Source organism: Rhopalosiphum padi, chromosome 4 (genome assembly GCF_020882245.1).
Source record: "Rhopalosiphum padi isolate XX-2018 chromosome 4, ASM2088224v1, whole genome shotgun sequence".
Taxonomy (NCBI): domain Eukaryota; kingdom Metazoa; phylum Arthropoda; class Insecta; order Hemiptera; family Aphididae; genus Rhopalosiphum; species Rhopalosiphum padi.
In genome coordinates this window covers 21,475,714-21,537,936 of record NC_083600.1, presented here as the reverse complement: position 1 = coordinate 21,537,936, position 62,223 = coordinate 21,475,714, and the positions used below count along the sequence as shown (strand labels likewise).

The 62,223-nt window shown below is 26.0% G+C and overlaps 3 protein-coding genes and 1 long non-coding RNA gene across 6 annotated transcripts; 1 reads left to right on the top strand and 3 right to left on the bottom strand.

The window, feature by feature from the left end:
* Nucleotides 1-10,236: 10,236 nt before the first annotated feature.
* LOC132928964 (uncharacterized) lies at nt 10,237-12,607 on the top strand. Of its 2 annotated transcripts, XR_009662075.1 has the most exons (4): nt 10,238-10,399; nt 10,543-10,657; nt 10,718-10,936; nt 11,087-12,607. It is a non-coding gene; the product is annotated as an uncharacterized LOC132928964 (long non-coding RNA). The 2 variants fall into 2 exon arrangements; XR_009662074.1 differs by having other exon boundaries at nt 10,237-10,399; nt 10,543-10,936.
* A 1,829-nt stretch (nt 12,608-14,436) lies between these two features.
* Nucleotides 14,437-45,218, bottom strand: LOC132928804 (uncharacterized). The gene is made up of 20 exons (XM_060993697.1): nt 45,045-45,218; nt 43,359-43,448; nt 42,462-42,611; nt 42,211-42,358; nt 41,401-41,567; nt 41,009-41,110; nt 40,635-40,780; nt 40,149-40,258; nt 23,320-23,484; nt 22,524-22,690; nt 22,193-22,294; nt 21,799-21,956; nt 19,809-19,955; nt 18,376-18,493; nt 18,119-18,307; nt 17,897-18,039; nt 17,274-17,386; nt 16,768-17,027; nt 15,430-15,596; nt 14,437-14,892 (listed from the first exon to the last, which is right to left on the bottom strand). The coding sequence occupies exons 4-20, from the start codon at nt 42,342-42,344 to the stop codon at nt 14,716-14,718; spliced, it is 2,565 nt and encodes an 854-aa protein (XP_060849680.1). The 5' UTR covers nt 42,345-42,358; nt 42,462-42,611; nt 43,359-43,448; nt 45,045-45,218; the 3' UTR covers nt 14,437-14,715.
* Nucleotides 28,281-36,788, bottom strand: LOC132928960 (venom protease-like). Of its 2 annotated transcripts, XM_060993934.1 has the most exons (9): nt 36,445-36,788; nt 35,159-35,294; nt 34,755-34,844; nt 33,754-33,906; nt 33,501-33,648; nt 32,704-32,870; nt 32,332-32,433; nt 31,936-32,093; nt 28,281-28,501 (listed from the first exon to the last, which is right to left on the bottom strand). In XM_060993934.1, exons 3-9 carry the CDS (start codon nt 34,822-34,824, stop codon nt 28,352-28,354), a joined length of 948 nt encoding a protein of 315 aa, XP_060849917.1. In that variant the 5' UTR covers nt 34,825-34,844; nt 35,159-35,294; nt 36,445-36,788; the 3' UTR covers nt 28,281-28,351. The 2 variants fall into 2 exon arrangements, with proteins under 2 accessions (XP_060849917.1, XP_060849916.1); XM_060993933.1 differs by lacking the exon at nt 35,159-35,294 and having other exon boundaries at nt 36,445-36,787.
* Nucleotides 45,219-47,255: 2,037 nt separating the features above from the next.
* Nucleotides 47,256-60,925, bottom strand: LOC132928963 (transmembrane protease serine 9-like). The gene is made up of 15 exons (XM_060993941.1): nt 60,790-60,925; nt 58,724-58,800; nt 58,324-58,653; nt 58,039-58,186; nt 57,752-57,918; nt 57,418-57,531; nt 56,694-56,842; nt 56,462-56,622; nt 51,694-51,770; nt 49,910-50,110; nt 49,627-49,774; nt 49,300-49,466; nt 48,853-48,966; nt 48,238-48,386; nt 47,256-48,166 (listed from the first exon to the last, which is right to left on the bottom strand). The coding sequence occupies exons 2-15, from the start codon at nt 58,791-58,793 to the stop codon at nt 48,005-48,007; spliced, it is 2,157 nt and encodes a 718-aa protein (XP_060849924.1). The 5' UTR covers nt 58,794-58,800; nt 60,790-60,925; the 3' UTR covers nt 47,256-48,004.
* Between the last annotated feature and the right edge of the window lie 1,298 nt (nt 60,926-62,223).

Sequence of the window (62,223 nt, the reverse complement as noted above, 5' to 3'; positions counted from 1 at the left end):
CAATTTCCATATGCCATATTAATTTTTTTTTTTTTAATAATTATTATTCTTCTTTGATAAAATTATAAACTATAGTAATATTTATTATTAAAATTTGTTTTAAAATAAATATAGAATACTGTATAGTAAAGTTGTATAATATAGTGAAACTAATAACATGAGATGAGACGAATTATATTGGAAGGTAAAGTGCCAATATTAATTATTAAACGTCAAATTTTTATTTCCTCATTCAAAGTTTAATACACTACACTATAACGGTTAGGTATATACTATATATAATATACATACGTATAGTAAAAACCAATTTTTTTTTTTAATGTAATAAGAATATTCATAACTGCAGTCGTGGTCATTAATAAAAGTTATGCAAATAATTTTCTGAATGATACGCGAGTGAGTAGGTATATATACGATCTATGAATTAAATCAAAATAATTACAAAATACTGAGCAATCGGTAATTGCTCTTTGTCTTAGTCAACAATTTTTAGGTTAACGTGCGTATTTCTATACATACATAATACACCATATATCATACATCATACGGACCGTCTTTCGTAACAAATAAACCGTCAAAAATCTTTTTTTTAATCTTATTGGTTGTATATATCGGACATAAATTATAATTATTTGATAAACTACGCAAAAATTACGAATGTTTAGCAAGTAACATTATATATACATAAATACAGGTGAATCTCATTGTTTTATATAATATTTTTATAATAACGTATTCATAATATGTAAACTTGTCAATAATTTACTATTTATTTATTCATATTAAAAAAATATTGGAATAAAAATATATTACAAAGAAAGATTAGTTTTTTTCGGAAAAGTTTGGCGGAGAGGTAATAAATTTAGATAAAAAAAAAAAAAAGTGTAGTAGCACGTGTGTACGGGTTCGGTACGAACAACAATTTATAAACCGTATGCCCGATTACCTAAAAATAATTCGCGCATACCGCATTGTGCCACAATTTTACAAATAACTGTGGTGAACTGGTGAAGCATAGACTGCAGGCCAGCTGCCTCCTATTTTAAATAATTAAACACACGAAACACTACACGGAACATAAAAGGATATTAAACAAATACAAATGCAAGTGACGATTAGCATTCACTCTTAAAGAAAAATAAAAATCCTTTGAAGTAGCTGGTTTTGAAGGTAACGCGTCATTGAATAAGTCACATGTAATAATACGTCGTAGATTGAACCAATTTCTTCCTAAAACAAATTAAACATAGATGTGCGCAGACATTCAAATTCTAGATTTTCTATGATATCAGGCTCATAATTTCACTTGTATTAAAATTGTATTGGTTAAGTTTAGATAAAGTTTTATTGAATAAGATGAATTTTTCAGAAACCCAGATTTGTTTTTTGATTTTTCGACTTATATATGCTGCAGTGATAATAATTAAAATTTGAAATCACAGTTGCCCGTACACAACCAGATAAATTTTCTACCAAAAACCCTGCACAAAGTTGGAAATTAAACAGCGGCGATCAACAAATTCACCGCGAGTCCACAGGCTGTGCAAGTCCACCGCAGTGACCTGATTTCGAGTACATATTATGACCTGCACCGTCTGCACCGGCATACGACGGCACAGCAATAGTGGCATGTATATCATAATATTATATACCTATACGGACGGCGGTCCACCCTTATATGTATCAGTAACGCAGTGTGTCAGTGTGGGGAGAAGACGCTAAAATGTGGGACAATATATATATATATATACTATATAATACGACCTATAAAGTCGGGGTTGGGGTGTCGGCGGTGATGTCGACGAACTGCAGCAAGTGAAGGGGGCGGAAACCACGTTTGCCCTACATTCGCATTTCACGCGCGTATATATACATGTCATCCGATCATCGCGTATTGGTCGTTGGTACCATATATACTACGCGAGTGTGTGTATGTGACTCGAACGGATCGTAAATCGGTTTTAACCGGAGCCGCAAGCGCGCGTGAATTTGAATTTCATTTCCACTCCCGCTGCCACAGTGCTATAAGACGCGCGTCGTAAGGAAGGTCACGGGAAGGTGAGAGGAGCAGCGATGGCGATGGCTGACGGAACTGATGATAATAATATATATATATATATATATATAAGTGTGTGTGTATGTGTATACTGTATATATACACAAACACGCGTAGGTACACTATATATATATTTAGGTACATCGTATACTGCAGACGGCGGACGAGAACCCGGAAAATCCGGAAGTGATTGCGCTCTCGGGTGGATTTTTTCAGTTTTACGTTTTTACCTATACATATATTTTTATTTTTACGTAGTAATTGCGTTTTCCTGCCGCCACAGCTGCTGCAGAGAGTGCCGATCGTCAGACGCTCTCTCTACAGTCCCAATCACCCTTACCGGCCTAACCCTCCCTCCCGCCGAAACGTTGCCGAGTCGTGAAGAGTTGGTGGGGGTATATTACACGTCCACCCTTGTCGACCGCGCACTCGGCCGTGTGCGCCCCGCCGAACGGAAGCAATTTTCGCTGTGCGCACCGAAACTAAAGGCCTAAAAGTTAATTGTGCGCCGCTGCCGCAATCCTTCCACGCACCTGCACGCGCCGTATGCACCTCGTCGTCTACTTTTCCCGCCCGACTTCTTCTCGTCCTTCGCTTCTCTTTCTCTTTTATCTACTCCTCTTGCTGCACTTCCTCCTATACACACTCATATACTTCTCCTCTTCCTCGACTGCAGCAAACCCATCTCTCCCATCACGATAATATATACATATATATATACGGGTATAGGTATGCGTTAGCACTTTGAGGGAAATTGTCTATTTGCGCGTCGCTATCGAATTTTCGTTTTTTCTCCTTTCAACCCCTCCACCGCCCTTGAGATTACGAGAGCTGCTCGTTTCGTCATCCCGTGTACACACAGATACCATACCACCGCGTAAATATTACACGCACCGCACAAGTAGCGAACGCTTGAAACATTAATATCACAAATTTGAAACGAATTTTAAAATTCGTCGTTATTACACTATAGCCTATATATAGCCATGTTATCTAAAACGATATTTATGTATAGGTACGCGCAGTTATGATAACGAATGGCTTATAGTACTTATTCGCTTTATGTTTTATACATATTGTCGTTTAACATTTTTTTAAGCTTTTGTCGGCTTTTAAATTAATTCTTATTATACGCTTTGGATATTAACCTTTTGTCGTTCAACAATAGATTTGTTCAAAACTTGATTACTGGAGTTTTTACTATAATACTTATAAAGTGATAACTTATAAGGGTTATATTTTTAAATATTTAGATTTGTATATCAATAAAGGAGTGTCCAGTGGCGATACAAACTTCTTTTTTTTTGTAATGAGAACTACCTTAATTTTCTGTTATGCACAGATGATTGTTTTTTAAATATATCTTATTAATTTTCTATTAAATAGGTATTAATTAATACCGTTATTATCAAATATTTTCTCATTATTTTAATATTTATATATTGAACTATTCTATCATGATATTATTTTATACGTATAATAGATCTAAGATATGTAGATATGTAGCTATAACAGTAGTTCTTATACAAGACTATAGTTTTCATTTAAAAAAAATATACATAATATTTTGATGAAATAGCTATACACACTACGTATATTGAAGCTATCCAAAATCGATTTGTGTTTTTACCACGAAAACCTTATGAGAAAACACTGTAGTGGATAGACCTCAACATCATTTTGTGAGAAATTATACGATTGTACTGTCTCCCCTATATGTAGCTGATCCACACATTCGATATACATATCATGTGTGTGCCGCACTACAAGCATGCTACAGGTATACAATTTCGTATATTAGTCTCGTACACGCACATTTTTCGGTACCTATGTGCGAACCGCAATAATAAAACATAGTCACATAAACGAATAGGTACGACATATTATTATATATATTGTACTATTTTACTTTCCCAAACCTGTTTTATATACGTTCTGACTGTATATAGGTTTACCCTGGTAAATAATATAATATTATAACATCGTCGTGTTACGTGGACATATTGTGTTTAATACTTACATATTATTATTTATTTACGGAGTGATTCATATTTAACTGACAATTTTAACTACCTATCAAAGTTACAAGTTAGGTTTCGAGATTAATTATTTTCAAACATTTTACTAAAATACCAAAATAAATCTATATTTTTATTTTTTATGATTGTTTTATTATGAATATTTTTTGTTTTTAAATATTTTTATGAGACGTGTATACACTGTACAATTTTGATTTAATGTATAATCGTAAGCAGTGAATATATTTCTAAAAGTGTGTTAATGCATAAATACTATTAAATATTAAACGAATATGGATTTTGGTTTATTAATATTTAACGTTTAAAATTTTAAATATTAACGCGTAGTAACAGCGGACCACCACTTCTACTGGATGCGTAATCCCTTGGTATATTTTATTCCGATCATTAGAATCTAAAATATTTTTCATAAATAACCGTGCTATGTGGAAAAATATTATAGATATATAAATATATTTTTAATAAAAATGTAGCGTTTAAACTCTTTGTTCTGTATAAATATTTATTTTAAAAAATGTCAAAAACCTCAATCGGAAAATTACTGTAACCGGTTAAACGTTAAACGGACCACCTCGTATACAGTGTATATTACCTGTGTATACACGAACTAGTGTGAATATACCTACGTGCACGCGTTATAGTTGATTGAGATCGGATATCATCGGGAGAAGAGTGTGTCACTTGAACGTATCTGGTTAATTTACAATCCGCTGAACACAATATCACGACAGCGCGTTCAAAGCTCTCGCGGTTACTCGTAGAAGTAGGTACTATAAATATAGGTACATTATAATATTATATACCTATATAATTTATAAGCCATCATGGTTGTCTCGTTCATGTAATAATATCATCATGTATGCACAATGGTATAGGTACCGTATACCTACATGCAGTGTTGAATGTGATAAATAGGCACAATTACTGAATCGCAACGGTATATATGTTACGCCGAATTTATGAAATTGCCGATTTCATGAAATCAGCAACGTTGTCACCGAATACGTGAAATCGGCAACTTAAAAAGCATAATACTGCCGATTGCGTGAAATCGGCAAGACCCTTCTTAAAAAATTATAAAACATAATTTAATTTAAATAAATGTATAAAACGCCAGAAATATAATAAAATCAAATTGTAATAATAAATATTATATGTATATAAAAAATAGTTTAAAAGTTAAAAAAAAGTTAAAAAAGTTAAGTTAACAAATCTTGTTAAGTTATTGAATGTTAAATGTAATATTATTAGTTTATATTCATAAAAAATAATATTCTTTATTGATTAAAAAATTCCAAATAAATAAAAAATACTAATTTCCATAAATAATATCCTATTTTAACCAAAAAATATTGATACCAGTTACCACCTAACAAACGTTGCTAATTGGCTGCTAAATGATGGTTCAAGAAAAATTTGAAAATATGATTTCAATGATATTAGTGGGGCTGGGGAAATGTGTCTCCAGCCCCACCCTAAATTTTTTATTTTTTCCATGATTTAGGACATGTACGTGCAATAAAAAGACCTCAATGACCAAGATAAAATGCTTGTACGTATCATAGCATCTATCATCATAGGTAATAAAGATTACGGCGTGGTAATGCCGATCAGCACGCGTGCAATTATTGTTTATTTATAATCCACTATTTGTAATTATGTCATAATAATATGTTACCGAATTCATGCAATCGGCAGAAAAAAGTCTGCCTAATTCACGAAATCGGCAATCAAAATTTGCCGATTACGTGAATTTGGTAGCCAAATTGCCGATTTCACGTATTCGGCGACAACGTTGCTGATTTCACGAAATCGGCAATTTTTCTGCCGATTTCATGAATTCGGCGTAACATATATATATTTTGAACGCTTTAAAAATATTTTTCCGAACGATAATAGCTACCTAGGTAATCAATATGTATTTTGCGTATGTAGCGCAGATGACTTCAAACACGAATCATGTCTATTTAAGTATATACGTAGGTTTATTGTGTTTTACAATTGTACTTTAATGTTTAACGTTTAATTATTTTAAGTTGGAAACCAACACATTTTTTTCATTATTTACTAATAAAATAAAATATTATTTTTTTCTCTTAAATTACAATGAATTTGTGTTCTATTTTTATAACTATTATTAGTTTTTCAATTTTTCAAGTATAGGTTAGGGTGTATATTTTGATTATCATTGATTACATTTTGTTTTTTTTTTTTTAGAGATTTTAAGCATATCATATTTCATTTTTTTTTTTAACAAATCCGGACTCTACTTAATAGATTATAAAAAAATATTAGGTGTACGAATATGAGTTAACGGGTCAATGAAATGACAACGACAAATATTTATTTTCACAAATAAAAAAACTTTCTTTTTTATAAACGTTTTAAAGATGATTTCGACTTCGTTGATCATTAGATATTTACATTTTTATACATTTAAATTATTTCAAAAATATATTAATTATTAATTTTTTCGTTATTCCTCGATTTTAGCTACTGCACGGATCTGTGATTTAAGTTAAGTATGTTAAGTGATTGAGCTCATTTACATATTGACGATAGTGCGATAGGTACTCCATATCATAACATGTTTTATTAATGTTCTAACTAACTGATATTGCACATTAAAGATTATTCTTTTGCTATTATGAATCTGTATCTTTAATTTGTGAAATTATGTGTATAACTAACATAATATAATTCATAGTCTATTCAATATTTTTAATTTGCTTGTTCGTATCTACATATTATATGTTGCGATATTATAATTAATGATGTTATTGTAATTTACAGTAATAGTTATATTTTAAAACTGGACACATCGAACAATATTTTTTTTGAATAGATACATGGTTAGCACGATAGTTTTAAGTACTTTTTTCTGTTTTGAACCGACGGCGCCACAACGACAGATTTCGCATTACTTCCGCGAAAGTTGTAAGTATACCTATAAAAGTTAGTATTATAAATAGTGTTTAAAATCTGTGAAATATTTCATTATTTTAATAAAATTATTATATATATATTTATAGTTATAACTTATAGACTTATAAGTATAACTTGTATTATAAACATATACTTATATTTAGTCACAATGATAGCACCATCATCGCGGTATCATTACATCATCAATGACGATAAATCTCACTCATTGTATTAAATATTGATATCAATGATTAAAGCTACAACTAATGGATTATATTATCATTAATAAATAATTATCATCAATATTTGTATAAAAAAAATTCAATGTCTTACGTTTTGGTGAAATATTTCATCCTATAATGACTTTAAAGTTTAAACACTAATTAGTAATTATAATTCAAGAATTATGAGATGATGATTAAATTTCATTGGAATTGATTAGTTAAAAATATCAAATCGTGGTATGAGTTGAGTACTAAAGATTTTTTTAATCTAAAATGTTGTATATTATACAATGTTTAATATTATTTTAGGGTTTTCATAAATATTGGTTAATAAACTAAAAATATATTTATTTGTTTAAGTATTTACTCTCGTCGCTTAATATAAATACTTAAACAAAAATATATTAAAACGATGCGCGTGGGTTGTTTAGTTAGTAATTATTTATAGGTTCTTAAAATTGTAATGTCACATTTAACTATTTATTGATCATTAAAACCTTATACTATCTATTAATTTTATACTAAACATAATAATAATCAAAAAAAAAACAATATGAAATATGACCAATAATAATTGTTTTTTTTTTTAATTTTGAAAAGTATTTAATTTTTAAATATAATAATAAATATGTCCAAAATAGTGTTTAAAATGTATTTAAATACATTTGCTCAAATATTTTACAAAAATGTATATTATATACATTTTCGAATATAATAAAAACTACATTAGACGTTAGTTTAAAGCATTTGAAAAACTTTCAACTTTTAGGTGAAAAAATAAACTCATATTTTAATTGTATTTGAATATGCATGCAAAATACATTTAACAAATTGTTTAAATTCATTATTTTAAAATTAAATTATAATTTATAATAGTTTATTGAACGGACGAGCAGTAGGTACTTGTTTATAAAATTAAAGACAATGTTACCAAAAGGTATCTTTTATTACTTTGTAATAAATTTGTACAAAACATATTTTAAAACCTTATTATAAAATAATAGAACAAAAAACCTCTTAGGTTTTATGACTTACATATTCATCAACATTAATAAAATTAATTTTTTATTGTAAAAATGTACATGAATATCAGAACACGATGTCGGGGATCAAACTATTATAAAACACGAATATAGATAGACGATAAAATAAAAAAACTTTTAATTAGTATTCATTTAGAAGGTATACCTACTTTAAATACTCACGACTTCATACTATATTGTTGAATGTTGATGCTGATCTGCAGCCATTCACGTTACTCCTTTCCCTCTTCCAACTACAACTAAAACACTGAAACTTGGGTGCTAAACTGCCAAGCATCACTCGTCGCTCGTAGTTCGTAGGTGGTATATGCACTTTGTAGTTTAATATATATTTAAATTAAATAGTAATATAAATTATAATGTAACATTGTAACTTGAGTCAAATATTTTTTGGCATTTGATGGATAAAAATATATCAAACTAACAAACACTATACGAATTTTATGGGTTAACACTAAAAATGTCATAAATTATAATATTAAATAAATTATATATTAGTTATAATTATTTTCCACAACAACACAATATCATCAGATGCGCGCGTGCGTTTTCGAAGTATTTTACGAATATTTAATTAATAAAAATTCGTAGAATGGTAAACATTATAATTCGTTAATCGGTTTAACGTGAGTATATATTTTCTATCATGATTATTATTTTAAGCATCATTAATATTATATGTTTATATTTTTTAACACGTGTGTAGTGGGTATTATATCTACCTTGTATCCACTGGACACCGACAGGCTGCTAAACGCGCGTGATGGGTCTATATAATAGTCGTACAAAATGTTTACGATAAATTTGTATAATCGCGTCCGATGTTTGTGTTCATCCTGAATACAATTTAATAAAATAAAATATTATTCAGCCGCATAAATTATTTCCAGCTACACGCAAAATTCGTATAGAGAAAATAGTTTAATGGTTTAAATTTTTCCAGAGGAAACAAATTCAACTCAGTTTTGTATGTTGTAATAAATAAATTATACCTCTACACTCTACAGTATAGGTAATAATATAATATATATATTAGGCACTATTAAATTTTAATGCACATAGTCAATATTTTGTGTCTTGCAACATGTGGATTTCGTAGGTGTTTATACTATTTTGAGAACAAACGACTAAATAATAATGTATAATAATTGCGATAGAATAAAAACATATTGCTCATTGTCAACAATGTATATAAACGAAGTGAAAATGTTAACTGAGACGACGTAATACTATATGCAATATTATGTCTATAGTTTATACATATCTATATTACCTATATACCACGCAGATATCATGTCCAATGTGATCGTATTTCTCGTTTTTTTTTTTTTTTTGTATGAATTTGTTTTCAAATGTATGACGATTTGCCTATATAAATAGTCTCGAAAAAGTTAATTTCTTTTTTTTACTTTGGTAACCACTAACTATAGGCACTCAATTTCCAATGAACATGACGATTTAACTTAGTAAAAAGTACCTACCTATCCATAGTATAATAACTTAGATTATTCCGGTCAGTTAAAAAAAAAAAAAAAAACAATAATATATACATTAAGTATAAACAATATGATTTTAGGTATTTTAAAGTAAGTACGTTAATAACTTTTTGTCTTTTTCATTTTTATAACAAAAAGGTATGTTACAGTTTTGTTTACACTTTACACGCTTTTTTAATTATATAAAAAAAAAAACTAATAAATATATTTTGGTTAATAATTATAAATTGCAATTGACTTGCACACATTTGTAAATAATGTAAATTATAAATTACTAAAAAATATGATGTTATACTATTTATACTGTATTTATGTATCTAAAAATTTGAACTTAAGATTTGTTCACCCCCCCCCCCCACACGAATGTATATTTTTAATATTTTTAAATGTCTGTGTTCCTGTAGACCGCGTTTGTCGTATCACTGTTGCAGTGTGATAACAGCTCAGCTGTTATCCATCTGATACAGAACGACGAGCATGGCCATTCGCCAAACGCCAATGTATTAACTATTTTAAGTATTTTCCTCAAACTATGATTCGAGACAGCCGACAGACTCAATGCCTCACACGTACTCATAGGTACCTACAGAGCTAAGAGCAACTGAAGACGTAATAGGTAAGAAATGTTTTTATTTTACATGTCTAGACTTCGATGTATGAGTTTGGACTAAGGTTTTCCTCCTTGTACTTCTGACATTTTAACTTTTTTGAGTTGATACTCAAACTTGACGTTCACTTGTATTTGTACTGTCATTTCAGCACTTTTGTTGCAGCATCGTTTTTTTATTGTTTCTGTCTACAGACGATGGAACACTCTCACATGTAAGAAGTCATCTGCCTTTAATCCACGTCCAGTGAAATTTTATGTTGTCCGGTAACTATTGTTCGAGCAACAGCCAATATTATGTATTAATGTTTTTTTTCTCTAATTCAGGGTGATCCTTGCGTTTACCGGATACTGTTGTGATTTTGTGTTGTTCTTGTTCAACGTCGTAGTATACTTCATGTTGAATAATTTAACCGGCAGCAGCTCTGGCTGGTTAGTCAAATGCACGTGGGACCTGTACTTTTTATTGTGTTAATTAAGTTTTAATACCCAAGTTTTTAGGTATATTTTGAGTGAGATTAAATCCGCCATTAAACACAGTCATATGTGAGTATTTGTCAACTATTTGTGTTATATTTATTAGGTAGTACTGTTGTAAATTAACTAAAGAAAATTATTTATTGTTATAATGTCAGCCTTCTAACAGTTCTAACACAGCTAGTATTTTTATATAATAATATTTAACTGTTTTTTCAGTGACATCATTTTTCAATATTGAAAACACTTTACCACCCTTACAACACAATTTGCAGTATACCATACAAGGTCCAACCGTTAAGTTTCTTAAATATATCACTACAAGTATGTATGCATAGTGGGTACCTGCATAATATAATATTTATATCAGTTATAATAATGATTCAGAAAATAACTACATTTCCTAGGGAATGTTTAAAATGCATTGCCAATGATTGTCATGCACCATTCATTAGTACAACATTTTCATGGTTTATTAGGAACTATTATAATTATAAACATTGTTTATGAATTATGTAGGTAGTAGGTATATTATCTAAACTGTGATACACAGTCATAAACTCGTTATAAAAAACATTTAATTTTAAAGATTAACATTGCCTATTCCCTTAATACCATCATAATAAAAAACCTACAGAATTTGAATTGTTCAATACTTAAAAAACTACTTAAAGTTCATTACTTAACCCCTGTGATATATAACAGGGATTATCTATATTTAAAAAAAATGTATGCAGTAGGTATCTATAACTATAAATCATACATTATATGGTTCATACAATTATGCCTTTAACACCTTTAAATACCTAGTAAAGATTTTAATAGTTATCAGTTATTGTGTAAAAAACTAAATTAAATTAATTATATCTGGCTTGAAATAAGAAAATATATAGCTCTGCTTTACAACAATTACACACAATTTTTAGTGTATATTATAAAAAATAATTAAAAAATGTATATTGTTTGTAAACTACCTAATTAAACATTCCACATTACCATATTCAGATCAGAATCTGCCTTAAAATATTGTATCTGAATTGTTGATTTATTTTATTTTTAGTTGATGTTGATATTACTAATTGGAATCGTTAATCATCTCAAATGATTGCTATTCACTGTAGGTTATTGCTAATATAATATATTGAATCATAATATAAATTCTTGTAAACTTCAAGCATTCAATTTTACTTTATATACTTACATAGTAGTCTTACTTGTCTTTTGACTGAACCAGTATAAATAATATTATTTGAAACTTTCTGTTATTAAGTATATTGTTATAATTACAATATACAATTACATTGTCAAAATATCTATTTTTATTTCAGTAACGTATACAGGATATATATATTCCAAAAAACTAGCTAATTTTCATAAAAAAATAATTGACAACATAAGATAATCATATTTTTTATTATCGGTATAAATAATGTGTAAAGTGTATATATATAATAAAAAAAGGTCTTGAGGGGGGAGGGGTCCATATCCTGCCCTGTGTCTATGTCCATGTTATAATTCAAAAATAATAATAATTATAATATTAACTAACACTTCATTTGATAATACATTGATATTGATTTATAATAAATAAATTACAGTAATATATTATAATATGATGCTTTAATTATTATTATTATTATGTAATATAATAACATTTTAGTCGATAATTAGTTCAAGTTACTGTGTATTACTTGCATATAAAAAAATAAATAACTTACTGTAATAAACTTAATTGTTTTACTTGTGCAATGTTTTATCATTGAATTAAAATTTAACTCATCCTTTACAGCGATCTGCTCAATAACAACATCTATATTCTATTATAGTAGAACGCTAGAAGCTATTTCTCAGGTAGTTCTCATCGTAAATTATACTAGAACAATTTGAAATAAATCAATTTAAAATAAATATATTTTTTTTCAATTTGTGAAAATATTTGTTCATACTGAATACGATGAAGCAAAAAAATACTTACTTTACGTTAAACTTATATAACCTATTGGATATCATAATTTTAACTTTTGATAAATTGATATTCTTTAAAACGGAAATCTATTTATCCCCTCTCCCACCACTATTCAAGTGCTTTATTATTTACACTTGAACATATTATTGAAAATATAAATGTATTAATTAAATATTGCTTTTTGTAATTTATTTTTCCCAAAGTTTAACTGTAGGTTGGCCTTATTTTTTCATAAAACAAATATATATCATAATTATATTTTATTTAATATTATGTATTATTGATCAGTTATTAATTTATAAGTCAATACCATTGTTATGTAGTAATAATTATTGAAAACTAAAAAGTTGTCTGATATATTAAGTAAATCATAATAAATTATGTATACTCTAATGATATTTCACACCCAGTGGCATGTCCAACACAAACTAATTGGGTAGGCCCGTTTTATTCTGTAATGTGTAGTGTGTTTATAATTATAACTATTAGGGAAGATTAATTATCATATGGAACGCAGTATGATAATAAATAATTAATAATATTCAATAATAATTAATAACAACATTTTTATTTGTGATAAAAAAAAACCACAGTTTAACAGTCAAATAAAAATTGGGTAGGCCTGGCCTAGTGGTGTAAACACACCATTACATCATACAGAAATCAATTGGAAATTATATTTGTGGTACAAAAAACTTAAAATTAATCTAGATACTTTAAAAATTTCATAATATGTGGTAAATATTAATATACAAAATCATGTCAAATATCTATGAATAATTTTTTTTAATTAAAATAAAATATAAATTTTTAAGTTTTCTTCTCATAAACAAAAAGTATTAGATTCATTTTAAATAATACATTGTTTAGTAATAACTTGCTGATCTTGACTATCACCAAAGTTAACCGCTAGATAGCGTTATCATATACGATTTTCTTTTTATGGAAATATAATTTTTATGTTAAATAACTTTTCTTAACATTCCGTTAAATTTACATTCTATTTTAAGCTATAGAGTACGCTATACATGTTATTTTTATCGTTTTTTTGTTGGCATTATTTTATTCTTTTTTTAATTGTAGACAATAGACAATTATAAACAGCAGGTAGTATGGAGTAACATACTACAGACACTGTATACTCTCTCAATATTTTGACATTTAGTTTTCAACAGCTTAGTAGTAGTTAGGTATTATTTTTAAATTTACATTTTTATCTATTTACTGTATTTTTAAAACTTTATACCTATTGTGTTATGTCAAATTGTGAATGTTATATTACTTTGGCTATACGAAATAGGTAGGTAATAACAATTATAATCTTGATTATTTCATCACTTGTAAAGTTGTAAATATCTAATCAAATGTAATAGTAGTAGTGTTGTAAAATGGTTATTAATTTTATAATTTAACATTTAGAAATCGATTTTTAAATTAAATTTAAGCGTTTCTTGATGCAAATATACCTACACATTTAATTTTTTAAAGCTTAACTTGAGGTATTTACCTGCTAATAAAATGGGCTGAAATACTGAACACTGCACTAAGCTTTATTTGTGTTCATTTATGTATTAAATTATAGTATTTATTACTTATTAAATATTAGGCATATATTTTGTCCAGTTTAATGTTTATTAATACATTTTATTACAATAACATTCGGTATAGACTAGGTAGTGAACATTAATATTCTTACAAATTGTTAAATGTAATACCTTCTACTTATAAATGATAATTCCGACAATTATTTAAATTAGTATAGATAAATATAAAAACATTTTGTAAGAACATATGTTCTTATAGGCAAAAGAAAGACGTAGGAAAAAATATTTTGCAGTATAAACATCATTTTAAGTGGCTGCAATTGCAAAATTAATAATATTCATCGAGAGGTCGGCCAAACGATGCTATTGATCCAAGACACGTAATTGGACACCTTCGTATAGACGCCAGGAACATTTGGTTCACCACACAGTCTTCCGAACGACGTAATACCAACTTGCGTGTACATACACTCAAATTCAGGATGTGCAATCTGTAACGGTCCACCTGAATCGCCCTAGATATAAACATAGAATATTTACAAAATCAATAAAATTAAAATTTTCAAATTTTCGTAGGTTCATATAGTTTGACTTGGATGGAATGTGAAGTAATCTAAACTTTGTTTGCGAATAAAAATGAAGTGCTAAATGCCTAAATTGATGACGAAATAGTACTACCGATGTGCAAACGCCCAAAAAGAATGGTCATATATTTTCGTGGTGTAGATAACGTCAAATTGATAATTAGTTATACAATGTATAATATTATAAAATTTGACATTACATTTTTAGAGTATCTACCTATCAAAAACCGTGGTACTTGCACATACATTTTGAAAAAATAAATTTACGATACCTAGTTACCTATCGTGCAGGTATCGACTGTTTGTATGTATAGTATAGGTACTTATTAGTACTTAGTAGTTTGTACCTAAATTTCGACTACTTTTTCAATCTGAATAGTTAAATTTAATAACTATAATAAATTATAGATTTAATATTTACTATAAAATAGGTACGTATTCATAGCTATTAAAATTATATTCTCATACTTGACAGGTATCTTTTCCACCTTCCATTTTTCCGGCGCAAATTTGACTGCTTGGATTTATTCCAAATTCCAAATTTGGACTCGTGGAAGACGAATAGCTACGATTGCATTCATTTTGTTCCACAAAATCTAATGATACTTTCATTAAAACATTACTTGTTTGACCAGCTAAATAAATAAATAATAAAACAATACAATCATAGGCGTGCGCAGACTTGAATTTCGGGGGGTGCCTACAATTTTTTCGGGCCCTTTTCTTAATTTGGGCTCTCTCTTAAAAAGACATGTACATATTTTAATAAATTATAATGCACGAATAAACATTACTTGCATTATATATTTATATCACATATTAATCAGTGGTATTACTAGTACCAAGTAATATAATATATTTCATTAGATAGTTGGACCTAAAATCTATTTTCAAGATAATTGTAATATTTATTTATTATTTTTACTTTTGTAGTCAATAAAATCTAGCTGTTATAATCATAATAAGTTTTATCACGCAAATTTAAAATAGTTTACGTTGTATTAGGTACCTATTTTTTTTATCCCGAAACATAATTTTTTTTACGACATATTTTAGAAAAAATACCATTTTTATTCTAGTAACATTAGTTAAAATACGGACCTATATATATATATGCAATATGCTTAAGGATTTACATTTTAAGGCCCCAATTACATGTCGGGGGTGCCCCGGCTCACCCGGAACCCCCCCGTGCGGACGCCTATGAATACAATATTATTAAACCACTAAATAATTGTTACAAGTCTAAGAATAATGCATGAAACCAATTATATAATATAGAGCAGTAATACCTATCAATTATTTATGATAAGCTTGTGAAATTCCAATTTAAGTTAAGAATTTATAAAAAAAAAAGTGGCATTAGAATTATCTACCTAATAAAAAAATTGATAAGCACAAGATAGAAATCATACAATAATCACTAATTGGAACTAAAAAGTAGGTATCTTAATTTTATTATAGATATATTTATGTAAAATATGTTGATTTAAATGCCTATTAAAAACATTGTTATATTGTGTCCAGATTATATTATTTGTAACAAATATAGACAAATAGGCAATAGCTAGTGTATATGATAATGAATACCTATGTTTTTTAAAATAATTAAATGATAAATTATTAAGACTGCTAATACGTAGGTATGTGATCTAATTAAAGTTCACAGTAATATATTATTAAATAATATTTGGTTTATCGATTATATATTTATATCTATACATAATAATGTGTAACAACAATTTAAAAATGATTTAAAATTGTTTACAAAATATTCTTAAGGTTATAAAAAGATTATATAAAAACCTGAACTAGTTCTTCCCCAACCAATGGCAATTGCTTGTTTAGTGGTTAATTGTTCATCGGAGTTTATGCAAACCGGTAAGATAAATCGATTAAATTGAACTGGTGTGTTTAATCGGTACAGACCGATGTCGTTGTACATCGACGGAGGCTTGTAATTTGGATGCAAGATGCGCTGGACAATTTCGCGAACTTGAGGGTCGGCAACACCTTCATTGGAACCTATGTCATTGTCACCTAGCAAAGCCCATTTAACTGGACTTCTAAAGTAAGAAACCACATTGTGTAGTTACAATTTGTTTTATAATATATTTATAATTTATATATGTATATTGTATAGGTATCTACGTATATATTTAATAAAAAAAAATTAAAAAATAAAGTAGTAAATTATAGGAAGTAGGTATATATAGATTATACATTTATACACCTAACAAAATTTAATTTTCACTTAAAGAACGAATACAATGGATATTTCATGTCGATTTTCAGTAATAACAAGAACTTACTTTTTTCCAATTTCAGAACAATGTGCTGCTGAAAGCACATAACGATCACTAATCAACGATCCACCGCAGGACCATTCAACATTTTTAATTTTCTTTCCAAATCCTAAAAGAACCTAAATATTTATACCAATTATTATACAAACATTACACATGTATTCCATTTATTATTGTTTAGAGGCAGCACTACGCTATCTATAGGTATGAAACGTTCGACGGCTTTATGCTTAGGTTCTGTAAAATTTAGGTGGATATTCTTTATAAGTACATAGATAGACTTAGAAACAGTAGATATCTAATCTTTTAAGTTAAGGGTAGGACGGGTAGGTATGTAGCGATAATATTGCCCTAAGTATATATTATAATATATATATAAGTACAAGCAGTACAACCACTTGAAATAGTATTATACAGATGTTAGAAAAATAAAAATATTATCTTGCGATGTTTATCAATATTTTTTTTATAAAGTACACAGAACTGTTACAAAAATGAACGACAAGTTTATCGAGTTTACTATACGTCATATTTATTTTGTATCACGGAATCGCGAGAAATAAAATTGTACTTTGATAAAATTATTGACTTAAATTTGATTTTACTTTTTTACATTCATGGGTACTTGCCATATGAGGAAATTCCATTTCTTCTGCCTTGGTCCCACCGACAATGGTAAGAAGATTTTTGCCGATCGTATTTTTCGTTCGACAAGTGCCAGCATCAATAGTTCCACCGCCTTTCGTAGTCAACGAATAGTATTTTCTGCACACTACACGAAATCGTTGGGATTCGGTATTCATATGTTATTGTTAATAGTAATAAATAAATAATAATAATATTTCACTCGCTTTCGGTGGAATTTCTACTGAGGACATCTTGCGAAGTCGGACAGCACACAATTGGTGTTCGTCCACGGAACCTGCATATCTTTGGATACACCGAAAGGTTTTCAGCTGCACGAAGGACCACCGGACATTGGTCGATTGGTTTACACGTATAATCGCCGTCGGTCTTGGTGATCACTTTGCACAGTTCGTCTATAAAGATAAACGATGGAAATAAGACCTACGGAAGTATTTAGTTAATTTCGACTTGTCAGTCTCACCGTCGTTCCTGTCCCAAGATTGCGAATGGGCGGTGTATGCGAAAACCAAACACCATACAACAGCGAGTTTCGACATATCAAAAACGAAAAAACGGTAACACAAACGACAGATCATATACTATATGAGAATCACAAATATATGCGAATGATTTACGATTATATATAAAAAAAAAATAGACAATATTATGCTGTATAATTTATTGCCGTTTTCAATCGAAACGTCAGTTATTCCGAATGGATCTCTCTCTAGGAAAAGACCGGTTTGGCTAGTTCATATTATTGTCGGAGAAGTGGTTGATCGCAGGATTTTTCATTATCCTCCTTTGTAATATATTTATTGCTACTATATTGTCATATTATCGTGTTAAGCAGAAAATAATCTTATTACACACACGAAGTCCTTGATTTCTTTATGTGAAGCTCTAAAACAACATTTCTGTAGAAATCGCATAACGCGTCGTACTTTAATGCATAATATATATTATAGAGTATACTATAGGTTTAATATGTAAGCTGTATACTGAGTTTTTTGACAGTTATTATAATTATTTTGTTCTACATAAAATAACAAGATGAATGATTATAATAGTACAATTATTAATTTATTACAACTAAAAACGTGGCAATCTAGATATATCTGACTTGATAGATCACATAAAAAAACCACGTACAGTGAACTAAATCGAAATAATTTTTTTTTTTACATAGAAATGTATGTTTGACTATTTTTCTTTTGAAATTCAATCTACTGAATAATTATGTTAAAAATATTTAATCAAAGTGGTAACGTCTAAAAACATATTTGATTGATTAATTTAGGTTAATATAATAACTAAAGAAAATTGTTCGAACACACAACTATTTTTTAATTTATATTAAACTATTATAAATAAAATAAATAAATAACATAAAAATTAGTAACTTTGCGTATGTAATTCTTTTTACGTGGATTCGAAATAAGGTATATCTGGTATTTTTAAATGGTAAAACCTGCATTGTAATTTTTTTTAATAAATTGGAATATGAAAAACCCAAAGCTTTTTTATAATTTCCTGCATTTAAATTTACTTTTCATTTTTGATTAAGACAATATTATAAATAGTTGATTGTAAAAATTATATAAATATGCTGGTTATGATATGTTATTCTAAACATAGTATGTCAAAACATAACATACAATCCATCATCATTATTATATATTGTATATTTAAAAATTCTATAATCGGACAATATATATTTTAGTTTAATCTTAGCGATGAAATATAATTAATACACGAGAGTACCATTGAATAATAATAATAATAAATAATTAGTAAATACATAATTCATATGGATTAATAAATTAAGCAAATCATATTATAATTATATACAAATGTATATTATTATCGAAATTAGAATAAAATAAGTTTATTAATTGCTTATATTAAAATTTATATATTCTCTAAAATCCAATCAATATAAGAAGACACTTTGGTATACACATCTGGCGTGATTCCACAATATAAGTGACCATAAGTTTGAATGCCGATCAAATAAAATTGTTTTTTCTTCAACCACATTAACGGACCTCCGGAATCACCCTAAAACATTAAAAATAAAATGTAATAATATACTTTTATTGGATCTACTATTTATGAATTTAATATTTTTTTTAAATCATTGCTTTGATTAGTATATTGATTTTAGAATGTTTAAAAATATATTTATAGAAATTAATGTAAAAAAATTTGATTGTTTATAAACACGAAAAAAAAAACTAGAAAGAATAATCTAATTTTCAACTTTGAACTTTGAAGGTGATTTTTGGACTAATTAGATAAATTATTTAATACTTTTACATAGGTCAAACATTTATAACTCTAGTATTTTTCATAGTAATCGGAAAAAATAACAAAAAAAAACAAGTTAAAGAAAAACCAGATATTTTAGTAAAACGCAAAAATGACAATTTAAAACTTTAAATATTTATCAAATTTGTATATTGCTGTTTTCAGTACCTTTTTTAATTATGATTAATAATTCAAGTAAACGTGATACTTTTTCTATAAATGTTCATAAAAATTTTAGTCTTAATTCTAAGCTATCATAAACACACAATAGAAAATATTCACAATGAATTTTTACTATAATTTAAAGTTAATAAAAGTCTTAAAAATAGCGAAAGTTTGAAAATTGATTTGCAGTTAGAAAATCATAAAACCTCGATAATTCAAATTAAATTCTATTTTTTGCCTACCAACTAGTCTGATTAACTCCAAGTAGGTGTTGATATTTTGGAAATAGGTATTATATACTTTTTATGTTAAGTATATCAAATAATTTTTTTTATAAGAATTATTTTTTTTTCTGTTAGTGAAAGTCTGATTATTAATAATACATTTAAAGTTCTTCAATATTACTTATTTGAAATTTGTTTGTTAGATTGGATTGCTTGGAAACATAACAAAACAAAATAATATTAACAAAATGTATAAAAATTTCAGAGTATTGGACTCAAGTATTACAAAATATAGTTATTGGTGATTACGATTATATAATACTGCGTGTTATGTACTGTGTTTACAATATAAAAAAACAATAATAAATGATTTGAAAAAAATAAATTGGCATAGTTAGGGACCCCACAAAAAAAGGAGGCCAGCAAGCCATATGGTCTGGAAAGAAGTATGGAGATGATGATGTACTATTCAATATATGTTATAGAAGTTTTTTTCAAAACTACACTAAACGCTAAGACTTGTAGGACTTAACTTTTTTTTCCTGATAAAGCAAATATTATTCATAACGATATAATATGATCTTTTATGATGTAATTAATATATTAAGCTTTTTTATTATTATTTATTATTTATTTAAACAAGCAAAAGTCCAATAACAATATACCTATTAAATAAAAAATAATCCAAATGCTTTGAAAATTAAAATGTGTTAAGTAAATAATAATAAACGTTATAGTAATAAAAGTTACAAGTCCCTTAATATATCCTACTAATTATCGCAGACTGAAAAATCAAGTCCGTTCAGAATGATTTTTCGTATTCAATGATACCTGTCATTGCATTCAAATTTAACTCATCCGTTATAGTGACCTACTCTCTATGTCTACTATATATAGCGGCGCAATACCTATCACTTGCCAGTCTTTTTTAATTTTCGGTTCAAATTTGGAAAAATTAGGATATTTAATCGAAGAACAAATTATTTTAACATTGAATCTTTATTCCTAAGTTGTTTTTAGTAGAAATGATTTATTATATGAAAAATATATTGCAGTGACCCACACAAGGGTAAGATATATTTTATATCTAAAATATATATATTAACGAATATATATTTTAACTTCTAATATGCAGCAAAGTGGTTACCTAATTTCCACATTTTTAAAATAAAATCAAAATGAAAAAATCACTAAATAGTAAATACCGAACATGCGCTTTTTCCTTGTTCTCCAGCACACAATTTTCTGTCATCGATAACTACTCCTCGTACTTGTTTCATTTCTCTATAAATCATCCATTGACAATACTCGTTGTCTATAATTGGAACTCGAACTTCCTTTAAGGATGAAGACGGTTCTTCAACTAAAAAATATTAATAATTATTTTTCAAATACTACGAAATATTTTTTCAAACATTTATTAGGTTGACAGTCATTCAATCTATTTAGTAAGATTTTTATCTCGATAATAATAATCATTGGAATCTATAATTAGTAAAAAAAATAAAGATGATAATAAAAATATTTAATTAGTGTGTTATAATTTTTGAAATGTGGTTGATAATTTATTATTCTATGGTACATAAATAATTAATTTACATGTATCAGTTCTTCCCCATCCAGTAATAAAAGGCAAATTATTTCCCACATCGATGTTTTTCATATCTGGTGATAATGGCAAACATATTGGTTGGATAAAAGCTAGTCAAACAAAAAAATAAACATCAAATAACCAATACATTTTTTTGTAAACACAATGCGTATTTTTTTCAATGGTATAATAAAAAATATATATATTTTTGTAATAGTCTATGTAATAATAACTCATACAACAAAATAAGACAAATATTTTAATATATAAAAATAAAACAATGGTTTGTAATATAAAGTATGGTAAAATATTCCCATGAAAAGTTGTAAAAAAACTTACTAGTAAAAGTAATATCATTTTTCAATACCACTAATCCGATGTCATTGGAAAAAGCTGTTTTGTTATATTTTTCATGTTGTATAACACGTTCGATTGGAACATCCAATGGAGTTACCCAATCATCGACTGTGGAATCCAAATTCAAGTCACCCAAGCGTGCAACTGTCCTGTTACAAATTTAAAAATTAGTTTTTATTAAAAACTTCTTTTAAGTGTTTTAACAACTATATGTTATTTATTATTAAAATACACACGGAGAAACGGAGAGTACTAAAATACAAACAAATATTACTTACTGGTGTCTGGGCTAAACTGAAGCATTTCTAGTATATAAACTTGTTTAACAGAAAAAAACTCTTTTGAATAATTACATTTAAAAAATGATTATTTTATTAGGAAATTTATGTCATTTAAACTGGTTACATTTTAGGAACTTATCACATTCAATTTTTCAAAACCCTATAACTAGAAAATATATAATAAATAGGTTAATATTTTTAAGTGTTATTCAGTCAATATTTAAAGTAGGATATTATAAAATAATTGTCCAGTAGGTAATACCTAAATAATGTGGTCCTCTTTTAAATAAAAAAATTTCAATCCCATAATATTCTACGAAGATTAAATTACAAAGATTAAATTCAAAAGTAATTATGGATCTGTTAAATTGTTTGATCAAATATTTTTTTTTGCCTATTGTACCTATATGGTTGCCGTTGTACAACGTAACTAGAAATTGTCCAAATATTCCTTAAAAAATAAGCTTTCTTTGACATGTTAAACATGATTTACTCACAATATTCTTTCTCCTATATTGGCCACGGAATGGCCGGCAGTTAAGACATGTTTGTTAGATATTAATGTACCTCCAGAAGCCCATATTATAGAATTATTGACATCATTTTTACCCTTGTATCCGAGAGCTACCATCCATGGCCAAACACCTGTAAGATTGTAAATGCTTAAGATAATTTATTTGTTTTTTTTTCATTTTTAATACCCGAATGAATACAAATACTTTAAAAATAAAAAACAAATGTATCCAACCTAAATCTGAATCACTTCCTCCAACTATTCGAAAGCTAGGTGCCTTTCTTTTACCACATGTATCTTGTGATGGTAACTTAGATGCAATATGTGGTATTATGTCGTCATGTGCTTTATTTTGAGTTTTAGGTGAAGCAATCTCAAAGACAACCCCTAATAGATTATAAATAAAATAATTATAATTAACCAACTAAAGTTTATATCATTTTGTGACATAGTCAATAAGTATATTGGAGGTTAAAAAATATTAAAAATTTAATAACATAATGATCCAAAGACAATAGTATTAATTTTATCCAAAAAAACTATTAATATAAAAAATCAATTGGAAAATTGACAACTAAGAGTAATTTATTTAATTATTTTACACTAATTGTGTTTGATGAGTTTTAAATGTTTAACAATTAAAATATTTTTATTTCAATGAGTCAATAGACCAATAAAAAGAGATTAGAATCAAGTACTTAGTTTACATATTTGTCTTAAAGGAAACATATTTAAAAAAAATACACGTTATACATGAGTGTTGTGTCATTAGAGAGAGATAGAAACTTGGTCACAGCATAAACAAGTAGAATAAATTGTAGGTGCTCTATACATTGATTGCAGGAAACAATTAATAAAAGAAGTTGGATAAAAAAACAAGATACGCAAATAATTAATAATAATAAAAGAAAAGTGATCTTTATCACTACGAGAACAAGAATGTGATAATTTATCACTGATCAATGATACGTGCTGTCTGCTGAGATAAAAAAAGATTAATATCGTAGTAATAGGAGATATGATTGAAAGGTAATTTTGTTATGTATAAGTCCCATTAGTTATATAATAAGAAAATTCGAGGGTTAGTATATAATCTAAGAAAATATCAAATACATATAGAAACACGGAGAAAAGTTGTATTGTTAACTAATAATTGGGTTGAAGCTCATATATAAAAGAAAAACTAATGATGTTTTTTACCTTGTTTCAAAGTATAAAACTTATGAATTACTTACTATCTTTAGGAAGAGCAGTCATAATTCCGACAATAAGGGTTGTGATGATAAAATATTGTTCTTTTCCCATATTGATATCTGAACGTAATACTGAAAGTAAAAATAAATATTATTATATTGAATGGCATAAACAACATGGCACATACACATATTATTCTCACAAATGCCAATATAATATAATATCTGGATATATACGTGATAAAACTAGATACCTAGCTATGTAATTGTAATTTAGATTTACTTGAATTCTCATTATCTTTGAACATAATTTTAAGAAAATACAAAATTACATGGTTTGCCTTAATATAATATCATAGTATTTTTTAGCAGAAACGAATTTAGGTATTTGTCTTAGGAGGTTATACATTATTCTAGTTGTCACTTACTTTTGCCACCGACCCTCACTCTCTAAGTTACTTTTAACTATAAATTATTGATATAAATAGTAAATACAATATATGTTAACAAAATTGAGACAAGATGTATTGGTAAAACAATATTGAAGACCTATTAATTATCACCTATAATTAAAATATGTGTCTTTTAAACATTATTTTTCAATACACACGTAGTATTAAATATAGAACATATATTGCATTAAATCTAATTATATTTTTTTGAGAAAGGCACATTGACCTTTAACAAACAATTAAACGAAATCAGTTAAAAACACGTGTATATTGTATGCCAATTGATAGTTATTATAATAGTTACTATCGGTCTTGTGAAGTTAGTATTCGAATACTTGTATTTAATTACTTTTCGAATACTTTTTGAACAATGTATTTTTGAAATACTTTTTATTTATACATATTGTGCATATAAAAAAATTTTTTTCTAGTTCTCGAAATTATTTCAGGGGGTTCAACCCCCTCCCCTCTAGATTCGTCCCTGTTTGATAAGTATTATTAACAAGACTGGTTAGCTAGTTTACCTAATATGGTGGGATGGTAAATAACGAAACGTGTATTGCAGGGGTAGCCGAATTTTTTTTTGGTCACGATCTATTAAACTATACTTCGCCTTTGAGGATCGACTTCCATAGAAAATCTTATTATTATTGAATAACTATAATTATTAATAAACATATTTACATAAAGTGTATATAAACATACAATAATTATTATAAACTAATAACCAATTACTTATAATATCTAATTAGTAATTACTTAAGTGTAATTAACATATTATTTTATTGAAGTGTGAAATTGCATGATCGACATAGAAATTGTTCGCGATCGATTGTTTGGCCGCCCCTTATGTATTGTATATGTTACAATACATATATTATGGTGATAATTCATTCTATATTATTTAAATAATAAATAATATTGTAAAAAAATAAAAAAAAATAAACAATTCAAAACATGGTTAGCAATGCCATATTTAAAATATATTATTAAATAAACAAGTTTAATAATTAACGATAAAAGGATTACATTTAACATTCATTAATTATAAAAAATTAAAATGAGGAGAGGATTGACCGTGGAAAAGTTCTGTTTTGTTGATTACTCAGACTGAGTTGGGCCGTTAATGACATAAATAAAGCAAGATATACTACACTTTTTATACATTTATACAGGTTACAGTTTAAGTTGGTAACGTAGTAACTTCGCCGTCAAGGAATCGGTTCAAGTGTACTAACTTTAAACACCACGAAAAATGAATAATGAATGTTAGGACCATAGATTGTTAAATTATCATGTGAGTGGTTCTGATGAATACTATTTAAAATATAAATATTTAGCGAAATTAAATTCAACAAAATTATAGACTACAGAAGGAACTAAGAGCATATCGTATTATAATAGCCAATACGAAACAAAATTTGAAATATTAATTTCAATTTAATACCAAATAAAACTAAATAATACAAATCGGCTAACATTTATTGTAATGATAACTTTTATGATTTGAGAGTTCTGTCTAAAATACATTTATATTAGAGGTACATATATTTTGTTTTAATACACAGAATAATATCAACAGGTTACCTTAAATTTAAAAATGTACAACAACTAATAATAACAACAGATAATTAAAACTATTATTTATGTAAAATATAAATACCTATTTCGTTCAATTTCATACGTGACCAGTATTACTGATCGTATTTCTGATGTATTACCTACTAGATGTAAAAACGTGTTGTTACTGTAGCAATACAAACGAAAAACGAATTTTAAAAATGTAATAAATATTATTATTATAAGTAACGAGCTACCATGGAGTTTCACTAAAGTATAGAGTACAGCTTTTTGATATTTTTTTCCCCCATCCTTGAATATCATTATTGACCGTTGATTTTTTGTGTATGTGAATATACAGCACGATGGTTTTTTTTTGGAGGGGAAGTTTGTTTTCCTCTGTAAAAAAACACTGACAATGTTTAAAACATTACAGTATCTGAGTGTTATAGAGGGGAGTAATAATTGAGCAATTACTAAATCGTGTTTAAAATTTGTAAATAATTCGTATTATGATGACCTCATTGGCATTGAAAACACAAGTGTAGGTAGGGGAAAGATGTCCAATGTGGCCACCCTAAGGTTTAATATAGTGTCGCACTCTAGAGGTTTTTTTTTTATGAAAACTTCAGTATTGCATATTTTATTGTGTCGGAAATAATAATTTGTAGTCAAAAACGATTTTAATCAAATAAATAAAACGTTTTTTTTACTTTTTTTAAAGTTATAAAATAATACACTTTGCCCTCCTAGGTGGAGAGTTCTGGATTTAATAACATTTAACGTCTCATATTTATCAACATTTTTAAAATTTTTTAATTCATTATTGCTAACGCTGAGTGTCATTTCGTAGTCATATTCGACAAAAACGATCTTTATTACCGCAGTTTTTGTATTGATAAATGAAAATTTTTGTTTTGCATATTTTAATATCTTGTATAATAAAAATGATGATTATTATTACTATGAAAAGTTTTAATTATTAATAAATTGTTTAATTTATATTTTTATAATACTGCAATGATCTGTAATCTGCCCTTGTCAGATCACATGTAAAACCGCGTACAGTGATCTAAATCGAAATAATTTTTTTTTACATTGCACTGTATATTCTGTGTGACAATTTTTTTTTTTAAATTATGCTGAATAATTTGATTAAAAATGTTTAATCAAAGTGGTACGTCTAAAAACATATTTCGTATTTATTAAACGTTTGTTAGTATAATAACTAAATAAAATTAATGTCGATTACACAATTATTTTTTTTTTAAAATTAAAATTAAAACATTTCATTAGAAAGGGTAGCTTTTCGTATATAATTTTTTTAACGTGTAATCAAAATTAATCGAAGTGATTTAATATTTTTATATGGTAAAACTTGCAATGTACACTTTTTTATTAAATTCAGATGATGAAAATCCCAAAGCTCTTTTTATATTTTCATACATTTAAATTTAGGTACTTTTCATTCTTGATTATGACAATATTATAAAGAGTTAATTGTAAAAAATAAATTAATATGCACTTAATGATATATTATATATTATAATATTGTTCTAAACATAGTATGTCAAAACATAACATAATATAATTAATCATCAGTAAATTTAAAAATTTTGTCATTGGACAATATGTAATTTAGTTTCATCATAGCGATCATATATGATTAATACACACGACTACCATTGAATAAATTGCATAATTGATATGTGTTAATAAATTGAATAAATCATATCATATAGTTGTATACAAACGTATATTATTATCGAAATTAGAATAAAATAAGTTTATTAATTGCTTATATTAAAATTTATATATTCTCTAAAATCCAATCAATATAAGAAGACACTTTGGTATACACATCTGGCGTGACTCCACACTCAACTTGACCATAAGAATTAATGCCGATCAAATAAAATTGTTTTTTCTTTAACCACATTAACGGACCTCCGGAATCACCCTGAAACATTAAAAATAAAATGTAATAATATACTTTTATTGGATCTAATATTTATGAATTTATTATTTTTTTTAAATCATTGTTTTGATTAGTATATTGATTTTAGAATGTTTAAAAATATATTTATAAAAATTAATGTAAAAAAATTTGATTGTTTTTAAACACAAAAAAAAAAACCAGGAAGAATAATTTAATTTTCAACTTTGAAGGTGATTTTTGGACTAATTAGATAAATTATTTAATACTTTTACATAGGTCAAATATTTATAACTCTAGTATTTTTCATAGTAATCGGAAAAAATAACAATAAAAAACAAGTTAAAGAAAAACCAGATATTTTAGTAAAACGCATAAATGACAATTTAAAACTTTAAATATTTATCAAATTTTTATATTGCTGTTTTCAGTACCTTTTTTAATTATGATTAATAGTTCAAGTAAACGTGACACTTTTTCTATTTATGTTCATAAAAATTTTAGTCTTAATTCTAAGCTATCATAAAAACATAATATAGAAAATATTCACAATGTATTTTTACTATAATTGAAAGTTAATAAAAGTCTTAAAAATAGCGAAAGTTTGAAAATTGATTTGCAGTTAGAAAATCATAAAACCTCTATAAGTCAAATTAAATTCTATTTTTTTGCCTACCAACTAGTCCGATTGACTCCAACCAGGTGTTGATATTTTGGAAATAGGTATTATATAATTTTTATGTTAACTATATCAAATAATTTTTTTTATAAGAATTATTTTTTTTTTTGTTAGTGAAAGTCTGATTATTTATTCATTTAAAGTTCTTCAATATTACTTATTTGAAATTTGTTTGTTAGCTTGGAAACATAACAAAACAAAATAATATTAACAAAATGTATAAAAATTTCAGAGTATTGGACTCAAGTATTACAATAATATTGTTATTGGTGATTACGATTATATAATACTGCGTGTTATGTACTGTGTTTACAATATAAAAAAACAATAATAAATGATTTGAAAAAAATAAATTGGCATAGTTAGGGATCCCACAAAAAAAGGAGGTCAGCAAGCCCTATGGTCTGGCAATAAGTATGGAGATGATGATGTACTATTCAATATATTTTATAGAAGTTTTTTTCAAAACTACACTAAACGCTAAGACTAGTAGGACTTAACTTTTTTTTCCTGATAAAGCAAATATTATTTATAACGATATAATATGATTTTTATGTCATTAATATATTAAGCTTTTTTATTATAATTTATTATTTATTTAAACAAGCTAAACTCCAATAACAATATATTAAATAAAAAATAATCCAAATGCTTTGAAATTAAAATGTGTTAAGTAAATAATAATAAACGTTATAGTAATAAAAGTTTCAAGTCCCTTAGAATATCCTTTAGAATAGGTATGAGGTTTCTAATATAAAAAATGCGTATCAAATTTATTTTTTTGTGTTGTGAATTATTATGAATAATTTGCGAAAACTTGGTATTAGTTTGTATTTGATCAAACAATGTCGAGGTGCTATCTTCGCTGATGTATTGTTGATAATTGATTAAATAAATAAAAAAAAATAATATTGATAAAAAGTTAACGTTTGAAGATGAGAACAACTAGGAATTTCAAAACTATAAAATCAAGATTCGAACATATTATGAAACATACACACATCTCATCCATCTCACTAAATATTCGTTTATTTTTTTATTATTTTTTATTTATGAAGCATACAATATTTATTTCATTTTTCTATATTATCTATTTATTTGTAAATTGCGATAAATAAAGTCGAGTCGCGATTTATAGATAAAAATTTGCTTCGAGATATGTATTATTCGAATTATCTAACTCGAATTTATATTAATTTATATATTACTTATATTTCTAGGGAAATGAAGAAAAATTCTTGTTATCAAGGTTTTCGAGTTATAGCGACTTGACTTTAAACAAATATTAATATATTATAACAATTTTAAAACATAATATACCTAAACTTTATAACCATTGTTATTTTGTCATAACTAATTTGGGAGCCGTAAAAAAATTGTAGAGACACTAAGGGGCCATGGCATGAAAATGTTTGAATACCTCTGCAATATAACTATAATAATAATTAAAAACTATAATTATATACGTACATATATTTAAAACACTCATTAAGTTGAATTTTTTTCCTAAGCCCTTGATAACTGATAAATTTAAGTAAGTCGAAAAAATGTTATTTATCTTGAATTTCGACTTATCAAAGTTGCATTGTACTTAAACAAGGTTTTAGATTCTGAACGGAGTGTTGCATGTATTGATTTTACAATGATGTATGTTTTTGGAGAAGTAATAGTTGTTTCATTTTTGACATCAACCCCTGTTTGAAAAGGAAAATGTTTCTAGTTGGTACTTGGGGAGGGGGGGGGGGTTAAGAGTAAAAAATTTTTTGTAGTTTTCGAAAGCGCGAAAATAAACCCTAAAAAGAAACTTGAAATTTTCACCAAGAGTTTATATTAAAAATATCTATTCACGATTCAATTTTCAAAATTGTTTGCATTTTTTAAAGCTATTTTAAGACAATTTAAGTTTTTTTTTTTTAAATGACTTTGGTACTCTAAAAAGTCTTTAAAATTGAATACGGGGTTTATTATAAGTTGCAATTATTGTAGTAAAGAAAAATCAAAAATCGTTCGTCACAATTTTTATTGATATGCATTTAAAGTTCAAATGTTTACGAAATGTGTCAAAATCGTGAACATTTGCAAGGAACTTTGAAGTTAAAAATTTATGACATTTTTTTTATTTATACGTAAGGTTAAAAGGTAAAATAAAGAAAAACGGTTTTATCATATGGTAAAATATCCAATATAATGTTTTCAATAATTTTTTCTTCAAATAACTACAAAAAAAATTCTAGCGTCAATATAGAAACATTTTTAGGAGCCTATGAAATTTAATTTTTGACGAAATCGCGTAAAATAACGATAAATTACAATTTAAATAAAGATAATAATATATTATATTCTACTAATTATCGCAGACTGAAAAATCAAGTCCGTTCAGAATGATTTTTCGTATTCAATGATACCTGTCATTGCATTCGAATTTAACTCATCCGTTATAGTGACCTACTCTCTATGTCTACTATATATAGCGGCGCAATACCTATCACTTGCCAGTCTTTTTTAATTTTCGGTTCGAATTTGGAAAAATTAGGATATTTAATCGAAGAACAAATGATTTTAACATCGAATCTTTATTCCTAAGTCGTTTTTAGTAGAAATGATTTATTATATGAAAAATATATTGCAGTGACCCACACAAGGGTAAGATATATTTTATATCTAAAATATATATATTAACGAATATATATTTTAACTTCTAATATGCAGCAAAGTGGTTACCTAATTTCCACATTTTTAAAATAAAATCAAAACGAAAAAATCACTAAATAGTAAATACCGAACATGCGCTTTTTCCTTGTTCTCCAGCACACAATTTTCTGTCATCGATAACTACTCCTCGTACTTGTTTCAATTCTCTATAAATCATCCATTGACAATACTCGTTGTCTATGATTGGAACTCGAACTTCCTTTAAGGATGAAGATGGTTCTTCAACTAAAAAAATATTAATAATTATTTTTCAAATACTACGAAATATTTTTTCAAACAATTACTAAGTTGACAGGCATTCAATCTATTTAGTAAGATTTTTATCTCGATAATAATAATCATTGGAATCTATAATTAGTAAAAAAAATAAAGATGATAATAAAAATATTTAATTTAGTGTGTTATAATTTTTGAAATGTGGTTGATAATTTATTATTCTATGGTACATAAATAATTAATTTACCTGTATCAGTTTTTCCCCATCCAGTAATAAAAGGCAAATTATTTCCCATATCGATGTTTTTCATATCTGGTGATAATGGCAAACATATTGGTTGGATAAATGCTAGTCAAACAAAAAAATAAACATCAAATCTTAAAAAAAATAATTAATACATTTTATTGTAAACACATTGTGAATCTTTGTCAATTGCGTTATTAAATGTATCCTAATAATAATGGTATAATAAAAAATATATATATTTTTGAAATAGTCTATGTAATAATAACGCATACAATAAAATAAGACAAATATTTTAATATATAAAAATAAAACAATGGTTTGTTACATAAAGTACGGTAAAATATTCCTATGAAAAGTTGTAAAAAAACTTACTAGTAAACGTAATATCATTTTTCAATATCACTAATCCGATGTCATAGGAAAAAGCTGTTTTGTTATATTTTTCATGTTGTATAACACGTTCGATTGGAACATCCAATGGAGTTACCCAATCATCGATAGTGGAATCCAAATTCAAGTCACCCAATCGTGCAACTGTCCTGTTACAAATTTAAAAATTAGTTTTTATTAAAAACTCCTTTTAAGTGTTTTAACAACTACATGTTATTTATTATTAAAATACACATGAAGAGACGGAGAGTACTAAACTACAAACAAATATTACTTACTGGTGTCTGGGCTAAACTGAAGCATTTCTAGTATATAAACTTGTTTAACAGAAAAAAACTCTTTTGAATAATTAGTTCTCAAAAATGCTTTTTTTATTATATTAGGAAGTTTATGTCATTTAAACTGGTTACGTTTTAGGAACTTATCACATTCAATTTTTCAAAACCTTATAATTAAAAAATATATAATAAATAGGTAAATATTTTTAGTATATTTCAGTGAATATTTAAAGTAGGATATTATAAAATAATTGTCCAGTAGGTAATACTTAAATAATGTGTTCCATTTTTAATTAAAAAATATAAAACCCATAATATTCTATGAAGATTAAATTACAATGATCGACTCCAAATTTAATTATAGATCAGTTAAATTTTTTGATTAAATATATTTTTTTTGGCCTATTGTACCTATATGGTTGCAAACTTAACTAGAAATTGTCCAAATTTCTGTTGCTTAATAAATAGCTTTCTTTGACATGTTAAACGTGATTTACTTACAATATACTTCTCCCTGTATTGGCCACGGAATGGCCGGCAGTTAAGACATGTTTGTTAGATATTAATGTACCACCACAAGACCATATTATAGAATCATTGCCATCATCTTTACCCATGTATCCGAGAGCTACCATCCATGGCCAAACACCTGTAAGATTGTTAATGCTTAAGATAATTTATTTGTTTTTTTTTTCATTTTTTAATACCCGAATGAATACAAAGACTTTAAAAATAAAAAACAAATGTATCCAACCTAAATCTGAATCACTTCCTCCAACTATTCGAAAACTTGGTGCCTTTCTTTTACCACATGTATCTTGTGATGGTAACTTAGATGCAATGTGTGGTATTATGTCTTCATGTGCTTTATTCTGAATTTTAGGTGAATCAATCTCAAAGACAACCCCTAATAGATTATAAATAAAATAATGATAATTAGCCAACTAAAGTTTATATTATTTTGTGACATAGTCAATAAGTATTGGAGGTTAAAAAATATTAAAAATTTAATAACATAATGATCCAAAGACAATAGTATTAATTTTATCCAAAAAAACTATTAATATAAAAAATCAATTGGAAAATTGACAACTAAGAGTAATTTATTTAATTATTTTACACTAATTGTGTTTGATGAGTTTTAAATGTTTAACAATTAAAATATTTTTATTTCAATGAGTCAATAGACCAATAAAAAGAGATTAGAATCAAGTACTTAGTTTACATTTTTGTCTTAAAGGAAACATATTTTAAAAAAATACACGTTATACATGAGTGTTGTGTCATGAGAGATAGAAACTTGGTCACAGCATAAACAAGTAAAATAAATTGTAGGTGCTCTATACATTGAGTGCAGGAAACAATTAATAAAAGAAGTTGGATAAAAAAACAAGATACGCAAATAATTAATAATAATAAAAGAAAAGTGATCTTTATCACTACGAGAACAAGAATGTGATAATTTATCACTGATCAATGATACGTGCTGTCTGCTGAGATAAAAAAAGATTAATTTCGTATTAATAGGAGATATGATTGAAAGGTAATTTTGTTATGTATAAGTCCCATTAGTCATATAATAAGAAAATTCGAGGGTTAGTATATTCTAACAATCTAAGTAAATATCAAATACATATAGAAGCACGGAGAAAAGTTGTATTGTTAACTAATAATTGGGTTGAATGTCAATTATAAAAGAAAAACTAATGAGGTTTTTTAACTTGTTTCAAAATATAAAACTTATGGATTACTTACTATCTTTAGGAAGAGCAGTTATAATTCCGACAATAAGGGTTGTGATTATAAAATATTGTTCTTTTCCCATATTGATATCTGAACGTAATACTGAAAGTAAAAATAAATATTATTATATTGAATGGCATAAACAACATGGCACATACACATATTATTCTCACAAATGCCAATATAATATAATATCTGGATATATACGTGATAAAACTAGATACCTAGCTATGTAATTGTAATTTAGATTTACTTGAATTCTCATTATCTTTGAACATAATTTTAAGAAAATACAAAATTACATGGTTTGCCTTAATATAATATCATAATAATAGTAAAATTTACAGTATTTTTTAGCAGAAACGTATTTAGGTATTTATCTTAGAAAGTTATACATTATTCTAGTTGTCACTTACTTTTGCCACCGTCCCTCTCTCTCTAAGTTGCTTTTAACTATAAATTAATGATATAAATAGTAAATACAATATATGTTAACAATATTGAGACAAAATGTTTTGGTAAAACAATATTGAATGCCTTATTAATTATCACCTGCAATTAAAACATGTTTCTTTTAAACATTATTTTTTAAGACACACTTTGTATTAAATATAAAACATATTATTCTACATAAAATCTAAATATATTATTTTGAGAAAGGTACATTGACCTTTAACAAACAATTAAACGAAATTAGTTAAAAACACGTATATGTTGTAGGCTAATTGATAATTATTATAATAGTTACTATCGGTCTTGTGAAGTTAGTATTCGAATACTTGTATTTAATTACTTTTCGAATACTTTTTGAACAATGTATTTTTGAAATACTTTTTATTTATACATATTGTCCATATAAAATAATTTTTTTCTAGTTCTCGAAATTATTTCAGGGGTTCAACCCCTTCCCCCTAGATACGCCCCTGTTTGATAAGTATTATTAACAAGTCTGGTTAGCTGGTTTACCTAATATGGTGAGATTTTGTTATTTTACAGTTCAAATGTAAGATAACACGCACATCTGACATTTAATATGCAATGTTTATAAAATATAAAACATAGTTACATAATGTCATTTGTTATGATTCAAAGTTTATATTATTGTTATTAAAAAAAAAAAATCTAATTATATAATATATACTCAAGATACACACAACTTTTAAAATTGATTGTGATGTTTGAACGATTACTTACTATAAGCTTCAAGTTAAATAAACAATAAATTCTAACACGGAGTGATTAAACAAAGAATAAGGAAATTACTAAAATACTTATAAATAGTTAAATCATAACAATAATATACCAAAACTAGAGTTTTGAATTGTTGAATTATCAAGTGAGTGGTTTTGATGAATACTATTTAAAATATAAATAATTAGCGAAATTAAATTGAACAATAGTATAGAATACAGAAGGAACTAAGAGCATATGGTATTATAATAGCCAATACGAAACAAAATTTGAAATATTAATTTCAATTTAATACCAAATAAAACTAAATAATACAAATCAGCTAACATTTATTGTAATGATAACTTTTATGATTTGAGAGTTCAGTCTAAAATAAATTTATATTAGAGGTACATATATTTTGTTTTAATACACAGAATAATATCAACAGGTTACCTTAAATTTAAAAATGTACAACAACTAATAATAACAACAGATAATTAAAACTATTATTTATGTAAAATATAAATACCTATTTCGTTCAATTTCATACGTGACCAGTATTACTGATCGTATTTCTGATGTATTAACTACTAGAAGTAAAAAAGCGTTACTACTGTAACAATACAAATCAAAAACAAATTTAAAAAACGTAATAATTATTATTATTTTAAGTAACGAGCTACCATGGAGTTTCACTAAAGTATGGAGTACAGCTTTTCGATATATTTTTCCCCCATCCTTGAATATCATCATTGACCGTTGATTTTTTGTGCATGTGAATGTACAGAACGATGTTTTTTTTTGGAGGGGAAATTTGTTTTCCTCTTTAAAAAAACACTGACAATGTTTAAAACATTACAGTATCTGAGTGTTATAGAGGGGAGTTATATAATAAATTGAGCAATTACTAAATCATTTGTAAATAATTCGTATTATGATGACCTCATTGACATTGAAAACACAAGTGTAGGTAGGGGAGAGATGTCCAATGTGGCCACCTTAAGATTCAATATAAAATCGCACTCTAGAGTATTGTTTTTATGAAAACTTCACTATTGGCTATTTTGTTATGTCAGAAACAATAATATGTAGTCAGAAACTAAGAGTAATTTATTGAATTATTTTACACTAATGGTGTTTAATGAGTTTTAAATGTTTAACAATTAAAATATTTTTATTTCAATGAGTCAATAGACCAATAAAAAGTGATTAAAATCAAGTACTTAGTTTACATATTTGTCTTAAAGGAAACATATTTAAAAAAAATGCACGTTATACTTGAGTGTTGTGTCATAAGAGATAGAAATTTGGTCACAGCATAAACAAGTAGAATAAATTGTAGTTGCTCTATACATTGAGAGCAGGAAACAATTAATAAAAGAAGTTGGATTAAAAAAACAAGATACGCAAATAATTAATAATAATAAAAGAAAAGTGATCTTTATCACTACGAGAACAAGAATGTGATAATTTATCACTGATCTATGATAAGTGCTGTCTGCTGAGATAAAAAAAGATTAATATCGTAGTAATAGGAGATATGATTAAATAGTAATTTTGTTATGTATAAGTCCCATTAGTTATATAATAAGAAAATTCGAGGGTTAGTATATAATCTAAGAAAATATCAAATACATATAGAAACACGGAGAAAAGTTGTATTGTTAACTAATAATTGGGTTGAAGCTCATATATAAAAGAAAAACTAATGATGTTTTTTACCTTGTTTCAAAGTATAAAACTTATGAATTACTTACTATCTTTAGGAAGAGCAGTCATAATTCCGACAATAAGGGTTGTGATGATAAAATATTGTTCTTTTCCCATATTGATATCTGAACGTAATACTGAAAGTAAAAATAAATATTATTATATTGAATGGCATAAACAACATGGCACATACACATATTATTCTCACAAATGCCAATATAATATAATATCTGGATATATACGTGATAAAACTAGATACCTAGCTATGTAATTGTAATTTAGATTTACTTGAATTCTCATTATCTTTGAACATAATTTTAAGAAAATACAAAATTACATGGTTTGCCTTAATATAATATCATAGTATTTTTTAGCAGAAACGAATTTAGGTATTTGTCTTAGGAGGTTATACATTATTCTAGTTGTCACTTACTTTTGCCACCGACCCTCACTCTCTAAGTTACTTTTAACTATAAATTATTGATATAAATAGTAAATACAATATATGTTAACAAAATTGAGACAAGATGTATTGGTAAAACAATATTGAAGACCTATTAATTATCACCTATAATTAAAATATGTGTCTTTTAAACATTATTTTTCAATACACACGTAGTATTAAATATAGAACATATATTGCATTAAATCTAATTATATTTTTTTGAGAAAGGCACATTGACCTTTAACAAACAATTAAACGAAATCAGTTAAAAACACGTGTATATTGTATGCCAATTGATAGTTATTATAATAGTTACTATCGGTCTTGTGAAGTTAGTAAACTATTATTTATGTAAAATATAAATACCTATTTCGTTCAATTTCATACGTGACCAGTATTACTGATCGTATTTCTGATGTATTACCTACTAGATGTAAAAACGTGTTGTTACTGTAGCAATACAAACGAAAAACGAATTTTAAAAATGTAATAAATATTATTATTATAAGTAACGAGCTACCATGGAGTTTCACTAAAGTATAGAGTACAGCTTTTTGATATTTTTTTCCCCCATCCTTGAATATCATTATTGACCGTTGATTTTTTGTGTATGTGAATATACAGCACGATGGTTTTTTTTTGGAGGGGAAGTTTGTTTTCCTCTGTAAAAAAACACTGACAATGTTTAAAACATTACAGTATCTGAGTGTTATAGAGGGGAGTAATAATTGAGCAATTACTAAATCGTGTTTAAAATTTGTAAATAATTCGTATTATGATGACCTCATTGGCATTGAAAACACAAGTGTAGGTAGGGGAAAGATGTCCAATGTGGCCACCCTAAGGTTTAATATAGTGTCGCACTCTAGAGGTTTTTTTTTTATGAAAACTTCAGTATTGCATATTTTATTGTGTCGGAAATAATAATTTGTAGTCAAAAACGATTTTAATCAAATAAATAAAACGTTTTTTTTACTTTTTTTAAAGTTATAAAATTGTCCACTTTGCCCTCCTAGGTGGAAAGCTCTGGATTTAATAACATTTAACGTCTCATATTTATCAATATTTTTTTAATTTTTTTAATTCACTATTGCTAACGCTGAGTGTCAAGTCATTTCGTAGTCATATTCGACAAAAACGATTTTTATTACATCAGTTTTTGTATTGACAATGAAAATTTTTTTTTGCATATTTTAATGCTTGTATAATAAAAATGATGATTATTATTACTATGAAAAGTTTTAATTATTAATAAATTGTTTAATTTATATTTTTATAATACTGCAATGTTCTGTAATCTGCCCTTGTCAGATCACATGTAAAACCGCGTACAGTGAACTAAATCTAAATAATTTTTTTTTACATTGCACTGTATAATATTATGTTTGACAATTTTTTTTTGTAATTATGCTGGATAATTTGATTAAAAATGTTGAATCAAAGTGGTACGTCTTAAAACATATTTCATATTTATTAAACGTTTGTTAGTATAATAATTAAATAATATTAATGTCGATTACACATCTATTTTTTAATTTATAATTATTTATTATAAGTAAAATTAACACATTTCATTAAAAAAAGTAACTTTTCGTATTTAACTTGTAATAAGAATTAATCGAAGTGATTTAATATTTTTATATGGTAAAACTTGCAATGTAAATTTTTAATTAAATTCAGATGATGAAAATCCCAAAGCTTTTTTTTGAATTTCATGCATTTAGATTTAAGTACTTTTCATTTTTGATTAAAACTAAATTATAAATAGTTGATTGTAAAAAATATATTAATTTGCTCTTAATTATATGATATTATTCTAAACATAGTATGTCAAAATATAACATTTAATTAATCATCAGTAAATTTAAAAATTTTGTTATTGGACATTTTATAATTTAGTTTCATTATAGCGATCAAATATGATTAATACACAAGAATACCATTGAATAAATTGAATAAATCATATCATAATTGTGTACAAACGTATATATTAATTTCGAAATCAGAATAAAATTAGTTTATTATTTGTTTATATTAAAATTTATATATTCTCTAAAACCCAATCAATATAAACAGACACATTGGTATACAGGCTGGGATTATTTCCACATCCCACACCATAAGAAGAAATGCCTATCAAATAAAATTGTTTTTCCTTCAACCACATTAACGGACCTCCGGAATCACCCTGAAACATTGAAAATAAAATTTAATAATATAGTTCTTCAATTGCATTTATTATCTATGAATTTATATTGTATAATATATTGTTTTCCCTAAAACATTGATAACTCAAATGATTGTATATCCCCTGAATTCCGATATAAAAGTTGCATTTAACTCGAACATAATTTCTTATTTTTAGAAATGTTAGGTTCAAATTTGGATGAAGCAATATATTTAATCAGAGAATAATGCTTTTAACACTGGATTTTTGCCACAATTTTTTTTTACTAGGAAGAAAATTATTACATAAAAAAATAAATTACACTGGCCCACAAAATAATGAGATATACTTAACTTCTAATGTACAATAAAATCAAAATGAACAAATCACTAAATACCTGACATGAGTCTTTTCCTATTTCTCCAGCACAAATATTTCTGTAATCCATAGCAGTTTGACTATTGCTATATAGCCATTTACAGTACTCCATGTCTATTGTTGGAATTCGAACTTCCTTTAAAGATGATTGAGACAGTTTGCCTTCTAAATAATATTAATAATTATTTTTCAAATGATGCGAAATATTTTTTTTAAACATTTATTGAGTTGACAAACATTCAACTTTTTAGTGAGATTTGTATCTCAATAATTGGAATCTATAGTTATTAAAAAAAAAAAGGATGATTATAAAAATATTCTATTTGGTATATTCTAATTTCTGAAATGTTGTTGATAATTTATTATTCCAAAGTAAATAAATAATTAATTTACCTTCTTCAGTTATTCCCCATCCAACATGAAATAGCAAATCATTTCTGATATCAATGTTTTTAATATCTGGTGATAGGGGTAAACATATTGGTTGGATAAATACTAGTCAAACAAAACAATAAACATACAATTTTATGAAAATATAATCAATATGATACAATTATATATATCTCATACATTTATCTTTACAAAGGCATCGTCTCTTTGTCAATGGTACGTATCCTAATAATAATGTTATTTTAAAAGATATATATATTTTTGTAATAGTCTAACCAATAATAAACGCAGACAATGGATATAAAATAAGTTTTTTAATATAGAAAAAATAAAGCAATAGTTTGTAATATAAAGTATGGTGAAATATTTCAATGAAAAGTACTAAAAAAACTTACTAGTAAAAGTAATATCATTTTTCAATACCATTAATCCAATGTCATTGGCTAAATCCATACTGTTAAATTCTTTATGTTGTATAGCACGTTCGATCGGAACATCCAATGGTGTAACCCAATCACGGACTGTGGAATCCAAATTCAAGTCACCTAAGCGTGCAACTCTCCTGTAACAAATTTAAAAATTAATTTTAAATGAAAAACTCCTTATAGGTGTTTTGACAACTTAATATTATTCTATTATTAAAATACATATGGAGAGACGTAGAGTACCAAACTATTAACAAATATTAATTAAGTGTTGGACCTAAATTGAAGCGAATCTAACGTATAAACTTGTCTAACAGAAAACAACTCTTATGAATAATTCGATTTCAAAAATGCTTTTTATATTTTATCAGAATGTTTATGACAATTATACTGGTCACATTTTCCAAACTTATTACATTCAATTTTTCAAAACCCTATAACTAGAAAATATATAATAAATATTCAAATATTTTTAAGTATTTTTCGGTCAATATTTAAACTAGGATACTATAAAATCAGAGTCCAGTAAGACCTAAATAATGCGTTCCTCTTTTAAAGGAAAATTATTAAACACATACAATTTTACGAAGATTAAATTACAAACATTGACTTCAAAAGTAATTATAGATCAATTAAATTGTTTGATTATGTATTTTTCTGTTGGCCTATGCCCTATTGTACCTATAATATAGTTACCGTGCAACGTAACTAGAAATATTGTCCAAATGTTTTTTCCTTAATAAATAGCTTTCTTTGACGTGTTAAACGTGATCTACTTACAATATTTTTCTTTGTAATTTGTCCGCACAATGGCCGGCAGTTAAGACATGTTTTTTAGAAATTAATGTACCACCACAAAACCATTTTATAGATCCCTTGACATCAGATTTATCCACTTTTCCAAGAGCTACCATCCAAGGTTAAACACCTGTAAGATTGTAAATACTTAAGGTAATTTATTATTTTTTTTTAATTTATTGACACACGCATAAATACAAATAAATTATAAATTAAAAATAAATGTATCCAACCTAAATCAGAGTCTATTCCTCCAGTTATTCGAAAGCTTGGTGCCTTTCTTTTACCACATGTATCTTGTGATGGTAACTTAGATGCAAAATGTGATATGTCTTTATGCAATTTACTCGGTATTTTAGGCGAATCAATCTCAAACACAGTTCCTAATAGATTATAAGAAAATAATGATAATTAGCCAAAGTTTATATATTTTTGTGACATAGTCGAGTATCGGGGCTTAAAAAATATTAAAAATGTAATAATAATATAATGACCCAAAGACAATAGAATAGAGTTGATCTGGAAAAACGACAAAAATCAATTGGAAAATTGACAACTAAGATTTGTATTCTTTTATTTTACGCTAATGGTGTTTGATGATTTCAAAATATTTAAGAATTATAGTATTTTTATTTTAATGAGTCAGTAGAATAATAAAAAGAAATTAAATCAAGTAATTGGTTTATAAATTTGTATTAAAGGAAACATATTTAAAAAAATATACGAAATCATTTCTAAACAATTATTAATAAAAGAAATTGGTCAAAAAACAAGATAAAAAAAATAAATGATAACAAAGGAAAAGAAATATTTTAGTACAAGAACAATAATGTGATAAATAATAAATACTTAGATAAAAAATATTAATATCGTAGCATTATAGTATAGCCAGTATATGAGATATGATTGAAGGGTAACCTTGTTGTATTGTATTGTACTATAGTTATATAATACAATAAAAGATGTATTGGTTAGCACATTATTTTAATAACCACAAAAAATACCAAATACATGGAGACACGGATAACAGTCAAATTTTTAATTAATATTTGGGTTGAAAGCTAAAACTAAAAGAGAAACTATTGAGGTTTTTTACCTTTTTCAAAGTATAAGGTTTATGAATTACTTACTATCTTTAGGAAGAGCAGTTATACTTCCGACTATAAGAGTTGTGATTATAAAATATCGTCCTTTACGCATGATGATATCTGAACGTAATACTGTAAGTAAAAATACAATTTATTTTATAGAATGTCATAAACAGTATGGCACATCACGCGCATAGATATTATTATCCCAATAAATACCATTCAATATAATATAACCTACATAACCATAGTTAGCTTATTGTATATAACTATATATCCAATTATAATTAGAAATACCTTTTATACTTAATAGTTATGTTTGGAGGATAACTTATTTGTAAGTCTGAAGTGAAACAAACAATAAATTTAAACATGGAGCAATTAAACTGAGAACAAAGAAATTACTTTTAGGAAAATTACTAAAACACTTTAATAGTTGAATAATGACAATAATATACCCAAAATAGAGAATGTTCAATAACGAAAAAAAGTGACGAATTATTGTAACTTGTAACTATCAAGTAATTTAACAAAAACAATTAGAGTAAAATTATATCAATATTATACTAATATTGTTAGTTAAGGAGCAGCAATTTTATGGGGTTGCCAAATTTTTAAATACGGTTAGGTTATCACCTAACCTTATTGATACTTCATTTTATATAATTAATATCTTATATTACCTATATATACATATATATATATATAAATATTGTATAGTTATAATCATAAATTTATAAATAATGGTTTTGTAAATAATAATAATGTGAATTGATTACACAGGTATACACTTATTTGAAGTATGAGTATTTGCAATAAATAAAATAAAAAATTCAAAACATATTTAGCAACGTCGTATTTAAAATATATTATTAAACAAACCAGTTTAATAATGCACGATAAAAGGACTATATTTAGCATTCATTAATTATAAAAGATCAAAATGAGAAGGGGATTGACCATGGAAAAGTTCTGTTTTGTTGATTACTCAGACTAAGTTAGGCAGTTAATGACATCAATAAAACGAGATATTATTATACATTTTTTATGGATTTCAGTTAACAATTTAAGTTGGTACGTAATAACTAATAAGTAATATCACCATGAACAATTAGGTAAATTAAATTGAACAAAAGTATAGAATACAGAAGGTTCTAAGAGCATATCGTATTACAATAGCCAATACGTAACAAAATTTAAAATATTCATTTCAATTTTATACCAAATAAAACAAAATAATACAAATCTTTTCACATAGGCGTGTCTAGGCTTCATTTGCAGGTCGTGCACAACAGTGGCATATCCAGGAGCCAGGAGGATGGGGTTACTGCACTAGAATTATCAATTTTTATAGTATTATAAATATAAACCTTACAAGTCCACACGATGAAAATTAAAAAAATATTATATAAAATCAGAAACTGAGAAAAAAATAAAGTTAGGTATATTATGCACCACAATTTATAATGTAAGCTAGATCAAATTTCGCAGGTCATGCCTGAGCAGGACAGGCAAGACGCGTAAACACGCCTATGTCTGCTAACATTTATGGTAATGATAACTATTATGATTTGAGAGTTCTGTCTAAAATACATTTATATTAGAGGTACATATATTTTGTTTTAACACACAGAATAATATCAACAGGTTACCTTTAATTTTAAAATGCACAACCACTAATAATAAAAACAGATAATTAAAACTATTATTTATGTAAAATATAAATACCTATTTCGTTCCTTTTCATACGTGATCAGTATTACTGATCGTATTTCTGATGTAGTACTTATTAGATGTAAAAACGTGTTGCTACTAAAACAAAAAACGAATTTTAAAAATGTAATAATTATTATTATTGTGGGTAACGAGCTACCATCGACTTCCACTACGGTATGGAGAACAGCTTTTGATATTTTTTTTCCATCGTCAAATACCACCATTTGCCATTGGTTATTCCTGTATGTTTCTTATTTGGAGGGGTGATTTGTATTTGTCAATAAAACTTATAATTAATGTCTAAAACATTTTTGGATCCGATTGATTAAAGAGGGGAGTAATAATAAATCAATTACAAAAACAAATTTAAACTATGTAAATATTTCGATGACGTAATTTGCGTCGAAAACACAAGTTTAGGTACAGGAATATTTAGTACAAATTATATTTTAGAAAAAAATTTTTGTTTTTTATTTTTTATTATTGTTAATGCTCAATGTCAAGTTATTTTGTTCTTATACTCCATAAATTTGATTTTAAATACATCGTAAATTTTTATATGTATTACTGCATTTTAGTAGTTTAGTAGCTAAAAATAATTGTTTTTGAGCATTTAAATATTTTGATAAATATAAAATTATATTTTTATTTTTAAGATATGAAAATTTAGAACAAGTTCCTACTTTAATTTTTCATTGTGGGTATTATTATTTACATCTATTAAGAAAAATGTTGATCGGAAATTCTTTTTTTTTAATAGATATTTTATGTTCAAATTTGAACGTAAAAAGATATTTAATCAAAATCAATAACGAGTTTAGTTAATTTGTTGTAATTTAACATAATTAGTCATGAGTAATTTTTGTAGTACCTAATTTGTAAACATTTGCATTTGACATATTTCATTATATTTTATTGACATAGTATACTATATAATTTTTCAATGAAGGGTTTTCAGAAAAAATGTATTTAATCTACTGTATATTTTATATGAGTTATGATTAGTGATGGGTCGAACTGTTCGAATCTCGAACCGAACCGAACCGAACCCTTGATGTTCGGTTCGATTCGAAATTCGAACTCGGCACGAAAAAAATTCGAACCGAACTATCAAACATCTTTGACTGTTCGAAAATCGAACTTGAAAATATTTGTCGAACCTGACTTACTGACCACGATAGTTCAGAGACCAAATATTTGTACAATTCTTCAAAATTTATTTAAAAAAAAATAAAAATTGATAATCATTTTTTAGAAATAATTAGACTATTGGCGATAGAAAGTTATAAACTGTAACAGGCACCTTATGTATCATTTATAATAATAATGATAAAAAATATTAAGTTCAAGTTCGAGTTCGACTTAAAATGATTCTAGGTTCGTTTCGGTTCGGTTCGGTAGAAAATATGAAGGTTCGGTTCGGTTCGAGTTCGAAAAAATAATTTAAAGTTCGGTTCAAGTTCGGTTCGATTTAAAAAATCAGAGTTCGACCCATCACTAGTTATGATATTAAACATTAATTATTTTAATAGAAATGTATATGATTATATTAGTATATTACGCATATTGTATAGATTTTCTTGTTAATATCATAATTTTAGCAAACTACGAGTACAGTTTTTTAACAGACATGTAGTTTTTTAGGCGTTTAACCTAACCTACATTAGAGTCCTTGTGTAACTCTTAAGTTATTACATATACAGAAATGATAAATAGTAAATCCAAATATTATCATCAGAATTGAAATTTTTAGTAACTAGTAATAAATGTATACAAATCTAAGTTTTATTTGTCAAGACTTAAACACTTGATTATCACTGATATAAGTATATGAAGGTATATACGATATACCAATTTGTAGTATGAAGAATATAATATGTAGATACGTTGGATTAAAATAAAATCCACCTTTTATTAAATCGTACTTGCCAACGTCTAATTTAAAATATTATCCTACCATACAAACCAGTTTTATGATAAATACTAATGCCTTTAATATTAATGTATTATAAGAGGAGAACTGTGAGTAGAGAGGGCTGACCATGACTAAATCATAATTTATTTAAATGTCAAATCGGTTTACGTGTAGCCACCTCAACCCATAAGAAAAATAAATAACGAATAACGGATCGTTTTTACAGTCAAGTGGGTAATTCCGTACGTTTTAATATATTTTAAATAATCGGCGAGAGTAAACTTGAAAAAAGTGCAAAATACAGAAGATACTGATTATAAAAACAATTTTAAATTAATATTGTAATTATTTCTTTATTTTTAACAATAAATATTTATATATATATATATATATATATATATATATATATATATACATAGCAATTTAAGTTATAGCAGTAGGTACACAAGTGTTTTCATATGTGGACCGCAAACAATGGCCCTGTCCAATCATTTAATTAATTATTTTTTTGACATATAAATACTGTATTCATTTAAAATGCAAAAAAAAAAACAAAAATTATATAATATTGTGAGAAATACAAAATATAATGTATACTAAATAAATTACAATTTTATACTGTTATATTTAACATACCAAGTTTACATAAATAAATATATCATCAAGAACAATCATCTAGACGCGTGTTAAATTTTCATTAATTAATGAAATGTATAAAATATAATTTTTTTAAAGATAAACGAAGATATTCATAATCATGAAAGATACGAAATCTGTTATCGGTATTTTGTTTTTATGTAATTTGGCAATATAATGTATTATATTGAGTAATGAGTACCTATATTAATCACGCCATATAACGGCGATGGAATACAAAAATAATATAATAAAAGCTATTTAGATATTAACTATCTATAAAATAATGAACTGTGACTTAAATAAAATACATAAGTGTTCGTATAATTTCTATGAATTAATAAATCGATTAAATCATTATTAGATTTACAGTTTACTGCAAATAACCGTTAATATTAAAGTAAAAAATAGTTTAAGTGCATTAGTCGTCTATATTATCTAATATCCAATCCATATATGATGACACTTTGGTGTAGACGCCCGGATAACCCGGATGCCCACATTCCTTAAAACCATAAGAAACAATGCCAATCAAATAAAATTGTTTTCTTTTCGACCACATTAATGGACCTCCGGAATCGCCCTGATTCAAAATGAAATAAAAATATTATTTAAAATCTTTTTTTTAGATTAAAAAAAATATAAAATTAATACCCGACAAGAGTCTTTTCCTCCTTCTGGATAACCAGCACATATCACCTTATCATCGATTACCGTTTTAAAAGATGTATATGCTTGTTTGCATGCTGTTAAATTCGAAATTGGTACTTGAACTTCCATTAAAGACGTCGAACTCATGTCATCTAAAAATAATTAATACTTATTTTTACAAGCATTACGAAAACATTGAAATCTTTCATTGCCCGACATCTATAATGTAAATAACCCACTTATTAAACTTAATTATAATGTAATTAGGAATTTCTAATTTGGTTAACCACCTTTAATTATTAATATTATCACACATTTTTATTGATAGCAATCGATTCATTTTTGCGAAATGCGTGTCTTCTATAATTAAAGTATAATGTTAATAAAATATGTTTAAATAAAAAACTAGGTAAACTGGTTAATTAAATAATCTAATAAAAATAAAGATTTTTAAAGACATTTTATGTTTTTTTTTAAAGTTGGTGAATTACTTAAAATATATAAACGCTCAAATACTATATTTACTACTGGTAACAAATAATAATAGTAATTTAATAAATACCTAACTATATTTGATTGTTTTTATGAGTTTTATGAATAATATAATATTTTTATTACTGTTTTGAGGTGAAGCATTGATACTTCCCCAGCCTGCAACAAATGGCATATTGTGTGACTTTTCAACCTTTTTCATATCAAGTGATACTGGTAAGCAAATCGGTTGGATTAATTCTGCAAAAATTAAATAATGGTTAATAGATAATACCTATAATATATATTTTTCAATAAATAATATGACGAATATACGCTTTAAACTCATTAAAGCATTTGTTTAAGCTACCTAGGTACGTACTATTTAACGTGTATATTATGATAATTTATGAAAGATAAACTAACTTCATGCTAATATACTAATATAGAGACAAATACATTTTTGATAGCATAACAGATAGACCTTAACCATGGTTATAAACACCTATCTTGTGACTAACAGAAAATACCCTACAATATAGATATACGAGTAGATATTATATTATATGATGATAATATTAATTCTAAACTCACTGTTAAAAGTAACACTTTTTGTTAACACCAGCAATGCAATGTTATTGTTGTATTTTTGTGTGTCGTACCCCTCATGGTATATAATACGTTCGATCAGAATATCTAATGGTTTTGCCCTGTCATTGATCATGTTATCCAAATCTAACTCACCTAAGCGTGCCACAGTTCTGCAACAAATTAAATAATTAATTTTAAAAAGATCCTTAGTTCCTTTGGTTCCTCATAAATGTTATGACTAGTACATTATATTTTTAAATTTTGATTTAAAATACCTATGAACAGCAGTTGGTAATTGTTAACTAATTCGACTTAATATGATTTACTTACAAAACTTTATTCCCAGTTTTGGTGACGCATGTGGCGGAAGTTAAGACATGTGTGTTAGAAATTAATGTACCACCACATAACCATTGAACAGAACTATCGTTTTTATCTGCATTTTGGTATCCTAGGACTACCATCCATGGCCAAGCACCTGGATTATTCATTATAAGTAATGATTAGATCATATATTTTTTATTACATTTTTTTACAATTATAAAACATAGTACATCAATATAATATATCAATTTAATTTATTTAAAATGTATGGTTATGAATAAATTCTTACCCAATTGGGATTCACTTCCTCCAAGTATTCGAAAGCTTGATGCATTTCTTCGGCCACACATGGCTTGTGTTGGAAATTTAGACACAGGATCTTCATCTTTATCTTTTGTCAAATTTTTATTCTTTGATACAAACTCTAAATCGGAATGGTTTAATTTTACTTGACTTATTGACACAATTGAATCCGTAAATATGATGATTCCTAATAACGAAAATAACAAAATGTATAGAATTAAAACTGACTACTGAACATTTATGATTATATGTATCTACAATATAAAATATTATTGATAGTAAATATTATTTGTGTTCATTTTTCAGGATTTTTTAGAAGTATTGTATGTTTTTCAAAATTAAAATAGTATATTCAGAGTATATAATTGTAAAAAAAAAAATTCAATAATCTTTATTCTTACTAGAAAAGTGCTACAGGATAAACGTATTTAAACGTGTTTCTGTCTATTTTATAAAATTTTAATTTTGTGGTAGAAAAGGTTTTGTGTACATAATATCATAAATAGGTTTGAATTTTAATTTTAATAGCATGCTCTATATATCTATAAATAAATTATAGAAAAATTAATTTTTGCTATCAAATTTACATTACCTATATTGGAGGACGTTTCTATGAATTCCGGTGAATATCTTATGTCATAACAATTTGAACTTATAAAAAAAAGAGTATGGAATTGCGATAAACTTTTATTTTAATTAGAAACACATATAAGTAATCTTGTATTAAAATTTAAAATAATAGACATAAAAGTAAATATTTTTATGAAATTCTAACTAAAATTAATTTGAAATTTCCTGAGTTGCCAAAATGTTAAATTTAAACGAATATAAAAAAGATGACTATATAATTTTATTATTTTGTAATTATTAAATGCACAATTTATGAAGCACTTTTTATTACCAATTGATATTCATAGAAAAAAACTTAATATAATGGAACATTTTAAAATAAAACCTATAAATAGGTTGAAAACGGTCAACATTTTTTTTCGAAATTGAATTATTTCATATTTTTAAGATAAGTTAATATATACTTTTTGTGAAAATTTCATGTATCTACAGTTATTTGTTTTTGAATTATACAAAAATTACAAAATTATCTGGTTTAGTGTAAACATTCTCGTTTTTTCTAAACTTTTCAGATTTTTGTCATAATTATTCAATATTAACCAATAGGTAATTTAATATGCTTAGTTGATTACCTTGTTGATGATATGATTTGTTTACTAATTATAATGGGAAATGTGATTATTGGAATTTTTGTTATAGTTATCCAGAAATACTTAAGTGCCGATCGACTGTTAACCAAAAATAAAGTAAAAATCATTTTAAATATTAGTTTATTAATGAGAATTATTAGTTTCAATCTATTATGATTTTATTACTTGTTTTATTACATTATATATTATATTATATTGTTTATTATGTATACGTATAACAATAACGAAAATTTAATTTTAATATGTATTGTTAAACATTATGTTAATTTATAATAATTTCTTCTATTATATTATAACGTGTAGGATAACATTATAAAAAAAAAACTAAATATTTTTATTACAAATGTTAAAATTAAGAGATATATTATTATATGGTATAGAATATTGCACATATTTTTAAAATGTTAGCAGAAAATAATCACTAAATAATAACTTATTGTGATAAAAATAGAAGATTATTAAAAAAATTATTCTTATATTTTAAAATAATAAAAAAATTCATAGTTTTATATTTCATAAATTTTAAAATGCCACATAATATTGTACTCACCATTATAGGGGAGAGACGTTATTATCCCGATCATGAGGGTGACAAAAATAGAATATAGTTCTTTTCTCATGTTGAAACTGTAAATAATAATTATTTATATGATAAAGTTTGAATATTATAACCCAATTAAAAAGTTATGATTATATAAATATGTATACAGTAGTTTCCCAATTCCCAACTAGAAATGTAAACATAATCACATAATACAAGTATAGATAGGGAAGTATATAATATTACCATAGGTTATGATTTATAATAATTGATCACTATGCACATCTCCTCTACGTATGATAAATGCCATAATTCGCCATTTTTGATTGGTAGATATTGTTCTTTTTATAAAAGTTTATAAAATTTTATATAAAATATTGTTATTATCCAATAATAAGTGGAAATATAGACTAAAAATATTGGGTGAAAAAAATATTTGAATTGTGAGTGCGTATATCAAAATTCTGTGATCATACTACCTATCTATTTTATCATGGATAATATTATGTTGAGCAATTTACTATTTATAGAATATTTAAATTTCGAAACACTTTTTCTGATGTTTTTATAATAAATCACCAATATAACCGTATGAATAATGTTTAAATCAGTCTTTCAACTATTAACTATTAATTTCCCGTTTCGTTTTTTTTTCTAATAAATATAAAATATGTTATTTTTTTATAGTATAGGATTTTACATACGTTTTCACTCAATTTTTATACTAAATAATTAACAACTGCTGAAAGTGTTAAACTTAATATGTAACATTTAACTATATAGTATTATTTTACATTTTATAACTTTACATTTGAATTACCATTCTATACCTTTGACGATATTTCTCATAGGTACTTAAGTATACAACAATTTGCGAGGTCTTTGTTTTCTTTATTTATTCGAACATATACGATGACCTGGTTTATTATTATAAAAACGTATATTTAAGTCGGATACACTACAAATAAGAATATAAGATACCTGTATAGTTTTTTTCTTCTTTGTCGATGTCGAAGTTTATATATGTAGAATTCTTGATGAGTGTTAAATCACTTAAATCTATTATCGGCAGAGTAAAAAGGCTACATAATATATCAAAGAAGAATATTATTACAAATTATCAATGAGTATAATAACTCGGAAGAATATTGTTTGAAATGTTATGACACACAAGCAGACCGTTATTGTGAACAGGTATTAGCGAAGCCGTGTTCCTATGTGAATATTTTAAGTATGTACATTGCAATTTTGGAGGGGCGAAATGGTTTTCCTGGTGGTTTAACTCGAAATTTTAGTCTGAGATCAGTTATGGATAACTAGAGAGGGGAGAAATAATTAAATGATTAAATCACAGTGTATATAAAACAAAATAATATACTGCATATATAATACTAGTACAATAATTTTTTCTTATATTGGTACTCCTTAAAGATACATAAGCAAGTAAAATAATATAAATATTATACTAATAAACTATAAGGTTAAAAAGAAATTTTAATATGATATCTTAAACATGAACCATTATATTTTACAGTAGATACTATTGTAGGCACCTACTTGTTAGAAGGATAAATTCTCTGTTTTATGTTTTTATTTTATAGTTCTATTACTTAGAAAGTTTCTCTAACGAAAATGTATAGTTTTAAAACCATAATTTTATAATTATTTTAGTTAACCGATATGAAAATAATTTTTCAATTTTTTTTCAAACGTATACGATATTAGAATACCTTTTCAAACAAAAGTAATACTTTAACGAGTTGTCTCGTTCTTACACAGATATACTCGTAATTTTTTTCTTGATAATAAACGGCCAAAACCCCGTTTTCAAAAAAAAATGGAGTTATATCGTTCTTGCACGGACCCCTCCAGTTATTTGTCAGCTACAATATACTGACTAGTATGAATAGTATATTATTAACTATAGTTGAATATATCATAAACATTATTATTATTGCCTTGTATCTAACTTTCAGTTCTACGAAATATAAATTTTTAAAAATAATAAACTAAAATGAGGAAAAATAACACTCTAAAAGAGCATAGGTACTGCATACCTACTCATTTCCTTGTTTCTGTTCTCCGTAATTTATGATATTGAAATGTAATATACATTAATCAAGGATAAAATAATTGTTATGATACCTGTAAGGTTATAATAAAATATACGTATTTCGTTTTTGAGTTACATCTTTTTTTTTTTTTTTGTTTTTTATTTGAGTTAAACAATCTATACAAATTATGTACAATAAGCTTAAGTGTTAACAAAATTTAAATTACAGCCAGAAAACATGAATGAGAAGCCACCCACTGGTGACACTAAAAAAGTTACATCTAAAAAAAAATAATAATCGATTTTGTCAACAACTAAAATTTACCGTTTTCTCTTTGTTTTTTTTCGGTAATTATTTTGAAAAATAATAATAATAATAATATTTATTTTTCGTTAGTAAAAATTAGATTTATTTTAGAAAAAAACTTTCAAAGTTGACAATCTAAGCATTCATTTGACTACTTATTGTGATATACACATAAAAAAAAAACATTGTAAAATTAAAACATTCTTTGCTCCACTTAGAACCTAAAATTTTTCAAAATTATATATATGTTAATAATTATAAGAATAATATATTTACAAATTAAACCACAAACAATTGTTAAAAAGTTTGAAATCTACAATATCTTAATATCTATATGTTTAGTACACGACGATTATTTTTGATATACCTATAGGTAAAGTACTCTTCCGCTAACTGCTAATGATATATTATTAATATAAGATAAACTTACATTGCTATAAAATATTCCAAAATTGATAATTTGTTCCAATAATGGCGATAATTCAATTATTTTAGGCATATCAAAATTTAAAAATACAAAATTTGTGTTTACGTAATGTTTATGTAGTGCGCAAACAAGTCATCCATTTTTAGTTTAACAACGGGTTTCATTGTGCGCAAATGAGTCGTAAATTTTCAGATAAAAAATGTCAAATATGCGCAAACGAGTTGATTCTTGTTATAAAGTATATTTTAGATGTATTTCAATATTTTAAGTAATTTTTTTTTATTATAAATATAATTATTACTTTTTATTCATTAATTTTTCTTGTAATCTTTTTCATATTATTATGAATGCCGTGCTCTATCAGTAGACTTATTTATACTTTTATATATTAATACTAATTATATAGGTACGTCATATTTATTAATATATATATATATATATTTTGCATTTACAATTGATAGGTAATTTGATAACGAAAAATTATATGCTGTAATCACTAATAATCGAAATATCAATTAATTTAAAATTTAATCATAGTAATAGAGTTTATTTTTATAATATGAATATAAAATTATTTTAGATTTTTCATTACAAACCACATTATAATTACTATATTCGTCCTTCATTTGTTGATTATTCCATTGTAAAAGTTATTTTTCTTTACACAATCTCAGGCATAGTGTTGTGTCTTAACGAAAAATTAAAATATATACATAATAAAGTTCTTTTTATAAATACAACTTAGTGACGTTACTTCAATGGTCTTCCCTGGTCGTTAGATCATCAATGTAAGTACTAAACAACCATAAAAGTATTTTATTTACTCGTATATTGCTTATTTTTAAATCAAATACCAGTATACAACGTACTGCCGAACTAAATCGATTTTTTATTTTTTGCATGGTAGTTTTTATGAAATTCAATACTGAATAATTTGCTTAAAAATATTCTATTTAAGTGTTAATATATTTTACAAAAAGATTTCAATAATTAAAAGTAAAGAGGTGTAATAATAAAATACTGTAAAAACGCAATTTATATTCACGTCATATCTGGAATTTTTATATGGAAAAACCTGTATGGTTAAAATTGTTTATACGTTTGTATGTAAAAAATCTCCAAGCTGTAAAAACACTGAGTGTAAAAAATTTTAGCACAACTCTGCTGTTAATGCATTACTGTGTTAGTGTTCCTCTGATAAAAATAATAATATTCACATATACTCATATTATATTTATAAATCAAAAACCTGTTTTTATTTGTGATGTTGGCCGTCGCACACTTAGTCTTTGGGTCAGCGAAGTTCAACCTTTTATTTTTAAGTATAATTATCTTATGGTAGCGTAACCATATTTATAAAAAACACACAAACAATTTGACTAAAAAAAATATATTATAATATAATATAATATATTTACTAAACTTAATACTACTAAATAATCTTTGTATTTCCAAAAATATTTAGCAGATGATATTTGTTTGTTGATGAAAATAATTACGGCTGTATAGATTCATAATAATTACACTGTGCAACAAACCGATAAAGTTATATCTCAAGTTTTTTTCTTTTACACAATTATAGTAATATGGAGATAACAGTATTAAAAGAGACTCGTTTTAAGTTCGTTAGTACAAATGTGCATGATGTTCAACAAATGAATAATGCCGTTTAAGGAGGACATATTTTGGTCCTCCTATGTTACGCTATGAGCTTAACAAAAAATGTATTATACATAGTAAATTAGTAAGTCATTAGTCATAACATATAATTATATTGCCGTTGTTTTTATCCATCTCAAGCAATTTTAAAACTCTGTTCTCAAATAAATTTAATTATTTAATCTCATAAATATATAAAATGCATTTTACTTTACAGGTAAAATCTATAATATGTGGTATAATCCTCTAGTCTACGTATTGTAGATTGTATATATACATTTAAATTGCAATTTCTTTTAAACGGGCTAAAGAACTAATATATACAATTCAGTTATTGTTTATTTTATTTACGATCCAGTCAATAAATGATGTCACTCTGGTGTATACTCCCGGATGATTTGGTTCACCACATGATATAAATCCATAAGAAACGATTCCCATTAAATAGTACTGATTTTCTTTTGGCCACATTAAAGGACCTCCGGCATCACCCTAAGATAAATCGAAAAGAAATAGACGAATATATTGTATATGTACAGCGTACACAGTTAAAAGTTAAATACCCCACAAGAGTCTTTTCCTCCTTCCGGATATCCAGCGCATATAATTCGATCGTCAATCACGTTGTATCCATTGGCATACGCTTCTTTACATTTATTTATGTCCATTATTGGTATTTGAACTTCCATCATAGCAGTATTGCGCGATTCGCCTGAATAAATGCAATATTTTTATTTAATATACACTAATGTAATAGTTGTAACGTAATACTAAAGATGAAGGCAAGACATTTTTTTAGTAAACTGTCATAATATCATCATAGAATATATGCTATTTACTATAAGATCCATTAATTTTTTTTTTAATTAACTCCCAATTAATATGATTATTTTAATTTGTAATAATATACATAAATAATATGTTTATATTATGTATACTTAAAAATATCAAACAAAAAATTAAAGTATATATTTTACAATCTAAATAAAATTACAGTTATTGTTGAATTTTTACCCAATCTTATAATACATAACAATTAAATATATGTAAATTATTTTTAATTGATTATCCAAGAGTCATATATTATGCAGTCGATTGTATGGTCAAACATTTGTTTATAACGTATAAAAGAAAAATGTACACAACAAGTTCATAGTATGAATATTATTACTAATAAAAATTAAAAAATAAATAAAAATTTAACCAAAATTATAGTCGAAATTGATAATATCAATAATAGTTTGTATAATGCATAGTCTATAGTAGGTAATTTTAATATATTATTACTGGAGAAAAATAGTTCCTGTGTAGAACCCCAGCCTGCAACAAACGGCATAAGTTTTGTCGTATTGATGTGCTTCATATCCAATTGGATCGGTAAGCATATTGGCTGGATGAATTCTGCACAAAAATTACAATAAAATATAAACACGCGTTAACGTTTTATTAAAGTATTGTGGCGGTAATAATATAGTATGTTTAATATCAAGATGCAAATAAAATGTGTAAACAAGCATTGATGTGTGATTTTATTTATAAATAATAATAGTTAAAAAACGCAAATCACATTAAAAATATACTTTAAATGGTGATTATTAGCGACTTTATAAGCAAACCTTACGTGTATAGGAAACACTATTTTTTAATTTCAATATCGCAATGTCATTAGTGTTTTCTCGCGGGTTGTACATCTCATGTATTATAATACTATCTATTGGAACATCTAACGGCGTTGCTCCATCGTTGACCATAAAATCCAAATCCAAATCTCCTAAGCGTGCCACTGTTCTAAAATATTAAAATAAAAAAAGGCATACGTTTAAGAAACTGTATACCAGATGAATACATTTGAGAAGTAATACATGAATATCGAGACGGATGTACATAAAATATGCTGTAATTACTTACAACCTAACAGCTTTTCGATTCGACACACATTGCGCAGCTGTTAATACGTGTGTATTTGTTACCAATGTACCACCACATAGCCAATATAATTCTTGACTATTTGCATTTAAATTCTGGTACCCCATGGCTACCATCCAAGGCCAAGAACCTATCAAATAGTTCAATATTAGCAAAGTCGACTTTTCAATGGGTTCGTAATTTTATACTTCATGATATTACGATTAGTACATGCATAATAAACAAATTCAAATAAATTTCAGTTAATCATTTTAATGATGTTCAAACCTAAAATAGATAGTCTTCCTCCAAAAATTCGATTATCAATGGAATTGCTATGTCCACATGTTTCTTGTGATGGTAATTTTGATGATTTAATCGTTATATCACTTGTAGGCTCTTTCATGTCGATTGGTTTCGATTTGTCCAACAATGAATTTTCCAAGGGACAGCATACTTTTGCAATTCCATTTTCGTGTCTACAGAAGGATTTCTTCAAAAAAGCCATGACAGATGGAACTTGTCTCTGATTTTCCAGCAGTATTCGTAATTTTTTACAATGCTTAATATCAATACAAACGCCATTTTCATTGTTTGGTGTTTGGCATGCTGTAGTCTCTAATAAAAATCAACAATTGCATTTGGCATAAACTCGTATAAATCTTAGTAACATTAAAAATAAACTTACCATTATTAGGATATGCATTAGTGATTCCGATTATGAATGTTATAAAAATAAAATATTGGTATTTCCTCATATTAAAACTGTAAAAAATAAACTATTATTAAGTTGTAATATATTTTACAATTACGATCATAAATTCAAATTTCCTAAAAGTACTATTACATCTGATGTTTTGTTTTATTCTCAATCATCATTTCTTTGTAAGAATATAAATGTACAAATTAAATAAGTGGGCAAGTAAGTAAAATAGATGTCAAGTTGAATAACCTACAATAATTTATACGTTAAAATTGAATTCAATAATAAATTATTGTATACGAAAAACGATTTTGTACAAAGATGGTTGTATTGCTTGACAAATTTATCTATCGGCCAATATTATTAAATATATTTCATTATATATTTATACTTACTGATACTATAGCAATTTATTCTATCATACTAATAATATGGTATAATTAAGCTTTAACTTAAAATCAATCTACATTTTTGAAAATATTACTTCATAGAGTAAAATATAATAAATATTTTTGAATTACAGCAAAATAACTAGAAATGTTATTTTTTTTGTTTACAATTGTCTGATTTTGACATTTTGTTAACATTTGAACTTCAAATGTCTATAAAAAAATTGTGTTTAAATATTGTTATAAGTTGTGGGTTTCAGTAAAAACTACTAATGAAAATTCTAGTATTAAATTATTTAGCTTAAGCTAAAATCATTTTTTAAATTTCTAACTACAAAAACTACTTAAAAAAATATTTGAAAATTTCAATTACCTAAAAATCGTTTAAAATTAATGTAAATATTTTAAAAATTACATTGTATATTAAAAATAATAATTTAATTACCAGTGGAATATTTCAAGTTTCTGTGATTAAAATTTTGTTTTGCTCGGAATCTGTAATTAATTGGAATTTAGTTTACTCGACGGTTACTCATTAATAAGTTAAGACACATTAATTTGTCATATTATCGTTAAATATGCAATATACATACATTCATTTATGATTTAAGTACATCTAGTGTACTTCATGGATATATATATGATAAATCCCTAATAAATAAATAAATCTTTTAGTAAATTACATTAACATTATGTATAAATTCTCTCGTACATGAATAAATGGCAGCGTTCCAATCATTTTCACATTCAATTATAATAATACCCCTATGGAAGATATTAAAAAAATGTTTCAAGTTATAGTTAATTCACACGAATACCGGATTACACTGATATGCTTTTCAATATATTCATGTACCATATAATATGAATATGATATTATAAACAAGTTGTGTATACTTCTATTAATAATTTTTCGTCCTTCAACATTTTATCATATTATCGAATTGAAATACATTGTTGAGTTTAAATACCTAACATGAATATTAAAATTATTGAATTTTGGTGATGATTATAAATTCAAAAACTGTATAATTATGTCGTTGTAGATAGGCTAATGTTATCTGTGAATACCTAGTTTTCACACTAACATACACTCAAATTACTATTATTCTCGTTGATCTCATGCTGGCATACCGTACAATTCAATAAGCTATTGAGCCCATTTTATACTTTTTATACTTTAAAAAATATTAATTAATCATAATAATTTTTAGGTTCTTAAAAATATTTGATATAAAAATTAGATTATAATAATGATTTTCGGTGAATAATTTTTTTTATAAGTCATCATTTGTCGAGTCACTGGGTAAACCGGCAATTAATTTATCATATATTTCATAATGTAAATAAAAAGTCTAAGTATATAATAAATACAAAATCTATTATGAACTGGTTGTTAGGTGAACTCTAATTTTAAGTTCCTATTACAAGTTGTAAAAATTTAAAATTATGTATGTAAATAGTTCAAGAATTATAAATTGTAATATTAGATTTAAGAACTCTAATAACTCATTTATCTTACCAAAAGCTTAGTTTTAATAGATGAATTAATTTCATATATTATTCTATTTGAATATTTGAACGTGATGTATAAAATTAATAATGATAAAAAAAAAAAAAATACTAGAAGGTTCTAAAATTAATTGAAAAACTAAATTATACCTGGATAGATAGTTTTCTTCCGTCCTATGGGTAACGTCAATAATATATTTTAATTAGGCCTCTAATACGATGCGTTTGTATAGGTATGGATAACTGTACGACAAGACAGACAGTCCAAATCTGTGTATACGGCAGACGGCTACATCAGAAATCAAGACGAGTATGACGCAGAACTGGTATGCAAGAAACCGCCATGTGACGACTCTAATACTACCTGGAATGGCAAGCTCTGCACGTATGGATACACGTAGGTGTGGCTATCGTTGGAGAGTGAAGTCTCGATGCATATTGTTTTTTAATAGGGGTGGTTATAAAACAATGTTTTAATAATGTGTTTTCCATATTTTAAAATGAACTGCTGTTAAAAAAATATTTATAGAATTTATATATTAAATGTTCAAGGTTTAACAAAGAAACAAATGTTTTTTTTTATAAATATAAAAAAAATAAAATAAAAAAACATTGAAAATTCCAAATTTATTTAAATTAATTTTAATTTTAAATAACTAGTTTCCCCGAAGTTTACTGTGCAGTAATAGATAATTTTCAATCTTCTACGGCTGTGTCTAATAAAATTTCTCGTCTTATATTTTAAAACGTTATTTAACGATTCGATAAATTCACAAATCAATACAAAAATAATTTATTAGTGTATATAATATTTACAAATCATGTTCAAAGTATCATAATAATATGCAAGGTTAAGGAAGGAGAATGTGTTTGAATCTATTATGTGCGACGAAGCAAGTAATTAAAATATTTATACAAATTACAAAAAATGTCTAATTATTTATAAAGAAAGATAACATAAAAATTAACAACTCTGCAAAAGTAGTGCCCTTAAGCAAGAAATAATGCTTGTTCGTACACAACATATTTTTAAATATTAATATTTGAAGTTAATGGAAGGTAATTGATTTACGTACGAATGTATAAATGGCCGTGTATCGTTTACGCGTCGTTATGTCCGTTTAGAGTCTAAACTTTAGACTATTTAGAGTTTTAGACATTTTTTGTAAAATAGTAGTACACCATTCAATTTTCGAGTTATACATTGTTTGCACATCGTCCGTTTATTACCCTAGGTAAAATGTTTGTACATCAATAAATTACGCATCAGTATATTTCGCAGCAGAAATAGAAGATATTAATAAGTCGTTTAAAAACTATAAGCTTAAAATTGTATGCTCGTAATATCTAATTTTTAAAATTTTAGTTGAAAATATATACCATAATAATATTGTGTAAATATTTCTGTTTAAAAATGTATACCATGTAATAATACGACAAGATTAAACAGTTAAAGTGTACGGGTGATTAACAGTAACTAATACAAAATAACATAATATTGACGCGTAACAGCTTTAGTTGAAACGACGTGTAAGGCGTTAAATAGGTACATTAATGTTAGTATATTACAATCGCCATTATTTA

Coding starts and splice junctions, on each gene's coding strand:
- LOC132928960 (XM_060993933.1), bottom strand. Junction 33,907..34,754: donor AACTGCTCTTCCTAAAGATA/GTAAGTAATCCA, acceptor ATAATCTATTAG/GGGTTGTCTTTGAGATTGAT. Junction 32,094..32,331: donor ATGGGGAAAAACTGATACAG/GTAAATTAATTA, acceptor ATATTTTTTTAG/TTGAAGAACCATCTTCATCC.
- LOC132928804 (XM_060993697.1), bottom strand. CDS start 42,344: ATGGTAGCTCTTGGAAAAGTGGATAAATCTGATGTCAAGGGATCTATA. Junction 23,485..40,148: donor CCCAGCCTGTATACCAATGT/GTCTGTTTATAT, acceptor AATTATCTTAAG/CATTTACAATCTTACAGGTG. Junction 19,956..21,798: donor AAGGAAAAAGCGCATGTTCG/GTATTTACTATT, acceptor TTAATGTTTTAG/GGTGATTCCGGAGGTCCGTT.
- LOC132928963 (XM_060993941.1), bottom strand. CDS start 58,793: ATGAGGAAATACCAATATTTTATTTTTATAACATTCATAATCGGAATC. Junction 57,532..57,751: donor AAATAGTGTTTCCTATACAC/GTAAGGTTTGCT, acceptor ATTTTTGTGCAG/AATTCATCCAGCCAATATGC. Junction 48,387..48,852: donor CAATGCTTCACCTCAAAACA/GTAATAAAAATA, acceptor AATTATTTTTAG/ATGACATGAGTTCGACGTCT.